This window comes from Dermacentor albipictus, chromosome 8 (genome assembly GCF_038994185.2).
Source record: "Dermacentor albipictus isolate Rhodes 1998 colony chromosome 8, USDA_Dalb.pri_finalv2, whole genome shotgun sequence".
Taxonomy (NCBI): domain Eukaryota; kingdom Metazoa; phylum Arthropoda; class Arachnida; order Ixodida; family Ixodidae; genus Dermacentor; species Dermacentor albipictus.
In genome coordinates this window covers 32,544,365-32,616,453 of record NC_091828.1, presented here as the reverse complement: position 1 = coordinate 32,616,453, position 72,089 = coordinate 32,544,365, and the positions used below count along the sequence as shown (strand labels likewise).

General features: G+C 43.9%; 2 protein-coding genes and 1 long non-coding RNA gene across 6 annotated transcripts; 1 reads left to right on the top strand and 2 right to left on the bottom strand.

Annotated features, from left to right (window-relative positions):
* Window positions 1–12,811: 12,811 nt before the first annotated feature.
* LOC139046680 (F-box only protein 6-like) lies at window positions 12,812–54,812 on the bottom strand. Of its 2 annotated transcripts, XM_070522784.1 has the most exons (6): window positions 54,496–54,812; window positions 42,126–42,215; window positions 37,281–37,407; window positions 34,591–34,726; window positions 22,060–22,280; window positions 12,812–12,871 (listed from the first exon to the last, which is right to left on the bottom strand). In XM_070522784.1, the coding sequence occupies exons 1-5, from the start codon at window positions 54,785–54,787 to the stop codon at window positions 22,107–22,109; spliced, it is 819 nt and encodes a 272-aa protein (XP_070378885.1). In that variant the 5' UTR covers window positions 54,788–54,812; the 3' UTR covers window positions 12,812–12,871; window positions 22,060–22,106. The 2 variants fall into 2 exon arrangements, with proteins under 2 accessions (XP_070378885.1, XP_070378884.1); XM_070522783.1 differs by lacking the exon at window positions 12,812–12,871 and having other exon boundaries at window positions 21,991–22,280.
* LOC139048408 (uncharacterized) lies at window positions 46,348–48,266 on the top strand. 3 transcript variants are annotated; one of them, XR_011507672.1, is made up of 9 exons: window positions 46,348–46,452; window positions 46,659–46,691; window positions 46,803–46,844; window positions 46,921–46,965; window positions 47,187–47,231; window positions 47,391–47,453; window positions 47,586–47,656; window positions 47,896–47,955; window positions 48,016–48,254. It is a non-coding gene; the product is annotated as an uncharacterized lncRNA (long non-coding RNA). The 3 variants fall into 3 exon arrangements; XR_011507673.1 differs by having other exon boundaries at window positions 46,396–46,844; window positions 48,016–48,054; window positions 48,140–48,266; XR_011507671.1 differs by having other exon boundaries at window positions 46,396–46,844.
* Window positions 47,904–54,150, bottom strand: LOC139048407 (uncharacterized). The gene is made up of 8 exons (XM_070522782.1): window positions 53,722–54,150; window positions 53,521–53,646; window positions 52,119–52,278; window positions 51,569–51,732; window positions 51,175–51,383; window positions 50,480–50,846; window positions 49,791–49,887; window positions 47,904–48,072 (listed from the first exon to the last, which is right to left on the bottom strand). Exons 1-8 carry the CDS (start codon window positions 53,931–53,933, stop codon window positions 48,064–48,066), a joined length of 1,344 nt encoding a protein of 447 aa, XP_070378883.1. The 5' UTR covers window positions 53,934–54,150; the 3' UTR covers window positions 47,904–48,063.
* Window positions 54,813–72,089: the final 17,277 nt, after the last annotated feature.

Below are 72,089 nucleotides of genomic sequence, written 5' to 3'. Positions count from 1 at the left end.
GTGCGCACGCTCCCAGAACCAGAAGTAGACGACATGACGTGCCATCATGACACACAGCCAGTGAAGGCAGAGCTTAGCCCTGATCACTCGGCGAACGAATTGAGGAGAAAATGCATAGCTATGGAGGAGAGTAACTTGTAATCGTCCGTAGCTCTCTTAATGAGACGCTTCATACAAAGTGTGGTGCGAATGATTAACTTGAGCTGTACCCTACATGTCTACAAAATTTGTCCGAACCGTTTCAGGGGCCCTTTATGTTTCACTGTCAACGGGCTGTATACAGCCGGTCTCTTGCTTTGAGTGTGTTGAAGGTTCATTCATTGTTTTTATTTTGGTGTTCAGCTATTGGAACAGACACCTCCATTTGCCTAGAGTAGCCTGTGGATCATCTCGTCGACAGTGCGCTCAGCTTTAGCTTAACCATGAAAAATGCACTTGTCACTCATGGAGCATGCGTATTATTTCTTTTTACGAGAAAAATGCCACACACAAAAATTTTCAGGACCTAAAGGAATTCCCGATGGTGAAGCAGCTCACATAATTAAACGGTAGTTCATATAATGCGGTTGAAACTGTTTCAGAACACGCTGCTGAGAAAACAAGCGAAAGAAAATGGTTCGACTGACCTGGCACAGGGAGTCAGCTGTGGCAATAAGATAGGGAACTGTACATAAAAAGTGGTGTTTAAACAGCCATTGTCACATTATATGTTACTGTGAACAAATGAATGACAACAAACGAAACTGTTGCTGCAGTGTCGTTCTTTCTCAGAATACTGCGCGTCGGCTCTAAGGCTACAGACACTCACAGTATTAACTCATTGCCATGTCTGGAAATGCACTTTCGCGGCATCAGCACGCTTGTGGCCGGCACTTTCAGCACCAACACATATCATAGCCGGTCAAAGTGAGTCGTTGCGCTAATCCCAGCAGCTTATTATATTAGTTTGATTAGTTAACCAATTCACTGTTATTGGGCCACCGTTCCGAGTTGGTGCCCGTGCTGAAGCGAACAGACAGATATTGCAGAAGCCTGCTGTTGCAGCTTGGCACCGCGCAACTTGAGCAGCACACGCATTAAAGCGGCAGCGCACCGAAACGGCGTCTGCAACTTTTCGTGCACAGTGCATGCATTTGGCATAGCGCTTTGTTTCCTCAGTGACAGAAGACATGCTACAAAATCTCCCATGCACGAAATTTTCCAAAATTCCCACCTCAGTGGAGCTTAGACGAGCAGATATACAGTGGCACCATGCATTCACCAGCAGACTATCGCATTTTGTACTACCCGAAACTTATATGTGCGCCATGGAGGGCTTTGATGACCGGCGTTTCCACAGCGCCACCTGGGCAGCCAGTCAGGCCCATCTTCCGTGCGTTGCCAGACAGGAAGCGCGTTGGCCAAACCTACGTCATCAGCTATTTGATGTGCGAACAGGCATACATACGTTCTTCTGTCGGGCATTGTTCACTCTTGTACCTCTCCGCCAACCTTCACTTCCCTGAGCCCTTAGAGTACACAGATATCTGCGGTAAGGAGGGCTCGTCCCTTAATTACACACCTTGAAGGGGCAGTGCTGTCCTGTGTCTTTCCTGCCTTCTGTATTTGTCGTCTTGTGCTGCCCCTTCAAGGTGCTCAACCAGTACCAACTTGCCCACATGTGAAGTCTTCTACAGTTAATTTCACACAGCCGCCGCTTCTTTCCCATCCTTCTACATGGCTGTTTACATGGCACAAATGCATCGTCCGCTGTCAAAAGCAGGAATACTGCACATAGCACTGACCTGTGAGGCGTTTGTCGTACATATTCTGATGCCCAGAGGTTTCAGTCTGTGGTGACATGTTAGCATGAATCCACCGAAGACCGGAAATATATTTCCAGATCGCAGTGGAACAAAACATGAACGTATGCTATCCTGCACGCGTGAAGCCTCTGCCATCTTGCGAGACCTACGGGGCAACACACACATGAGCACACACACCATAGAACGAACGGCACACCACCAAACAAAATCGTTATTGTGCCCCAACAACAGGGTAAAATACTATGCGACTTCCTCTACACTTTTCTCCTAGCAGACGGAGGGGGTAGGGCCTCTTCAGTTTTTTTTCCTTCCACCGCGTTCCTGTGGTTACAACTCGTCGCCCATAGCTTTATGATAGTTAAGATGCTTGTAAAACACAGTCATGGCTTTTTTGTAGTACCCACAATATTGCACAAATGTTCAATCGCACAACATTTTTATCCAATCATCATAGCAGCACTCTTTTTCGTCACGCCCTGTTTACGAAATATGCAAGACCGCCGCATCAAGGCGATGCCACTGGTGCTGCTCAAGCAAGCTTTCCTGTAAAACTTTTTTTGGGGGGGGGCAACACAATATTCATGGCAGTTTGCATCATTGATTGCACGATAAACCAAGGGCTTTGTTAATTTGGCTCGTATGTATTTGAGAACTGGAGCAGGTAAGTGCTTATGGGGTGTCACCACATCGGAGACATTTGTCCCAAAAACTTGCGACAGAATATGGTTGAACGTTCTTCATCTTATCGCACAGCATGTGGACGGCTCTGTGGCAAAATGATTTGTGTAACACCAATGTTCTCGGGCCAAATATTGGGCGTGAATGTCCTTGGGTATCAATAGTCTCGGAATTACTCTCGCATGTCCTTCCGTCTCCGAAAATAGACACTGAGGAGACCCAGTGTAGGTACTTATCCGACCATAAGAATATTTGGTAAAATTCTAAATCCAGTAATTATTTTACAAAGTTGATATAAATCTTCGATGCCATTTGGAAATTCTTGCGGCCGGCCCTTTAGGCTTTCACTCACAGGTGACAACGATTAGGCTTTTGTGAAAGTTTCATTTTGAGAACTCCATCAACAGCCAGGCACTGTTACCACTGCATGCTCTACACATTGCATTTGTCCATTCAAAATATTGCACCAGGCTTAGGATCCTTTCATATGACAGTGTCGCATAAACACATACGGAAACAACAAATGCAAGCAGTAACAGCTTTATTTCATTCTTTGCAAAGCCAACATGTTTACTGAATAAGAGGTTCAGTACATCTCTGCGACACAGATAGACCACAGGTACAGGTTCCTAGCACACTGAAAAATTTGCATGGCCAATGCTTTTTTTACAAAGCCACATGGATATTTTATTGCAGGTTCCATAGAGTGGCTTGAATATACCTTTACACTTCAATAAGTCAACTGCTACATATCTACGGCTGCATGCACTACCTTCGTTGAGAAGATTTAAAGCCACACTGTGAGCGACAAGAACTCGCAGCAAGACCTGTGGCAGGCCTCCTGTAGTAGTTCTTTACCTTCCAAAGCTGGACTGGTCTGTCTGGCTAATGCAGAAAATTGTGAGGGAAAACGTCTTACTTTTTTAAAAGACAACAGTACTGTCCCACTGTGATGGAAATGATATAGCAGAAAAAAAGGAAAAGGTCTGGAAAAGCAAAAATTACTTAACATGCAGAGCGTCAAAAGCTTTGCAGGGACTTCAGTACGCAGCCAGAAGAGTGCTGTGGTCAGGCACACAGAGACATAAAAACTATTTGAGTAGAGTTCCTTCTAGAGACATATCAGCACTTTTAACATTTCCTATCAGCTGCCAAAATGAACTTCTAAAGCAACAATACAAAATATTTACAGGCCCACTGGAGCAAATAAACAATCCACACGTACAGATGATTAGGCAAATCAGCAGTAATTACATTTTTTACTGAGGTTGGTTATATGCTGTTATGATGGCCGTTAGATTCCATGTCAGCCGAGTCAAGCCGAGACAGGCCAAGAATGCAGGTCCACAAATGTGCGCTACTCCTGCTCCTCACAGCATGCACACAAGCATGGAGAAGTAGCACTCGTGACAAGTACACCATGGTCACACCCAAACATCACAAGGTGTCGTACACAGTAGGTGGTGTGCCCCATGAAAGACTGCATGTAACCATTGACTGCAACTCTCAATCCTCTATAAAGTCCCAGGCATTTGCGACCATGCATATCAACATTAGGGCACACCGAGAATGTATCTCGCTTTCTACAAAAGCCTTATTTTCATAGTTAATGCCAGTGGACTACATTGCAATGTTCATGTCGACTCATTGACCCTTCATCATATTCTTGTGCACGTGGAGTCACATCTGTGATGGAGAGCCAGTTTCTTATCCTGTAGATGTCCCTCCTCAAATGCCTCTCAAGGTTCTCAGCATACAAAATCAATCTCAATGTGCTACTTAAGGTCCAACCACAAAGAACAAGTTTCCAATGAATTTTCAGTGTTGGCACCGTTCAGCATCAAGAACAATGCAATTTTGAAAGCGACACCAAAGTGCCCACACCAGATCACAGCACCAATGCCTGAAGTGGCTAGAAAAGTGTAAAGGCTGTCCAACACTTGCTGGTATCGACGAAAAAAATTTGTTGGAAACGTCTTCCTTGTGGTTCGGCCTTTAGAGCGACACAGGGTAAAGGGAATAACTTGTGCTACTTAAAAATGTGTTTCTTACAATAAGAAGAGAGACATTTAGTAACACAATCACAATAGTATGCCCAAGCGCTCAATAAGTGTCAAAAAGCCCAAATTGAACAAGACCTACCACATGTGCCAGAGCAACATTCAAATTGTCTCACACGTATTCCACAACTGAGAAGCAAGGAAAACTGCACAGGCAATGGGGATACGGTGGCTTCTGGTTGGGTCAATCTGCATTGCTTATGAACATGTGTGTTGACGCTGCTTCCTACATACATTTTAAATCAAGGTGGCAGACTTTTGCCTCATCACTCAAACGTGACAGTACAATGTATGGGCCAATGTATCTTGACAAAAATTTTGTGTACGCTCTTTTTTCCGTGCAGGTGCCTGAAGCCAAACAAAGTTCCCAGGAGCAAATGTGACGAGCATGGTCTTGAGAGGAGAGGGTCCCGAGGTGGGCCAGTCAAAGTGCTTCTTCAGCACGACAAAGTCTGCCCATTGAAGAGTTATCATGTAGGACCAGAGAAGGATGATATTGATAAAGGTTTAAGGGCGGCAAGCATAGAGAAGAAAGAAAGGTGCAGACCCTGTGACTTAGTGCTTGGCAGTATTGTAAGCGTACGTGACAAACGGTAAAATAAAATCCCAATTTTTGTGGTTTGTGGTGCATGCATGGTAAGTACGTTGGTAAGAGCATTCCTGCACTCAGTGAAGCCGTTTGCCTGCGGGTGATACGGTGTTGAGTGGCAGTAATCAGATGTTGAGTGGCAGTAATCAGATACACAAAGATGTAGTAGTTCTTCAACAATACCTGCCGTAAACTGCCATCTACAATCACTAATCACAATGCGTGGAGCACCATGACAGAGGATGACAGAGTACAGCAGGAAAGATTAACCATCAGCTGCTGTAGCCAAACCAAGCACCGCTGTCTCAGTATAGCAGTTCAAATAGCCTACACACACAATAATACTGCTACGGAATAGTATTACCGATGACGAAGAGGCGAGCAGCAAGAAGACGACGACGACGATTGGAGGCTAGTGCTGGCTGTTGCCTCTTGGCCAAGTGCAGCGTATTACGTTGTAAATATACTTGTATATAGCTTTTCATCTGCGTCTTTTTACGAAACAATACAGCGACGCAATGTACTAGACTTGGGGAAGGGACCTAGTATGTCAATACCAACTTATTCGAAGGGCAAAGTCAGCGGCTTAACTGGCTGCAAGGCACCCACAGGAGGCGCCGATGGCTGCTTATGGCACTGGCGAATGGCACTACTGGCAACCTATTGCTTTGCCATCTTCCAGAGCTTGGGCCAATACAAACACTGGTGCATTCGGTGCAGCGTCCGAGCAAAGCCAATGTCGTCTGACATGATGTCATCGTGCATGGCGCAAAGGAGAGTAGGCCTCAATGTCTGGGGTGCCACGAGGAGAAGTGAAGCACCTTCAGCAGAATAATTCTTCTTATACAATAAATCGCCAAAAATAATAAAAGGTGAGCCCAGTGCTGAACACCTAGGGTTGTCAAGAATAGTTATAATAGAAGGGTCATGCTGTTGCTCGTGCTTGAAGACAATGGCATCGGGAAACTCTGCGGAGATGGCAAGGAGGCATTCATCTAGATATATAGTGTAGTTGAGCGGAAATACAGGCGGGAAGAAATGGTATGGATAGGACCGACACTCACTCATAACTGATTAGTTTTTAGCAGTCTATGATGCGATTGACTTTCATGGAGTAGCGCCTTCTGGAAACACCTCGGTTATAAATGTCGACAAATTTTTAGGGTTGTTGAAGTGTTATTTGTGCTCCACGATTGTAAGCTATGATAACAATACCTATGTGCAAAAGAGGGGCATATGCATTGGCTTTTGTGTTGCACCTGTGCTTTGCAAGATTTTTTTAGCCAAATTGGACCGCCAGTTGCAACCAGAACTTGTAGAAAGGCATGTTTTAAAAGTGTATCAATATGTTGATGACTTTCGTGTGTTTTTTAAGTGTACCAAGTGACCAAATGCCCCTGTCAGAAGCCAATGGCATGTTAGATATTTTTGGTAATACTTCATGTTCTTTGTCTTTTACCCTTGAACTTCCCGCCAGTGGCGCGTTGCAGTTTTTAGACCTTGCTTTGTATTTTAAATGGAACGACCATGTTTGTTGGGAATATTTACGACATTCCAAGAAAAGCCTACTACATGTACCTTACGACTCCTCACACACTAAGCTCATCAAACAAGGGATTGCTTCGTTGAGCCTGAATTCGGCTTTGAGAAAGTCCTGTATGCACAAGGTCAAGCACAGTTTCAGTTTGCAGGTGTAACGTCTCAAAAGCTCGGGTTTTCCCTTCAGCCTTTCGGTGGCCGTGGGAGGTTCGATTTTAAAGAAGCTTAAAATGGGAACCGCCGCAACCGCACAGGAAAAGCGGAAACCAAAAACAGTCGTGGTGGTGCCGTACATACACGCAGTATTGCACAACGTGAAGAAAGTAGGACGCAAGCATGAGGTGGATATAGCTTTCATAGCCCCCTGTAAGCTCGCGAGGTTGTGCTTTCTAATACGTAATCGGAGCAAAAAGAAAAGTGCAAAAAAATGCATGCAAGAGACATGTAAACCCCTTTGTGACTTGCGCTACTAAGGTCGTTTACCAGATTCCGCTCCGCTGCGGTGAAGTTTACATTGGCCAAATGGGTCGATGTACAAACGACCGACTAGGAGAGCACTCAGTGCCTTTAAAGGCTGTTGCGGGTGGTATGCACTTACCTGTGCACATAAAAGATTCTGGTTGCACTCCGCTGTTTAGAAATGCCACCATTTTAAGAAAGTCTAACGACAGACTGGGAAGAGAAATTATTGAAGCTGGCCAGATATAGGCATAATCTGCCAGATGCGTCAGTGCCCCGTCAGTTGCCTTGATAGATGAAGAAATTAGGTATCTCCTTGGGTGTTAGCATATTTTACAATTTTTTGCATGTCACTACGCATGAGCTTGGTATCAGCCTTTTGACTGTGCGTGTGCGGCCCTCCACTCTCTGGAAAATCTTTCATTAAACTTCAGTTGTAAGTGAGGGTCGGTCCTATCCACACCATTTCTTCCCGCCCGTATTTCCGCTCAACGACACTACATCATGCACCAACTGGCCCAACAGTCTATGCTTCTGCGTACTTGCAGATGGAAAGCGAGATAAATAGTCAGCATTGGTATAACAGTGACCACTCTTCTATGTGATAAAAAAGTGGTATTCTTCAAGCCATAATGACCACCAAACTAATCAGCTACATGGGTCGCATGGTCCAAACAACCAGCAAAGTGAATGGTAGTCTATCACTATCCTGAAGTGGTGGCCGTACAAGTATGGTCGAAACTTGTGGGTGGAAAATATTACCACGAGGCATTCCAGTTTGGTTATAGTATAATTCCGCTCAGTCTTGGTAAGAGTACGGCTTGCCTAGGCGATGACTTGCTGGCGTACGCCATGTATCTGTACGAGTATTGCTCCAATTACCCAGACCACTACTATCAGTGTGAAGCTCAGTTGGGCCTCAGGATCAAAGTGATGCAAAATTGGAGCTGAGGTAAGCAGAAATTTTAGTTGGGAGAATGCAGACTTACACTCAGTAGTCCATGTGGACAGTGTGTCCTTGTGAAGGAGTGACATGAGTGGATGAGTTAGGCGTTCAAAGTCCTTGATGAAACGGCCCAAGTACAAACATAGTCTCAGGAAGCTGTGTAGGTCTTTTGACATTTCCAGCTGGTTCATCATGAATCACTGCAAGCTTTTCGGGGTCTGGGGGAATGCCTTCTTTGTCAACGACGAAACCAGAAACAAATGTTTGACACTCACTAAAGTGGCACCTTTTGGAGTTTAGAATCAGTCCAGCTCGTCAAATGCAGTCAAGAACAACTTCGAGTTGTTGGTTGTGCTCATGAAATGTCTTGCCATAAATAATGTCGTCCAGGTAATACATGCATATTTCCCATCGCGTTCAAGAATCGTTCAGATGTTGCCGGAGCATTACATAAACTGAAAGGCATTATGTTAAACTTGGAGTCCATCTGGCATTATGGAGGCAGTCTCCTTGTCTGGCAGTTGCATCAGTATCTGCCAGTAGCCCGAGCGCAGGTCGACAGAGGAGAAGTACAAAGCAGAATGTAAACAGTCAATGGCGTCATTTGTCATCTATGTGGGAGAAGATACACATCTTTCTTTGTCAGTGCAATTAGGCGTCTGTAGTCAACACAGAATCGCCATGAATCGTCTTCCTTCATGACCAATATAACTGAAGCTGCCCAGAGACCACTGGATGACGCCTTTCTGCAGCATGTCTCTAGCTTGTTCAGCAATCACTTGGCACTCGGCAGGAGAAACGTGGTACGGCTTCTGTTGTATGGACAGCGCTGTTCCAGTATTGATGTGGTGGCGTACAATGGAGTGAGGTGGTGAAGATAGACGCTCTTGTGCAAAGTCGAACACTAACACATAGCAGGCAAGGAGCTCTTGGAGCACTTGTTGGTAGGAAGAGGGGAGCAATTTCTTAATCATGCTCCTGAATTTGGAAGAGTGGTCACTGAGTGGTAAGCTTGCGTTCGTAGAATTACCAATCGCACAAATGCTGACAACACCATCTTTCTCAAGGCATGCTACCTTCAGGCTGGCAGGCAAAGTAACTGGCTCAGACATATTAACCGTCCACATGCGAGCACAACCATCTCCGACTTCGACAAGTGACTGAGGGACAAGTACATTCTTTTTTACAGTGTTGACATATTCGAGTTCAATTACAGTAATCCATGGCAGAAAGCAGCGTGGAAGTGCAACGAGGTCACTGGGATGAACACTGCGATCTGCGCAAGCATAAGTATATCAGCTGACAAGGAAAATACCTCCTGATAAAATGTTGTCAAGGCGTCAATATTTAGCATAGGTCAACAGGTGACTGGATATTGCTGCTGAGTAAAATTTCATCAGCCCTGCAGTCTAATGTTGCTCCACACTCCTGTAAGAATTAAATACAAAGAATTACGGCATGCGTGCTAGTACAGTAAGTTCAGTTCAAAATGCCTTTCCACCAACGGTTATCACAATGGAACATACTCCCACAGGACTTGACAGTTCACCACCAACTCTGTGAAATGTGGCATTTCCTTCCCAAGCAAACGTCACTTTCAGTCCGAGGTAGTTCTTGAAAGAGAGACACATCAATGATACGGAAGCACCAGTATCTACCAAAGCCACAGTATTTACACCATTGACACAAGCGCACACTTTGTTCTTTAATATGACTACAGACGGAGGCAATTGCAAAAGTGACCATCTCGCAACCTCACCTCCATTGGTCGCAACAGCCCCTTTTCCAGCGGGGGTGGCGTAGGCAAGCAAAGACGTGGAGATGGTGATTGATTTGTCCGAGTCAGCAGTGGAGTCAGGCTGCAGGCCAGTCAGGCTGAGGAGTCATTCCTTGGTGTGTACGTTTCTTCCCTAGGTAGCTGGCGAAAAGACAAATGGTTGCCAGGATACAGCTTCTTGCATGCGAAGTGGATATGCGGGATCTCACGGAGCACATTGTGGGCAATGGCAGCAATACCTGGCGATGTGTCCCTGAGGCCCGCAGCTGTAGAACACAGGTGTGCTGTGATTTTCATAGAAGTTGGGCACAGATCTCGAATGCGTACTGTAGATGGGAGACCCACACCGAAGCTGCCTGTCACATCAACATTCAAATCTCGTGAGCATTGGTGGCACACGTGGCTGGCATCTGCACCTTGAAAATGAGTAAGTTCATCTTTAACAACTCTCTGTACTAAAACAGCAAAGCTGTTAGAGGCAGATACGTACACACTTGCTATGGCAGTCATGTTGCCCAGCTGACCAGACTGGTAGAATGTGGCATGTTTTAAAAGCCTCGAACGTACGACGGTCGGACGTGGTATTGAGGTCTCCCTTAGAGATTAAAAAAAGTACACATGTTGGGCAATTCCCTTGAGTAGGTGCCCAACCTTGTCCACATCCAACATTTTTGCGTTCACAATTCCGCGAAGCTTCAGGATTTCCTCAATATAGGTAGTACACATCTCTCCTCGTAACTGCGCTCATAATGAATGTGTCTGCTCAGCCTTTTTCTTTTTCGAAAGTGAATTACCAAAGCACTTCTTGATCTCTTCAACGAAGCTGTCCCAAGTTGTGAGCACGCCCTCGTTCTTGTTGAACCACATAAGGGGTGTTCCGGCAAGGGAAAGACAATCTTAGAGAGCTGCGCAGATGTGCTCCGTTCATTGTGGTGGCTCACCCTCTGGTAGTGTCTCAACCAGTCTCTGACGTCCCCATTCTCTTTGCCTGAGAATGTGAGCGCTTCTCGATGTTGGCCTTGGAGCTAGTCTGCAATCTCGTTTTCTCTTCCAGAGGTCAGTTCCTGCAGGAGACTGTTTACAGCCGTAGTGGATGTCTTCTCTTCATGTTGTAACATGAACATTCAGAGAAGCCAATAATAAAAAAAGAACATACTTTGCAGTGCCGATAAAAGACCCATGTACAGCATAACTACAAGGAAAGCCTGTTACAATAAAGCTATCTTCCAATGGAATTTTGTGTTTTGTAAAACAGACAACCAATGAAACCAGCAGTCTAAATGTAACAGTTATTCTTCCTCTGGGCCCATATTCTGTAAAGCTTTGGTTTTCGAATTCAGTTTGGCGGTGGCGTCATGTTTGTGTGATCCGCTGACATAATGAAAACAAGCGGAAGCATAGAGGCCAATCAACGTGCAGGTATTTTATGGATGTGAATGTTGCAAATTAAAGGAAAATATAGCAAATTATGAATGTTTCTTGAGAAAGAAAAAATAATACATTTATGTTATTGATGAGGTTTATGTTTTTCATTATGGAACGTGTGTGTGACATACTGGCGGTGAGTGATTTAGCATATTTTGATTACTGCCGTTGACCCATTTATGCCGCATGGTGGGACATTGTGCGCTGGCTTGCCATTTCGAGGAACCGTTGCTTGACCACCACCTTTTCGTATGTCGTCCTTGGAAATTTCACCATTTCTTTTTCTTGAAGCCATGATTTTTATGGCTTCAGCAAAAAACAAAGGCTGACTGACGGCTGGAACAGGGCGAAAGTTTGCTTGTTGGCCACGCACTGTTGGAAACTTCCAGTCACAAAAAAGTGCAATGTGCGCAGTATTCTGGCCGCAGTATCAATGCCGCTAGTGCGTTGCGGTCCCAAACCAACCTCAAGCTTCTCGCACAGGCAGTGAACTGGCCCTTTTGATAGCCTCAATTGCCTCCTGAATTCTTCGTCTCCCATATCAAACATGCCTTGTTGATGTCAAGGTCGTCATTGTCTCTCACGGACGCTCGCTAAAAGCAGGCGCCACAAAGATCGCCATCTATGCCATTTTGCTCTCAACAATGACCTCGCCAGAGCACATGGCACGCACAGGCTCTGCACACAGCACACGACGCTTCAGATCACACCGAAGCACCTTGCGTCACTTTGCTTCATAGCAGACGGCAAATTAGGTTTTCGCATGATTGATAAGTGCGTGACATCACCATAATATGTGTGCGTGCCAAGAGGCAACGGCATCTCCCAGGTGGCGACCAATTGCTGCTCACAAAGCGAATCCTTCGGAAACAGAAGCACTACAGAATACGGGCCCTGGCCAGTAGAACAGCCTTCCCTATAGCACTGAAGCCTCAACACTTGTAGCGCATACAAGAAACGCAGTGGTTTGAAGGAGCTGCCAAGTTGAAATTCAAGCTATTTCTAGTTGCAGGCATTTACCAATAACACCATCGCAACACACTACAGTAGTTTTCAGTGGAACCCTCATGCTGCAGTGTTTTCCCAGATTGCATGTTGTGCAGAGGATTCACATTGATTAAGACAAAAAGACTGTCACAATTCAGGGCCTAATAAACTATTCATTTAGTTTTATAGTAGTCCTGCATACCACTGTACGTGGTTCAATATGACTGCAGTAAGCATCTGGCCCAGTCTGGAGTGATTTACTATAAAGTGGATCTGTGTACCACGGAATTAGCAACAGTATAGTGACCCAGAAAAGGAATATCACAGACAAGTATATAAAGTGGGTGACGGTTGCATTTCGGGGCAGGATGGGAGGGGCTAAGGTTCCATTATTCTCTGTTAAGTTTCCCATGCTTGGTGCATAATAATACAATTATTACCTTGAGCAGGCCCTTGGTTTCCCTGAAGGCGTGCACCATCCTGGACTCATCACCTGAGGCAGGCGCTCAAAGGACGTGCGCCTTTGTTCATAGGCAGGGCGCCGGCCGGAAAAACTGGGAGGGAGGAGTGCTGAAGCCCACACAGCAGGCTAAGGCTTCCCACCTGCTGTAAGTTCAGGCGGCTAGGTGTACGTTTGGCTTCAAGGTGCTGACACTTGAGCAATATCTTCACGGTTATAGTAAGAATATACAAATTTGTTAGACAAAGGGCCTAGTAACACTCATTCTCAAAGATCTTATTATTGTGAAATGTGCATGAGGGTGTTGGAAGGAATCACATTTCCATAGCCTTAGCATGAACCACAAACCCAGTTGAAATATCTGCATCAATCCCATACTGTTAGATTACATTTGATTGGACAGCCATGACTACAGTATGTTGCATGAATACTGCAAGACCTGAATGCACTCCATAGAAATGAATATAAGGACTGTGCACAACATCGATTTCAAAGCAGAGCGCCTCCAGATGTCAAGAAAAAAGCCCAAAATCATGTTGTTACAAGTGCACGCTGCAAATGGATGTTTCACTTCATTGCCACATTATTCAGAAAGTGAATGCATAATGCACATCCGTACTGTTGTGCTGGACACTGCAGAGCGTGCTAGAAGATAATGAAGAGAAAGCCGCGCAAAAAGATTGGTCCATCTCGTGAACCGATGCAACTACTAGAAAGTATCAGCTCCAAGCAGGCTCCAAATGATAAAGACAGAAAGGTCAACTTTTAATACTCATGGTGCATGCTTCTTTGCCAAAATGGTTGTTCTCAACATAACAAGCCACTCCAAAGTTACATTGTGGCAACCCCCTGACAACATGTGCTAATGCAAAATGCGTTGAAAAGTGGCACTAAGACACAAGTGTGATTTTGCATTTCAGCCAGAGAATTTATATTTCACAAACACATGACAACATCTATTACAGAAAGAATTCACATCAGCATTGCAAGGGTACTGTTACAAACAACACAGGGTAGCATTTACCTAGCTGTCCAGCCTATCACATTTCACATGGCAGAATTACACTTGCTGGAGTGTGCTTTATGTGTGTCCATCAAGAATACTGCCATGGTTGCCCTCATCAAGAATGTGTAAGCTATTTGAGGATTTCCCCAAACTCGTGCACCAGATGAAAACGTCCTGCACTAAAACAAAGGTACACAAGCTCATAGCATGTAATGTGCACAAAGTCTAACATTTCTTTCACTAAAGTGTCATTAAAATATAAATAAAGGCACAGTTATAAAGAAGTTGCCCTTACCTCATGCCCAGCACATCATACATTAGTTTTACATGTGTGACTCACTGTGAGCGCTTCCCTCTGTTATATTGCAAATGTGTGCAAGAATCCTTTTCTCTCAAACTAGTTTCTAGTTTACGCATACACATGCGTCAGCATGAAGTGTCAATTAGGAATAAAGTGAGTGGGCACCTTCCTACTCATTGCTTGGCCTGCCCGGGTAAGCCGATCCTGAAAGAAGTTAAGATTGTGCCAGTGCCGAGATAGCCGGGCATGAGAGTTACGCGAGGTGTGTCATATAAGAAGGAAGGGAGATGATGGTGTCGGTGACACCTCAGTTTATATGTACAACAACGAGATGAGGTTTATTGATGAACGTAGTTAGGTTGTGTGTTGCTTGAATAGAAAGTTTTTGCGTGGTTATGCTTTATCTGCGCACGCGCAGTGGTATATTTCTGGGATGTACTTATAAGTGGTCTTTGTAGAATAAAGATTAGTTGCAAGTCTGTGCCTGTCATTGTGTGCTCTCTCTCCGTGGTCTTTTGTTTGCACATTTAAAATATTGTTTGCTAATATGCACAAACTCGTCTAACAAGAAGTTCTTCCAAGCTAGTTTCTAAAAGTGCAGTGAAAATATGGGTTTCAAGAATATCTGTCTACAGCTGTAAGACACATTGAAGGCATTGACACAAATCTCTGGAGGGAATCATCATTTATGACGGCCAATAAGAAACAGACAAAAGGAATGGCACTCACAAAATGATGAAACATAAATACCGAAACTCTTCCATGGTCCACTGCATAGTCAGACAGGAATTGCATGAAACTGCCCTCTCCCAAACACACCATGCATAGCTCTACCTGCTGCTAGCAGCCATGGGTCCTGTGAATGCCCTCTTTTATTCCTCTTTTGTCGCCAAGGCACTCAGCTGTGCTCCCTAAAGCACCTCTCCTTCTCCTCAGTCACTCTCTATCAAGCTCATCTTAAGTGCTGCCTCTGGCCTCTGGCCCCACCAGCGAAATTTTGCAACAGGATGAAATAAAATGTTGCTCATCGCACCAGAAACTATTATTCCAGACTGAAAAATATGCAATTAAAGGCAGCACTATGTCCCAACATAAACAAAGGAGTATGTAAACTGTAGTTGTTGCAAAAAAGAAAAATCTGAAATTTATGGAGACCCAAGCACATAATGTAATGAGTGCACTGTGGTGTTGCCAATTTCAGACAATACTTCTTAATTACTGCCTTAGGCTACGAGTAATTCAGCTTTCTCAAGGCAACTGTAATCCATATTCTTCTTTTCATGGGGTTTACAAGCATAAAGTATGTGCAGCCAAACTCTATTGCAGCTAACCTACAACAGGCTGAATATTTTACAAACAAAAGAGGTCATCGTCCAAAGCTAAACCTTAAACAGTTTTGTTACGAATTCATTAGACCCACATTAGCTAAACTTTACATAAGCATGCTATTTGATCTGCATTTCTATATTTCTATATATAGAGTGAATAATATGTAATCAAAGACAAGATTATGTCCCAATATTGCATGCATTATACTCTTTTTCTGCATGTTTCTACAGAGCCTCAACACTAAATATATGTACATAAAGATAGTAAAAAGCTTGTCTGCAAGGTTGTCCACAGGCTTTGTCAACATGTGAAACTTAAATATGCTAAATCACTTTAGACTGGTATAAAAAATTCTTTAAAAACCTTCTTTTCATTAAATTGGTGGGAAAATGTTTATGATTACTGGAGAAAATGAGAGACACACCTCCCTTTTATGAATTCTGAGCAAAAACATAATGAAAGCGATAGCGGCAAGCAGGTTTCCCTTATTCATGACAAACTGCGAATTGATAACACCTACTACATGTGAGATGATGCATCGAGTACACAGGCGCCAGCACCTATCAGCACAGGTGATAGTTCTGAAAGATAGCGGTTGCAGGACCAAGCACAAGAACTATGCCTGTTGGCTCTAAATGCCAGAAGTATTAAGGATAAAACTAATGCCCTTGAACTACTACTCATTTCCTATGACCCGCACATTCCTGTTCTTTCAGAAACATGGTTACATGATCAAATAAGTAATGATGAAATTATTCCCCCTGGCTATCATGTTTTTACAAGGGATCGTGGTTCAAGGGGCGGGAGTGTCGCAGTTATTGTTAAGTCCTTTTTCCAGGTCACTGTCCTTGACCAAATTCCAGATCACGAAAGCTTATTTTTATACGTGTCATGCTGGGGCTTGACCTTCTTATTATGTGCAGTTTATCGCGCTCCTGATTCTCAATTAACATTTCTTGAAAGCTTATATGATCACTTCTTAACCAAGCTTGAAAACAATGTGATTATGACGGGGGATTTCAATCTACCAGGCTTGGACTGGAGGAGTTTAGCTCACGAGAGCTGTGCTTCTGGTGATTGAATTGTGGATCCCATGTTAGCTTTACACCTTAACCAAATTGTGCGTGACTGTATCCATAAAAAATGCTCTTAGATTTGTTCTTTATCAGTAGATTGTTCTCTAATGGTGAACTCAGAGCTGAGCCTCGTGTTTCTGATCACCATTTGCTTTTTTTTCTTGTCCTACTGATCGCATTGAGAGTGCTCGAAATTTTTCTGTTGCCTACGTCTATGATTTTGACCGCGCTGACGACGCTTCTATTATTATTCGGATGATGTACTGCTGCGTACTAATGAGGGTCATGTACACAGTTTATGGGAATGCCTCAAGGAAGGCACCTTATTTTCTATCACAAATTTTGTACCTCGACGAAGAGTGAGAAATAAGTGTCGAGACCCTCGGGTAAGTCGCGATATTATTCATTTGAAGCGGAGACTTCAACGTCTTAGGCGACATCATTCTATATTTTCTCAGCATTTGCAGGATTTAAAAGATGAATTAGCACAGAAACTGTCCACTTCAAAATCCCACTATTTTAAGGTTACTCTTCCACCATTCATAAAAACAGATCCCAGCAAATTTTGGAGTTACCTTGGTCATCAAAATGAGGTCATAAAAGAGAAATTAAAAGTGATGATAGGAACCTCGTTACCGATGAGAAGGAAATAGCTCAGCTCTTTAATGGATACTTTCAAACTGTTTTTGGGGGCCTTTCAGATATGGTATTTGATGAACCGAAATGATCCATCGATATAGCGAGGTTCCTGTCATTACCACAGAAGGGGTTTTGTCTTTGCTTCGTAAAATAAATATTCCGAAAGGTCATGGTCTTGACGGCATTCCAAGTGCTTTTTTGAAGCATTATCCGGACCAGATCTCGGAACATCTTGCTAAAATTTTCACTTTTCTCTACAAACCGGTGAGTTGCCTAAGGATTGGAGGAAGTCTTGTGTTGTACAAATCCATAAAAAAGGGGATCAGTTACTCGTGACTAATTACCGACCGGTATCAATTATTTCTACATCCTGTAAACTCCTAGAGCACAGCGTGACCCGCTTTATAAATGACTTTTTAAAGGAAAAGAACATCCTACCAACTTTTCAACATGGATTCAGGGAGGGCATGTCAAACACTACTCAACTAGTTACAACGGTTCATGACTTTCTCAGCGTACTGGGTAACTCGTGACAGATCGATGTTCTCTTTCTGGATATGGCGAAAGCTTTTGACAAGGTACCACATTCAAAGCTTCTTTATAAATTGCGGTTGATTGGTCTTCCGCTGTATCTTGTAGAATGAGTCAGAGCATACTTAAGTGGTAGAATGCAGTCTGTTGATGTGAATGGCACCCTTTCTGAATCACTTGCAGTTACCTCCGGTGTTCCTCAAGGTAGTGTGTTAGGGCCTTTGCTATCTTTAATATATATATAAATGATTTAATAAATGTCATTCCACAATCAGTGTCAATAAGAATGTTTGCAGATGACTCATCTGCGTTGCATATAAAGAAATAGCATAAATAGCAGACCATCAATTGCTTCGACAATCTTTGCTCAAAATATGTCACTGGTGTGAAGAATGGAATATGGGTTTAAACATTGTAAGGGTATGCTTCTCCGAGTTACGCGAAGAAGAAATGTTAGCTGTTACCATTATTGCCTCCACAACGGTCACATTAGCGAGGTCTCGCAATATAAGTATCTAGGATAACTCTTCACAACCGATTAACCTGGGGCACTCATATCTCTGAGATCTATTCAACTGCATTCTCGAAGCTCTGTTTCTTGAGACGAAAATTACACCATACTCCTAGTCATATTAAGCTCTTCGCTTATAAAACTTTCATCAGGTCCGAACTTGAATACTCCTCCGTAATTTGGGACCCGCACAAGGAAGACATCTATCAATTAGAGCTTGTTCAGAGAAAGGCAGTACTTTTCATTTTTCATAAATACAGAGGGTCAGACTCCCCAACACAGCTTATGAAGGACAATAATATCCCATTGCTTAATACACGTACAAAGCTGAACCACATTTCTTTCCTTCATAAAATTTTGGCAGGGAAAGCTTAGCATTGCTCTCCCTTCATTCCTCAGGCACTCCACTACTCGAAAGGCCCGCCATAATAGGGAACATTCATTACAGCCTATTTTTGCGAAAACAAACTCATTCAAGCACAGTTTCTTCCCTCAAACAGTAGCTGATTGGAACGCGCTTCCTGAATCGGTTTTTCGCTCTCCTGAAGTGGAACAGGCCCTTCAAACTTTGTTTCTTCAGTAGAAAGGAAACAACTTTCTTATGACTAATTTCAATATTCCTTACTTTTCATTTCTGCTCTGTCATCTTTTAATTATTTATTCTGTTGTATGTCACATGCAATGTAATTTTTTTTCTTTTTCTGCGTGTACGTGCTGTTATTATTTGTGTTTTCAAGGCCCTCCTGTTTGGGCCAATCTGGCGTGCAGTATTGTGAAATAAATAAAACTTCCTTGTCGCTACATCAGTTGGTCATCATGAATTCTACATTATTTTCTCGCGTTCTGACCGTTTTGGAGCAGGAAATGTTCTCAAAAAATTTATGTGGAGTCCTTGCCTCCTGTGAAATGAAATATGGTCTTTCTCTACGAAAAAGCACACAAGTAGACATCATTGCAATTGATTACATAATGCGAGAGCTTCACTATGATAGCACCACTTTTCTTCCATATTTTAATATTTTCTGGGTTACGAAGCTACCTCCTGCAATTAAGAGAGGCTGCATTGATATTTGTCGGTGAGACGGTCAATGAGCTCCCGCTGGCCAAAAATATTAGAGGCACGACCGCCGATGCATATCGCGGCAAAGCCAACCCAGAGCTTGATCGGGACTTCTCAACCGAAGAGATACGCACGGCCCTTCAGAACCTAAACAGCAAGTCAGCGCCGGGGCCGGATGGCGTAACTAACAAGGCACTAAGAAACCTCGACGAAACCTCAATCGAAACTCTCACAGAGGAAATCAACAACATCTGGAGGAATGGAGCACTACCAGAAGACTGGAAAACGGCCCTTATCGTGCTCATCCCAAAGCCTGGCAAGGCGCCCAACATCAATAACCTCAGACCTATCTCGCTGACGTCTTGCGTCGGCAAGGTAGCCGAGCACGCGGTCCTAAACAGGCTCTCAAAACATCTCGAAGATAAAGATGTCTACCCCGCAGCAATGATCGGCTTTAGACCCGGGCTATCCACCCAAGACGCCATGAAGCTCCTCAAGCATCAGATCATTGACGCAGACACGAGAGACGCGAGAGTAATCCTAGGGCTAGACCTCGAAAAGGCATTCGATAATTTATCACATGACTACATACTGGACACGATCTCCAACCTCGACCTCGGCACGAGACTCTACGCTTATACAAAATCATTCCTGAGTGACAGAACGGCCACCCTCCGTCTAGGGGAAATCAAGTCCCAGAAATACAAACTCGGAGGCAGGGGCACCCCGCAAGGTTCTGTCATCTCTCCGACGCTTTTTAACCTTGCGCTAGCCGGCCTAGGCAAGAAATTGGATCAAATTGAGAACGTCAAATACACGATATACGCCGATGACGTAACGCTCTGGGTCCCCGGAGGTAGCCTGGGATCAATTGAAAGCGCTCTGCAGGAAGCGATCGACGTGATCGAGGAATACCTCGCTCCCACTGGCCTGCGATGTTCGCCTGCGAAGTCAGAGCTCCTCGTCTACAAACCATCGAGGAGCGGTCCCAAACCAAAGAACGAAATCAGAGACACACACGTCGTTACTCTAAGAACAAAAGACGGAGGAACCATTCCACACGTCAGCAAAATCAGAGTCCTTGGGATGTTCATTGAGAGCAACGGCTCTAACGCAGCTACAGTGGAGAAGATCGTGACAAAGTCGAATAATGCCTTGAATCTCATACGACGCGTAGCCAACAGACAACACGGCCTTAAGGAAGAAAATCTCCTCAAGCTAACACACGCCTTTGCGCTATGCCACTTCACCTACGAGGCGGCCATGCACAGATGGAAGGTAGCGGAGAAGGACAAACTCAACGTACAACTGAGGAAGCTAGTCAAACAAGCGCTGGGAATCCCCAAGAACACCGAGACAGACCTCCTGCTGCAACTGGGGGTACACAACACACTTGAAGAAATCGCCGAAGCTCAAGAACGGGCTCAATGGACAAGACTCTCTGGAACCAAACAGGGTAGAGAAATCCTAGCCAAACTAGGCCATGACACCACAGTAATCGAGACTCTATATCAAAGCGTTCCGACGGACACACGCAACTCCTACACGGTTCGCCCACTGCCGCGGAACATGAACCCCACGCACCATCAACCCAGAAGGCTGGCACGCGGATCGTTCATCCTGCGCGAAATACGTGATAAGAGAATCCTAGCCTGTTTCGTTGACGCGGCACAGTACCCAACCAGGAAGGCCTTCGTTGCCACCGCGATCAACAAGCAAGGTCAAGTGAGAAACGCTCTCACAGTCAAGACCCACAAGTCCGATATAGCAGAACAGGTTGCCATCGCTCTCGCGCTCACAGACCCGACCACCACCCACGTCTACAGCGATTCACGCTCAGCCGTCAAAGCCTTTCAGAAAGGAACAGTTGCAAGACAAGCACTACAAATAATCAATCGATCCGCACCGCTGCAGCATCACACCATCTGCTGGTTCCCGGCACACCTCGGAGAGATCGAGGACGCCCCTCGCAATCTCAATGAGATGGCTCACAGGAGCGCGCGAGACCTAACCTTCCGCGACGCCACCTATTCTGGTCGTGACCATCCCAGCGAGAATCGGGACCCTCCCTCCACATATAACGAGATCATAAAGCACTTTTATCTAGACCGCAGAATATACAGCACACCTCACAATAAGCTCACCAGGCCTCAAGCCCTGACGTTCAGAATGCTTCAAACAAACACGTACCCCACGCAGAACAGACTACATCACTACATGCCTGACCTATACAAAACATCACATTGCGAAAATTGCCATAGTACACTAGACGTACATCACTTGCTCTGGCCGTGTGGTCGGACCCACGCAAACAAGGATCAAGACTCCGCCAGGCTACAAGACGCATTACGCAGCACGGACCTGGCGGAGCAGCTCTGGGCTGTCCAGCGAGCCCACGATGCGGCCAGGGAGTTACAACTCCCGGTCCCAACGTGGGAGTAGCCCGCTCTATGGGACCTTGCGCCCCGTAGCTCGCAGGACCTTTCTATAAAGTTACTCCATCCATCCATCCATCCATTGATATTTCAGAAGTGTTGTCCAATAATGCAGCTTCTGCAAGCTAAGTTTTGATTATTACACTTTATGAATAACTTTTTTTTCATTTGCTTTTTGCCATAGAAGCCCCATTAATTTATTGATATAAGCAAGAGGTTCAATTTAGCTCACAATGTTATTTAAATAACATGGTCATAATTCTACAATGGTACAAGGGACATATTCAAAAGGTTCATGCAAATTAGAAACTAGAACAATAAACTAATCAAGTCTGATATTACCAATCAAGTGTGTTTAAGCCAGGCTCATTACTTGTATAAATCTGTACATAGGAGAATATCACTAATGAAGGAGTGCTCCCACACAAAACAGTAGATACACATACATGAGCGGGTACTTGCAAGCACCTTCAGACGGGAGAACCAGGAAAGATTACGCAGTGGTTATTTCAGCGGCTACAGGTTCCTGCTTGTTTCCACGAACACGAACCACACCTCCTGCCATCTTGGATCCATAGTTGCCTGCCCAAAATTGAGTGTCACAACCATAGTGCTGGAACTTAACAAAGCGCACCCCTGATGGGTAGTCGCGAAACACATGTGTGACCTGCAAATAAACAAAGTAAATTAATAAGCAAAGAGAAGGATCCCTGTGACTGGTTATAAGTTGAAAAAAAAATGCATAGCTTTTAACAATGTTTTTCATAGTAACGGTATCTGTTACAACCACTTTGGCAATACAATGTGCTAAAATAAAGTGTGGGGTGTAATCAACATTACACATCTAATCTTAACAAGGTGATGAGCCAGGCACATTTCTATTTGCATGAACTTCAATTAAAGTTATTCAATATGTGTTGAAACTACAAACTGATAATGTCTGTGTCATTTAAAATTTTCACATTTGTCGCTCTATGCAGTACATCCCTTTCATAAGCAACTGTCCATGAAACACCTCTGACACATTTCTTGCTTCTTCAATATTGCCACGTAGCCTGCATTCAAGTACCACACAGATCACTTTAGACACTGCAAACGTTGCAACAAAGCGAAACGCCATCAGTGTCCACCACGACACGCGGTGTGTGCCTGCCTGCCAGCCTGCGTGTGCACGAGCTCCCACCGAGCTACTGCTCCACAAATGGGACACGACTGCACGTGGTTTCATCAAGAGAGGCCGCAAACGGTGTTCAAGGCCAGTGGCTCATGGCAGAGGATGTTTTTCGTCTTCCTTCGCTGCGCAGGCGACAGAGTGATCATCTTTAGCTCTGGGCACAAGTTCGCCCCTTAATAAGTAGTTAATCTTTATAAACCTGTGTTGACTAAAGTTGTTACAATATCATTAAAAAAATTAATGAAAGTAGCATACCAAGTGTAATGTTTTAAATTATTCTGCAAGTTTCATTTTGCACTATGACTTAACGAATTAAACATTAAGAATATTTTCGGTACAGGAACAGATTTCGTGTGCAATGTGTTTTGAAAACACCCAGGCGCTGTGTCAAACAGGCAGAACAAGAGTAGTGCACCACACGAGTACATATTCAAGCTTTTAGAAGCACTCTTTTTTCCTAACCGGCTTCACAAGTATATTTGCATTTTCAACACAGGCCTAAAAATATTTATTAACCACACTGTTAATTTTTTTTTCTTTCTGGCTTGCTCTAGAACTACTAGTACGTGCAGGGAGAGCACCCAAAGCTAGTTTCACACCATTTGCTATCCAAGGGTAAAACTTGTAAGCTTGTTATGGCAACCTGAAATAGGTGCCTAGCACAAAAGAATGCCAATGTAAGTGCATGTTTTCTCAGCCCAAGTCATTTGACTTGAAATGCAAAGCACCATGCCTCTGTAAAGCCAGTTGATATTGCAGAGATGACAACCACGACTGGGGCACTTCATGGGACGCAGCCATGCGAGTTTCAGAGCTTAATTAGTGTGCAGAAAGGGGACACAAGCAAACATGCCAGACTACAAATTATCACATCTGGCTTTCTCCCGCCCTTTCCAATTTAGATAAAGCTCAGAACCAGTCATGTTGCAGAACCTGGCCAAAGGAGCTTGAAACACATATCTAAGGTACAATTATCTTCATCGTGTATCTGAGATGATATCTTGGTGTGTGCAGGCAGAGTGCTTGGAAGGGATGTTGAGCCAGGCTGCTGCACAGTAGTAGCAAGAATCAACAGAGCCGTCTGGCAGCTGACAGCCACACTGTTAGGTTTTCTGTGCTGCGAAGGCTACAAATACAAATAAAAGGAGAGGAAAGTTCCAAAACTGCTGACCAGTTTTCATTCACAGATACCATTTCACTTGAATCTATGCACCCATTTTTATTACGCAAATGATTAAACTTCAGGGTCACTGAGGCTGACCTCAAACCTCAACATAGCAAACATGCATAAAAGTAATTACTGCATATACTGAAGTAAATCTAAAAATTTTCTCACCAATATTAACATGCAACGAATATACACCTAGAATAAATATTGTACATAATGATGGTATTTTCGAGCATGATGCAACTCAGTTATGGTTAGGCTCAACCATACTTTGTTTATTCAGAAATTCTCAGCCAAGATCTATTACACTATGTTTCATGTGCCATACGGTGCAATCAAATGAACCTTCTGTCATGTACGTCCTTTATTTCATGAAATCTTTGGCGCATGCACACACACGCAGTCTGCGTTCCGTCCCGCCGCACCGCACGTGGCTTGCTCCGCCGATTACTTCACTCACTTGGTTCGGTGTCACGCGCTGACCGCACACACATGCCTCCCATGTTCTCCCTCCCCACCACACACCATTGCCTACCGTCCTGTGCCTTCGACTCTACACAGTCGCCTACCGTCTCGTGCCCTCCGACTCTATGCCACCAGGCGTAGGCCCGGTACTCAGCCACAACAATCCTTCTGAAATCGAACCCCAAGCAGGTCGTGACGAAATTTTATGCATATGCGATGTACCCGATAACCTGCTTTTTCATGTCTTGTGATACTACAATGCCAACTCATCAATGTCGCCGGTTGGCGACATGATCGCTGCGAGCAGGGATCCCCAAGCTATTGCTTTCGGGTATTCAATCACTTACACGCGATTTCGCGTCTTGTCAGCCGCCGCGTCGGAGGCCATCTGTTGTGCTGCGCAAGGTGAGGTTGGCCCAGTGCGTGTCCTGCGCCGACTCTCGCAATAGTGATCGTATCCCTGAATGCAACTATATATTTTCAAGCTGGCAACGCATAAATGGGCCGACAATGCCAAGCGTGCGCCGGCCTTGCCAGGCGCTGCCATGCTGGTAGCTTGTTTACATTTGGCCAGCTGTACCGGCGTTCGATTTTGCAAACTTCAGGCAGGTTTGGGTTGTCTTGGGATCCCAGCCCACGTGACTTCCTATCAGAACCAGAACTAGTTGGCTGCCAGAACTCCGTAAATTGAAGAGGCCCACTCTCGTTGCTGGGCCGGGAGGGTTTGGTTGGGCGTTGCAGTGGTGTGCGGAGATGAATAGACAAAGGCCAAATCAGCTGCTGCTTGTGCAATACGCAGTGGTGGCGCTTAGCGCAGGCAATGTCAAGTGTGTTCCATGATAGGGCCTGCTACCTTCGCCATTTCTTGGAGGTTTGCGAAGCTCATGCTGGCTGTTAGGGCTTGCAGTGATGATGATGATATGTGGTTTTTAATGGCACGAGGGCCAGTTATGGCCAAAGAGGGTCATGACGGATGGTAATTTTAAGGATGTGTTGTAAATGGCATGGACATTGAATTCATTATGGTAGGTGTGACATGGCTGTATAACAACCTAAACACTGTCGCTGTAAATGGCGTAAAATATACAGGTACTAAAATAATGACACTGATTAGTTAGGGATGTGGACGATGGCAATTGTGCTTTGGTAAAAACATACAAAAACGAAACAACAGTTACACTAGAGCACCAAGACGGACCTCGAATACAAGGGCTGTTAATCACGCGTTAAAATTTCCTGGCCAAATTATTTTCAGGGTGTTGGTTTTGGCTAAGAAATCTAAGACTATTTGCAGATTAAAAAGCGGTTCATCACTAAGAGAAAATGCAAGGTGAGGAGGTATATTTTCCCGATATGCAGAAGAGAAATACTTTTTCCTCTCTGTTTCTATTACTGGATAAGAACATGGAAGACTGTCTACAAGTCGGACAATCCCCCCCAGTAAAGAGGTAGGAGTGGATACTGTAAGCGTGTCCTATTCTTAATTGGCAAAGAAGTACTTGATCGTACCATGCTGTTTTCTCACTTATCCAATTCCGTATTTTTGGTTTTACAATGTGTAGCTCATTCAATGTTTGTGTATCCCACTCTCCTTGCCAATGACTCCTCAGTTTACACCGTAGAAAAGACTTTAGGTCTGTGGAAGGTATGGGGACATTATCATCTGTGTTGCTAAAACTCACTGACGTAGTGTTTTCGTAAGCAGCTACGTTGCTTTTCATGACTTTATGGCCTGGTGCCCAGCATAAGACAATCACTCGGTTGCACATATATGCAGAGCACAACAAGTGATACAACTCATTTAAAATGGAATTATGTTTCATAAACTAATTAGGGCTCTCACAACATTTAATGAGTCTGTGAAGACAACAGACTTAGCGACATTTCTGAGCCTCATGTGTTTATTAGCCGAAAGTGTAGCATATGCTTCTGCTATAAAGATACTGGTGTGTGGGTTTAGTGCCCCAGATGTTGAAAATGAGAGTCCGAGAGCTGCGTAAGCAACACCAGCAGGAGACTTTGAAGCATCTGTGTAAAATTCATCACAGGAATACAGTACTTCTCTTTAAGTTCAAGAAAATGTGATTGTATGTGAGCCTCTGGTGCTCATTTTGGTATTTCTAAGAAAGAGATGTCACCTTGGGTAGTTTGCCACTCCCAAGGCAGTGGAAGCCGAGTAGGAGCCATTAGGATATTCTCTAAAAGAGATACCTTCATTTTTTCTGAGAGTGCTTCCAACCGGAGGGACAGAGGAGGCCGGATACCTGAGCAGTTATGGAACAGCCTGGCCGTGGAGAAGTCGTGAATAATGAATGACAGTCGTGAATAATGAATGACAGTCGTGAATGACATGGATGATCCACAGGTGATTTCACCTTCAAGGCATACGAAAAACTTAAATATGTATTTTGGTATATAGAGACCATTCATTAGATTCAACGTAAAGGCTTTGCATAGGACTAGTTCTAAAGGTGCCTGTTGCAAGGCGGATACCTAAGTGGTGGATAGGATCTAGCATTTTAAGAGTACTAGGTCCAGCAGAATTATAGACTATGGCTCCATAGTCAAGGCGTGTTAATATTAGACTTTTGTACAACTTTATGATTACGAGAAAGCGTTTGATTCTGTCGAAACCTCAGCAGTCATGGAGGCATTACGGAATCAGGGTGTACACGAGCCGTATGTAAAAATACTGAAAGATATCTATAGCGGCTCCACAGCCACTGTAGTCCTCCATAAGGAAAGCAACAAAATCCCAATAAGGAAAGGCGTCAGACAGGGAGATACGATCTCTCCAATGCTATTCACAGCGTGTTTACAGGAGGTATTCAGAGACCTGGATTGGGAAGAATTGGGGATAAAAGTTAATGGAGAATACCTTAGTAACTTGCGATTCGCTGATGATATTGCCTTGCTTAGTAACTCAGGGGACCAATTGCAATGCATGCTCACTGACCTGGAGAGGCAAAGCAGAAGAGTGGGTTTAAAAATTAATCTGCAGAAAACTAAAGTAATGTTTAACAGTCTCGGAAGAGAACAGCAATTTACAATAGGCAGCGAGGCACTGGAAGTAGTAAGGGAATACATCTACTTAGGACAGGCAGTGACGGCAGATCCGGATCATGAGACAGAAATAATCAGTAGAATAAGAATGGGCTGGGGTGCGTTTGGCAGGCATTCTGAGATCATGAACAGCAGGTTGCCATTATCCCTCAAGAGGAAAGTGTATAATAGCTGCGTCTTACCAGTACTCACCTACGGGGCAGAAACCTGGAGGCTTACGAAAAGTGTTCTACTCAAATTGAGGACGACGCAACGAGCTATGGAAAGAAGAACGATAGGTGTAACGTTAAGGGATAAGAAAAGAGCAGATTGGGTGAGGGAACAAACGCGAGTTAATGACATCTTATTTGAAATCAAGAAAAAGAAATGGGCATGGGCAGGACATGTAATGAGGAGGGAGGATAACCGATGGTCATTAAGGGTTACGGACTGGATCCCAAGGGAAGGGAAGCGTAGCAGGGGGCGGCAGAAAGTTAGGTGGGGGGATGAGATTAAGAAGTTTGCAGGGACGGCATGGCCACAATTAGTACATGACCGGGGTTGTTGGAGAAGTATGGGAGAGGCCTTTGCCCTGCAGTGGGCGTAACCAGGCTGATGATGATGACAACTTTATAAGCCATCTCCTGTCACTTCCCCAGGCTGCAGTGTCCATGACAATAGCTTCAGCAGATTCATAGTCTTGAGGCACTTTGCCTTAAGATACTTCAGGTGTGGCCCAAAAGTTAGCTTACTGTCTAAAAGGATCCCTAAAGATTTGTGTTCTCGGCTCAGAGATAACCATTCTCCATTGAGACCTATTACGGGGTCTGCCAGTATACCTCTCTTGTTAGAGAACAGGATGCACATACTTTTTTGAGGATTTAGTTTAAAACAGTTTTCATTCGCCTACTTAGACGGTTTATTTATACAAAGCTGTATTCGTCACTCGCAAATACTTAAATTACATGATTTGTAAACCTATATGAATGTCGTCCACATACGCAGGATAAAATATAGTATGTGGTATGGCAGTCTGGATCGAGTTCATTTTGACAATAAAAAGAGAGCAGCTCAGCACATATATGCTCAGCACGTGTATGCACATAGGCATATGTTTTATTTGTCAAAGCTCAGAGTAATTTTTTTTTCTTCGTCTCCATTTCTCGAAAGCTACTGACTGAAAATTATTTGCATAGGAATACATATGAGAGGCACATGCTGTTTGCAGAACAAGCAAAATAATTGTCCTCCAAGGCAACTACAAAAACATAGCAGAATGAAAGCCGACACTGCAGCCACAATGCACGTGCAATCACCACGCTGCACAAAACCACAAGGAATTTATTCTCAAGACATAAATACACGTCATATATAATTCGGAATACAATTTGAGCGGTCTGATCGCAAACAGCAGTGCGTGAAACAGTATGAACGACCCCGCCTAGCAGAATCGCCCATTTCTATTGGTCCGACCTTGATGTAGCCCAATCCACTTCAATCGCAGCGCCACCACAGTACTTTTTCGTCGCCGGGCGCCTCACTGCAAAGCATGTGCAGCTCCGGCCACTCGTTCTACTCAACTGCATTCTAGTATGCTCTATCATAAACTAAAGCCCCTCCATACTACTACCGCATTGATGAAGGTGCTTTACATAGATGTACCGTATTTACTCGCATAATGATCGCACTTCAGAATGATCGCGCCCCTCAATTTTGTCATCAGAATTCAATTTTTTTTCTTTCCTGTGTGGTCATCACACCCCAAACTTGTCGCAGCGATATGCGGTGTGCCAAGTCTAGCTAATGATGATCTCTGCTAAATCTCTGCATCTGCTGCATCTGCTGAATACTGTCAAATGCTATGCGAACAACTCTTAAGACATACCAAGAGGTCTGCACGTACCAAACATTCTTAAGCAGATGCCCCATTTCATTCCTTTCATCACTTTTTGCACTTCCATAAAAAAAAAAGCTACAACCAAACTTGCCTTGGCTTTATCACTTGTAGGTTTCATAATGGTTTTGGCCAACAACAACAAAAAAGGCATCTTTCGATTCTTCTCGTCTGCACTCGTGGGCACACAACAAATTGCAAGCAGCAACTATAGTGGCCACATTTAACTGACACATTTGAAGCGTATCCTATTCATAGGCCTTTGCTTTTAACACAGCCAAGATATTCGCCCACCCTAAGCAGAAACATGCCGTATTAGGATAGTAGTGAATACAAATGCCTAAGTTTCCACAGCATGCCCGCCATGTGTTTCTATGTCACTGGCAGCTAAGCGCGCCCATCTCTGTTTCTGCCCCCTCAAAGCGGACATGGCTACGTTTTGTCGCAAACTTGCCGATATTAACAATATTATTCATAACTGATACGAAGCAAACTGTTTCAATGCACATACTGTACTCACGAGAAGAACAAAAATCGCGTTCAGCGCGTTCGGCTTGCCCTGCCGGCTGCCATATTCGGCAGCCGCCTGCTTGTCATAGAGTTTCATACAATAATTATTGTATAAAACTCTATGCTGCTTGTTGACCTGGCAAACGTGGGATGAAAATATATATATCTTTTCACGAGAAATTTAACCCACGTCATGACCGTACCCCTGAATTTGCGTCAATTTCTTTTAACAAAAAAGTTTGATAATTATGCAGGTAAATATGGTACATGAGCAGCCTGATCGGCCTACATGGTCCAGCCACCTGGTGGCGCTGAGCTTAACCAGCCAAACAAAGAGATAATATAAGCGGTGTGCGAAAGCCCACCTTTCTGACATGTTTCCGAGTCCCGAAATCGCTTCTGGCACGTTCAAATAGCAAAAGCATAGCCTTTAATATCCAGAGGGTGCCACCCTGTGGGACGCAGATTTGGACACCACCTACTGCTGTAAGCAAGTGTAAAATATTTTAAACACTTAAAAAGGCGTGTTTATGGTTATACTCCTGACAAAAATTTACACCAGCAGCTAAGTAGAATACACTTGGTTACTGTTATATCTCTGTGTTTGGTTGAGCTCTATGCCACCAGGTGGCTGCTCCATGCAGGCCATTCACGTTTGCACCTCCGCTCATCCCATGAAATGCCCAGTCCATTTGCACTTGCGTTTACCCGAATATCAGACACGTGAAACTCTATTGTGGTAGTAATACCACAATAGAGTTGTATACTACATTGGGCTGCTGTGGTAGTAGTACCACAACAGCCCGATGCACTGCATCCATTCCGCTTGCATGTTGCCTTGCGGAGGGAAAGGATGTTGCAGCTTGACATGTCACCAATTGCTAGATTTGCAGCCCACAAGGTAACATGGCCGATCTATGGTGCTCGTGAAAAGAAAGGGCGATCTATGGTGCTCGTGAAAAAAAAAGCTCGAGATCAACATTGACCACGCAGCTCACGTCAACATGGAGAATGTTGTAACACAAGTAGACACTCAATACAAAGCAAACGTTAGAAAATGGTTAGAATTTGATCAGAGTGTTTTTTCAATTGATGGCCGGAACACAGTGTTAGCGTGCATTTATCGTTCACCATCATGGTCATACTCTGAGTTTTGTCTGCAGTTTGAAAAATTGTTGCACACTGTTGCGAACGAAAACAAAAATGTCATTATCTGCGGAGACATCAACATAAACATTATCGACCCTAATAGTCCATCATGTTCTGATTATCTTGCGTCTTTTCTTAGCTATGGCCTTGCTTCTCTAATCACTTCTCCAACTAGATGTGACATGACAGGATCTAATACGTTAATTGATCACATACTAACCAACTTTACTACAGATCATACGGCAGGAGTCATCGAGCACAGCATAACCGACCACTACCCTGTATTTTTGACTTTAGCTGGAGAAAATTCTAAAGCGACTGAAAAGAAAGAGAAAGTACATTTCGACTCTCAAAAATTTATTTCTATGATACAGTCAAATGACTGGACCGCAGTACTCTGTGAATCTTCCGCGGAAGAGGCTTATCAGTTGTTCTTGGCTGAAGTTACACGCTGCATTCATGAATGCACTACTACATCTATCCTAACTCGTTTCTTCAGTTCCCCTCGAAAACCTTGGGTCACGAAAGCGCTACTTCGATGTATATTGAAGAAAAATCGGCTCCACAAAAAGGTAATTTGTCAACAATTTAGCTGTGAACTTAAATCTCGTTTCAAAAAATATTCTAACACGATTGCAGCAGCACTTAAATGTGCTAAACGAGATTACTTTCAGAACAAGATTTTGAATAATGCCAATAATACGAGGCGCAACTGGCAGGTCATTAACGAATTCTTAAATAATAAATGCCGTGAGCATGTAACAAAAATAAAAACTCAGACACATACATACTGCCACCCAGCTGATATCGCGAATGCCTTCAGCGAGTATTTTAGCAGTACTTGCGATTCTCAAACAGATCCCCCATTACCGACATTGCCTCGTCATCTTCATTCTTTTTACTTGCGACCTACGAATGCAAAGGAAGTTCTTCATGTTATATCTTCGCTTAGGTCTACTGCACCTGGCCTAGACTCTGTTCACCCATCACGTATCAAGTTAGTTTCTAATGAACTGTCTCCTATCATAGCCGATATAGTTAACAAAATGTTTAAAGCAGGCATATTTCCCAGTTCTCTGAAAGTTGGTAAAATAACACCTGTTCACAAAAAAGGCAATCGTGAACTTCTGAATAACTACAGGCCTATTTGTATTCTTTCATTTTTCAGTAAAATCATTGAACGACTAGTTCATACACGTTTATCATCCTACCTAGCAAAATTTAATCTACTATCACCTAAACAGTATGGCTTTCGGCAGGGTTGCTCAACTGAGCTTGCGCTTCTAACCTTTACCGACAAAGTCAAGAAGGCAATCGACCAAGGCCTGCTGGTTGGAAGTGTATTCATAGATTTAACAAAAGCCTTTGACACCATTAATCACAAAATTCTAATACATAAACTTGAATCTTACGGCATAACTGGCTTAGCACTTCAGCTTATTTCTAGCTACCTAACTAATCGTACTCAAGTTGTTCAGATTGACGGCAAACTCTCATCTGCTAAGCACATATATCAAGGCGTTCCTCAGGGCTCGATCCTTGGCCCGCTGCTGTTTCTGCTATTTATCAACGACCTACCTAATGTTCTAACCACTACAGACTGTATATTATATGCAGACGACACCACTATTTTTACTTGTGCTAACGATGTCGACGAGCTACAGCAAAATGTTAACGTTGATCTGCATAACATAACTTCCTGGTGTCAAAAGAACATGTTGTGCATCAATCCTCTAAAAACGGTTTTTATGGTTTTTCATTCCTCCCCGACACTAATTTCGAACTCTATATCGGTGCGTCTTGAAAACAACTTAATACCAATATCTGTTAGCACTAAGTTTCTTGGCGTAGTTTTAGACAGGCATCTGAAATTCAATCTTCATGCGCAGTCACTTGTCCGTAAGATATCGTTTGGAATACGCGCCATAATCAAAACCCGCTCGTACTTTCAGCCCCACATTATCCAATCCCTTTATCATGCACACATTCACAGCCATTTATCTTACTGCATATCAGCCTGGGGAAACACATACCTCGCTCACCTCAGCCAACTTCAACGCATGCAGAATCAGGCGATTCGCCTCATGACTTTCAGCCATTTCCTATCGAATGCAACGCCACTTTATTGCAGTTTAAACATTCATCCTCTTCATCAGCTCTTTCAGTTAAAGTTAACAATCGTGATCTATAAGTTATTCCGTAATATTGCACACATAGATGGCTTTGTTACTGAAACTTTTGTAAATACTAACACTACTAGGTTCTCTGAACTCGATAATCGTCTTTTGCCTAAAGTGCGCACAAACTATGGTAAGTTCACTACCACATTTGCGGAAATAAAACTATGGAATTCTATTCCACATACCATAAAATCATCCCCCACAGAGCACATATTCAAGAATCAGGTTAAGAAATACTTTATGCAGCAACTCTCTTCATCCTAACCACTGCCTTTGTGATTGTAATCATAATTGACTTAGCTATTGTACTACACGTTTATTACTCATATTTTTATTGTATTTTACATTTGCATTGCTTGTTCACTACAGAAGTCTTCTGCGCAATTTTTTGCCTTACTAAACAGTTTTGAGTTCTTCTTTTTTCGCGCTGTTTCTTATTTAGTCTCTAATGCCACCGTAACCAATGTTTGATCTGTATTGTCTTTTTTATTTTTTCATGTATGGGAGTCCCCCTGACAGTTTGTAACTTTGGGACTCCCTGTGTAGTGCTCATTTTGCATACAATTCTTGTAAATCTGACATCATTGATGAATAAACTTGAACTCATTGTGTGCCGGAAGTGGTTGAGTGTATGTAGTGATAAACTGCCGTTGCGCATTCTTTCTGTTACTTATTTTTTTATTTAAACAAATTTGTCCACCATAAGGCTAGAAAAGCTATCGATGATGTGACCTGGGTAGCCAATTAGATCCCTCGCCCAACTGATCTCACTTGTGTCAAACACGTCAGTTGGAATAGGGCGGCTGAAAACTCAGGGGAGCAGCATTGCTGTGATCGGTAGCAACGCAGATTTTTAAAACAGTATAATAAATGACACACTTCATGTGGAGAGCTTAAATGTGTCACTTAATGAGCAGAAGGACCTACTTTAAGGACTCAGTATGTCTGTACAAAATCGTCAAAATCGTTTTAGGGCCCCTTTAAAGATAACTCAGACATAGTAGAGCAGTGACAGCCACTTGATTTCACTCATACTTATTTAGGAACATAAACAGTAAACTGCGACATAAATTTTATGTCTTCATGTGAGTAAAGTATGCACCCAAAAATTCAGGCTGGGTTTTTCCATGTCATTTGCTCTTGACATATTGAAGCCTCAGGATACATGGCAGCACATGGGGGCCATGGATGTGTTAGTTGAAAGCCAGACAGACACCCTTGCAAAGTAATTACTGAAAAAGTCAATGAAAGGTTCTGAACGAGTTCCATAAATTTAAAGTGGTGGTAAACTTGCACTGTAGCCCAATCTATGGGATATTGAAGGCTGTTTCACACAAGAAGAGGTCCTCTTTGTGAAATAGGCTCTTGAGACATTTCTGAACGCCAAGCACTTGCCTGACTCCATTCACGGCCAAGCCACTGTTCAGTCACAATAGGGCCAGTAGTGAACTCATGCAGCACTTTCCTTTCTTCATTGAGGAGTGAGACAGTCAATGTGTACACACAGCCACAATCAAATCGAGCTGCATGCCTATAAAAGAATGCAAAAGACAAAAAGTTAATTAAGCATGTTAAACAACAGATATTTAACAATAAAATGTTTGCCAAATGCATGCTGTCACGAGACCTAATTACTCACGAATAATGTGTCCAAACACTGATTTTAATAGTAAATGTGCGAGAAGGCAGGTGCCAGTGTGTGCTGCCAGTACAACACTTCATCCAGCACTGGAATGAACAGTGTAATGAAGAGTTCAACAGAAGCTCATCTCGTTGGGATGAAACATGACAAAGAAAGACGTTTCAGATTCCATATGGAAGCCTTGTCATACGGAAGCCACATTATGTACAAGCCTTCCATAAGGAAGCCGAAAAGTCTTGCTTTTAATGTTTTATTCGGTCAGTGCCTGGAATAGACAGTACATGGACTTATCTAAACTCTGCCCCTTTGGCGGTGCATAACCTCCAGGTTTCTTATTTTAAAGGGCTCCTCAACAGGCCACACAGCAAACTTTGGTTATATGCTGAAAGTTGTTACATGTCCTTTAAGGAGCATTCTGCTGGAAAAAATTTTCAAATCGGCTCATTAATAGCCGAGATAGAAATATTTGAGTGCCACGAACCCATGATTTCAGGAGGCGAGCTACACTGCCAAGCGAGAAACTCTCTCCACTGGCCTCGTCTAGCCTTCGCAAGTGAAATTCCTTCCCTGCCTTCTCCCATACCGAACCTCAAGGATCGCATGATGCAGACGTCATGGGCTCTGCATTCATTTTTTTTCCTCCTCACTTTTTTGCGGCATGGCGCCGCTTCCAATGACAGCATCATGTGTGAGCTGTTGTGATTATCTCGTTTCGCGCAGGGCACACTTTTACGCACTGTGCATGAAGACACCTGATTAGTTGTGTGAGTCAGTGCTGCACGAATACCGAGGCAGACACAAGCGGATCACAGAGCATGATCCCACGCTAGAACATGGTAGAAAATCACATAGTTTCACTGCCTGCGTGCGTGACTACACAACATGTGAACAAGCAGGCAAAACGGAAGTACGTGTCTCTTGCTGCGGTGCGAAGCAAGACAAAAACACGAAGACATTCAGTTTGTGCATTTTATTATTTCTCTAAGCTTTAATTCGTCTATTCGAGCGACACATTACACAAAGAACTGATGTTGCCTTGACTAACTCACAAAGTCACATGTCACCATGAGTGGCATCACAGCGCAAACAAGTGTACGTAGCCACACTAGCACATGTACGCCATCCTCCTGCTTGAAGCGTGGCAGCCACAAGGAGACGAAAACGGCATTTGGTTTGAAATTTCACAACTTTCTGCAGCGTGTAGCGATGTAATACTTTACAGACACGATCATTATCGTGCACTGTATGCTCAGCGCTTGTCAGCTCGAAATGGCCAGACCTGGTGATGGGCCCTTTAACATTAAGCAGAAACACTCAATCTGTTTAGATTGATAAAATATTCCATTAAAACTCTATTTTCGTTAATTCTGCAATAAGGGGTTGATAACCAGATGGCAAACTTCCATTGAAAAAAAAAATCAGGTCGATACTCCAGCCACTGCAGTGTTTTGAGAGATTTTTTTTTATCAGGGCTGTTGTGGTTTAGTAAAAGTTCTCAAAACTTGCCAAATTCAGCCTCTGGCTGCTTTGCAATTCAATGCAGTGCATCTTGATTTATTACAAGATTAACGAGGTTTGAACAAGAGTCGTCAAAATCCATGATGTCACTGCAAGCTGGTGCAAGAACTTAAAGGTGGTTTTGCCACCTATTTTGTTCTAGCACATTCGCTGCCTTCAAGCCTCCTTTGCTTCTACACTACCACAATAACCATTGTTGGGTACTAGTACAGCTTCACTTACTTTTCCGTTAGTGTCCCTTCAGACTAATCTGTTGTCGTAATTTACAAATAAAGGAAGCGATTTAAAATATGCAAAATAAATTCACCCATGGTAATTGTTACTTGCAACTAGTGACACGAGCACTCAAAGGAGTAGATACTTATTTATGTGACAGAATTAATTACCTTCAAACTTAAATCACTGGACTGCTCTAGAGAGATGTGGTGTGGCTAGCATGCAACGCAGCTGAATGACAACGAACAGTAATATAAGTCCCAGTGCTTTTTCTCAAGTGAGCCATACTAAAACGTAGAAAGATACAGATATATTATTTTTGCAGAGGTTGAATGGCTACAGTTTCACATTTCTCCCCAGTAGTGTTATGCATTCAAAGAAAGGAGGACGAATGTGATCGGTCTGACACACATGGTGTGCCACACAAAGGCTGTATTTTATCACTAAGGTCCAAGGCAGTCCCAGGGGAAAACACTGCATGCATCGTGTTTCATTAGATCCAATCACAGAAACGAGCTGAGAGCCGCTTCAAAATCAAGACCTGTCCACGTAGTGCAAAAGTGACTATGTTGTCATGGTAAGCGCTAAGATCAAATGACAGTAACAAGCTGATGTTGTTAGTGGTTAAATGCTAACAACTAGAACCAGCGTCATTGCATTTCAGGTGTGCGCAGAGAAAGGATAAAATGGCTTGTTGCCAGTCACACACCATTCTGAGACTTCAATGTGTGGCTTGAAGTTGTCCATTATTTCAGGAAGGACACCCTCGCTTGCAAGGCTGATGACTTGCTGCTTCGTGCAGGCACCATAAGAAGTTGAAAAGCATCCCTGTTTATCTGTTTGGAAAATAAAACATTTGTCTTCAATTTGCTTAAAACATGCTGTGCGAAAGGGAGAAGAGAGAAGTGATGGTGAAAATATAGAAATTGCAGAAAAAATGGTTTGTGTCAAGAAACTTGCTAAGCAGCACGGTTCTACTGCTGTCACACAATTCTACGAAAAAATGCAGAATGCAATCTACGTGAACTAGTGTAGAATGCAATCTAGTGTTTGCACTCTGCGCAATGTAAGTAGCCTGCAGCAGACTAGTCATGCAAACAAGTGGAACTTTTCCCCGTGCTGCCTAGATTCACAGAGTGTAACTGATAAGTGATTAGGATATAAACCAGTCATACTTCATCCACTGACTACTGTATTGGCGTATTACACTAAAAAAACCGCAAATATTTAACCTGTACTGAGTGAAGGGGCTTGGTATGGCAGAAAACAATGTAATATAGAAAGGTGATGGTGCCGCAACCTTCAAGTTCCAACAGCAGCTTAGTGATATGCAGGAGATAGTGCCAGTGGCAATGACTGGCTAAGGTTTGTGTACTGATGATCAGCACATTTACTTGTGTAAGGCGCACACTTCAACTCAGCAGTGCAGAAAATCGAGGATAAACGCCTTGTTAAGCACTACATGCATGATCACATGCTGGTTCATTTCTGCAAGCCACTACCAGATGGTACGAGTAGAGTGTACTAGAAGGGGTTAGTGTGTTCGGGAAGGGCCCATGGCTGACGCTCCCTTTGTAGATGTTACCAGGTGATGCAACTTCAGCATGGGCTGTATGGAAGTGGCCATGCTTCCCCTGACACACTCTGCAAGGACAGCTCGTTGCACCAGCTGCACTTGTGAATGTTTGTAGCTTAATCTTATTATTCAAAGTCCTCGCATGCTTCAAGGTGGAGTATTGTGTGAGGGGGTCTAAGAAAGGATAAACATATTGAAAAGGAGAGCCTGCCAGCCCGTTATATAAATGAAATACAGTGTTGTATAACAGTTAGCCATAGAAGTCACAATTGTTGCTTAAACTTCGTTCGGCTGCAGAAAATCAACAAGTGTCGAAATGCACGTGCGATTATTACAATTACATGACGCACATGAAAAAATTTATGAATGAAAACCTACTCCTTCATATGCAGATACCACTCAAACAATACATGGACATTCTGTAAAGAGACTGGCTATTTAATTTCTCAAATTCCCAGAATCAACACTCTACTAGAGCCAGCGAAAGTAATAATAACAATATGATTATTTACCTAATTACCCATTACTTAGGCAATATGAGTAATGCAAACCAAGAGCAAACTTAGTTTTCATTAATTAATTACTTAATTTGTGCATCAGATAGTTGAACAATTAGTTAACTTATTTGAGATTAATTGAATAATCCATAATTATAAATTTCACTTACATGAGTTGATTCAAACGTGGATAATTAAAAGTAATCATATACTTTATATTGCATTCACATCTTTATATTGCGGTGACAACAGCTGTGTATAATACGCTCTGGAACACCCCAGGAAAAAGAAAGCCTCTATTTTAAACGAATGCATCATTTGAACTACACAAACTACAACAAAAAAAATCGCAACACAAAGTTGGATGCACAAGCTAGCGGCGCACAACCAGCACAACTGACAACAGCAGGAATGAGCGATGGGAAACCCTATGTGACGGATGTTGACACCGGCGCTGCTGTCGCATAGGCGGCTGGCATCCAAGTGCCAGACCTTTCCACACTTTCGGCCTCACGGCAACACAGGGTGCATGCTGTCCCTGAGCACACTACCCCCTTATAGTACACTGTAGTACTGGTCAACTAGTTACTGTTCTGTCCTGCTGCTGCAATGGCATTATCATCATCATCAGATCACACGGCATTGATCCAGTGCACTTGAAGGTTATCGGGTGTGCTGCAGCACACTGTTCAGCCCACTGCATCACACTTTTGGGGATGTTTTGCTGCAGTTTTATTCATGACCATCCTCAAAGAGTTTTGAGGTGACAGGAATCTGACAGGCATGAATGGCATAGTGGACGACCAGCTTTGAGAAGGTGCTGATGAGGCAAGCTCACTAATAACAACGATGACTGAATAAAATAGTCCGTAGTTGGTTGCACCAGTGGTCGCATCCTTCTGCACAACAGTCTGAGTTCAGTTCGAGATTTCAGCGAGCAGCCATAACCCTGCCTCATGTAAAGCCCGCACGCTGTAGAAGATATAAAGAATGCTGGCCTCACACCAGTAAATAGGGCATTTGAAAATACGCATATTGCTTAAGCTCCATTAGTATCTCTGGTAGGAAAAGGATAAATATTCATAAGAACACTGAAATCTGTGACACTACACAACGATGTCATCTCTTCGGTGGCTTATGAATGGGACAAATTACAAGTTAGCCTTCAATTGCCGTTTTCTACAGAAATGCTGTGAAGGGCTCTCACACTGCATGTACCTAAATAAAATCACGGTGAAATATCCATGTCTAGATATACAGCTAGAAAAGCACAGGCACTCTTCGAAAAATTGAATAGTTCAAAAAATCGAGCTTTTGCATAGCTTCGACATAAGGGCCCTAAACTGCAGCCATGAGACACTCATTAAAAGCCACACTGAGGAATTTTCTCGCAGCTACCATTCTCACCATATTATCTCAAACATCATTTTCAGAGCATGCTGATAGGCTACTAAACCACCAAGAGGAGACTATGAAAAATAATTTTCGTTATCATTGAGTGACTAAACCTCCCGTATTTTCAAGTCATGCTGCCGAGCTCATATTTTACATGTTTATTTTACAGCATGCTGAATTATTCGATGGAGTGCAGTCACACGATTCAATTGTAACTGCACACTGGCAATATAGTATATATTTTTTTTCATCATAATACTCTGAACAGATGCAACAGCCTCTTTTTCAAGTCATAAAGCTGAAACCAGTAAAGAGCAGGTTCTTTCCAGTGCATCCAACAGAGAAGACACACTCTATGTCAACACAAAAGATATGTGTGCAGTAGCTGGCATCATCACTAATTTCTACCGGTCTGTTAGTAGCCTTCGGGATTGGCTCAGATAGGCTTAAAGATGACTACATGTTTTGGAAACACCCATCCCCATGAATAATTGCTCACTGAGCGTCTCTTAGCACTAGTCTGTTATGACAACAAGCACACAAAGCAGATCAACATCTTGACCTGGTGTTCAGAAAACGATGTCTTCACTCTGTGCAATAGATTCACACAAGGAGGCGATACGCTCACTCATTGTACAGCTTCACATGCACAGTGAGCTGTTCTCAGTATTCTAGCTTAATTCTTATCCCGGCAAATAGGCTTCAAATCCCATTTTAAATCCCTTCCTCTCATCCGATATGTCCACTCCTTAAATGCCAAAACCCAAAATCAATGATGTCGTCTGCTTTACAACTGCAATAAAGCCTACCCTTCACAGCAGCCTGAAGCAACACCACCTTTACTAGTGCCATGTTCTACACTGTTACTCAGTGATTGATGAAGATTGACAAATCACAATATAATGCGGCAGAACCCATGTCACAATGACTGTCGATGATAATGCGCTAGCAGCGAACGTGCATTGCCACTGTCGAAATGAGTTATTTATGAAGCATGTACAGCGGTGGGACTCCCCTTTCGCACATCCTTAGGAACACTCGGCGCCATCTAGCATTGCCACTGCAAAGCCTACGTGTGGCCTCCGAAATGCATGGCATGCCAGTGCGTCTGAATGCTGAGAAATGCGTCATGAAGCAACCGGGCTCCTCTCTCACGCTTCTTTCTGGACACACTGCACCATCTAGTGGCACTGCCGAGAAGTCTGCATGTTCCCTCGTTCGCCGCACACTCAGTGGCACATACTCAGTGACCCAAATTGGCGAGAGGTTCATTAGAGAGTGGCACATACACAGTGCATCCATGGCACAGCTCACTAAAGCGTTGGCCTCAAAGGCATTAGTAGTTCAAAAGCAGCACATGCCCAGTGCATTTGTGGAACAGCCTGCTCATTTTTTTTTAATTTTGAGTTGAATATCAAAGGTCCCCAGAGGGGACTTTACTTTAGGGTAGCTGTCCTTGAGGAACCCTTGTGAACTGGTTTCAATTCCAATCATCATCTGAGAAATATAAAGGACCATTCTCGTCATTGCAGAGCAGCACATTTCCAGTAGCACATACCTAGTTATCCAAGTTGGCGTCAAAAACGTTCATTGAAGAGTAGTACACACCTACTGACCCACACTCAGTGACCCAAGTTAGCATCAAAAAGGTTAACTTTAGAACAGCACGAACCAAGAGGCACATACCCAGTACTCCAAATTGCCGTCAAAGAATTTCTGGGAACAGTAGTACCTACCCAATCCCATGTCTGCAGTGACCCATGTCGATGCGATAGACATTCGTTGAGAAGCGGCAGGTATGGACACATTACCATCTACTCAGTGATCCAAGTTGATCCAACGGTTGGCTTTTAACAATGTTACCACAGCACAGAAGCCATTCGACCACTGATTACCCAGTGACCAAGGGAGATGGGAAAGCAGTTAGATACATACAAACATAGATAGACAGATGCATAGCTCCCGAAGAGTGTGTGAAGTACCCTAAGAATGCGGACACATTAAAAGGGGTGCATAGAGCAAAGTGTATGGTGTAAAGCTCACCAGCAACATGCAAAACAATGTTAATGAAGTACGTTTGGCTTACCTAAAGGCAAGGGATCAGCGCCTTTTGGTGTTTCTTCATATTTCCATCCATCACCACCGTTTTCCATTATACGCCACGAGGCAAATGCACCTTACAAAAAAGAATGAAAGACTGGCAGTCAGGACTAACACTAATAATGTAGCATCTTATGAATAGAATGAATAGAAATGTTCAAATTTGAGCGAGCCTAAGGGTGCTCTGGCTTGTTTTCTTAGTAGTGCATATGAGGCGGGAACAGAAAAATTCTGGACCGCCTCCAAAGAAAGGAAAAGAATATGTTTTCATTTGGGACCAAAAGGACTTGGATCTCTTCAAAATATTCTCTAATGGACTCAATGTACTTGTCCAACCTTTTCTCCCACAGTTTGAAGCATCTTTGGAGCTCCACAAGCTTCATACTGATGGGTGGTCCCAGGGAATGTGTCTTCACTTTGTGCACAGTGGGAAATCTTTTCTTACTAATTTTCTTCTTCAAAGTTAAATAAATCTCACGACGTGCAGTCCAATAAAAGGGGTGTGTGGGAAATGTCGGCCTATCTTTTTCGAGTCATTTGCGATATGATTTTTCAAAGCCCGGCACAAAATCAAACAAGTTTGCTCTGTTTTCTTTGTTTTGCTTTGCTTTGTTTTCCGCACTCAAAATCCAAGATCCTTTCACAAGAGCTTCTACTCATGCCAGCAGCTTCTGAAATTTTGTCAGTTGTGTAGCAATGACTTTTGTTTATTTAATGAACCTTTCTGGCAATCTCGTAAGGTACAACTAGTTAAAGGTCAGCCAAAATGACAATTGTTTTTACCACACATTTCTTATCTTAGAACAACCAAAACTACTCAAAAACTTGTGTACAGCTCATTGCCTCCTCCATTAACGTAGTTGGAAGCATTTCAAGTGTTTCTGTGGCCGTTTTTCCATGGAGGAAAGACTATCAAAGGCTGTTTGTTACAAACAGACATCATGATTGTGCAAGAGTAACGCGACAACAGTTGGAATAAGTGACACCAAAAACCTGTAGAACATTTTTTGATGATGTCGGCTTGGCTACTGACTTGTTAAGTGTCCACCTACACCCACCTAGTGGGAGATCACAGCAATGCAATTATGAAGAGCTCCATGAAGCTAGTATGGTCTTTCTTTCTGGCAGGGTGATGAACATCAATACAAGGCTACTTTTACTGCCACAAATGAACAGCCTTAAAGCCAAACCCAAACCCAAACAACAACAGAGTAGCTAGACTTCCGATACACCACTTGACATGAAGGTTGGGCTCGGACAACTAATGAGCACTCTTAGGCACCTGCTTGCTTGACTAAAGGCTCCGGCTGCAAAGGTAGCACTTCAAAGTTATGAACTCTAATGGCACACTGCCTGCTACCCTATATATCACCATACAATAGACTTACAGTCTACTGTACACATGGAAAGACACTACAAAGCAAGTGTGCACAGATTGTACTATACAACTATGCACACTGTAGTGATGCAGTTCTCTTCAACTCCCAAACCACCGTGGTGGCTACGGCATTCTGCTGCTGAGCATGACCACGTCATTCCCTGCCAGCATACTGACAGAGGCAGAATGCAAAAACATTCATGTACCAAGCTTTCAGTGCCTTATTAAAGAACCTAGGTGGTCAAGATTAATCAGTAACCAGTCACTACTGTGTCTTGTGCATAGTACCTGTGTTAGTGTACCACGTTAGACCCCTTAAACCTTTCCCCCTTTCTCAACATACAGGTGTTCTTCCACACACTAAGTGTTAGAAATGGCAGTTAGCTCTTTTAAAGTTGCCAGCAGTGGTCAATTTTAACAGCCATACTTTTCGACAATCAATACTCTTACACTTGCAAAAGATTAGTTTACAGCACAATCTTTTCTGACTTCACCAGAATCTCTCTTGGGCAAAGGAGAATTCCCTGCCGCACAGCACCTAAAACAACACATCAACATGACACCGTAAGCTATGGTCACCACTGAGGAAGTCCTCAAAAAGAAAGATGTGTGTGTGTGTGTGGGTATGTTTGCACGAGTGTGTGTAATTAGTGGCTGCTTTATTGTGGACAAGTCACCTTTTCTGACTGCAAAAAGTGAGTCACTAACTAGCGGATGTGCTGATGAAAAACACATTCGAAAAGATGCAATTACGAAGTCTTCTCTGCTACTGTGCTTTCAAGTCTAATAAACAACTGTTCTACATGAAAAGTGATTTTGCTCCATCCTGTACCTTTTGGAGGAATGAGACAGCATGATGAAATTAGGAATGGGATGTTGTGACACTCCTTAACTGCACTGCATGCTTGTGTCCTCATTTGATTTCCAGTTTTACTCTCTATAACTGGTTATTTATCCTTGCAATTTATACCGTTCTTTTAACTCCTTTTCTAACACAAAATTACAACATGTAAGCATACATATTGTGGGAGAAACAAACTGCTCGACATTCGTGTTAAAAAACAGTACACATTCAAGAGGTAGGCAGCACACTTAGTTATTGGTCTGTTTCCTTGACATCGGAATAAACTGAGTTAGACAGTAACTTGACCCTCCTTGACATTGAACCACAGAGCCTGCCAGCAATTCACTTTCGAGGGGCCCCAGGAAGATTAAAATAAGGCTGGAGATAAAGTTATGTCTGATGTCTCACTGCAACTTTCTTTACAGTTACACCCATGAGCAAAAGTACATAGACCAGTGATAGTGCATTAAAGCAGTTTTTTCCTCTGCCTGTAAATGTAACTTGAAATTGAGCACTGCAGTCCAAACTTGGCATTGTGAACTTTCTAGTGTGCTCGTCAATTTCAGTTTATGCATGTTAATTACAATAAAATCTAGTTCTTTTGGTGACCCTTTGGTCTGCATACTTGTCCAGAACTTGGCTTTGACACTTCATAAAAAAAAGAAGCATTACTTTTTGTATGATTGTGCTTGTACTAACTTGCAGAAGTGTATCAGTCATATTTTTTTACAGGCATAATTAAGAGCACTGATGTCATGGATATAGCTGTGAAGGTCATGAAAGGAAGACGAGAAACAGATATTCTTCTTTCCTGTCCATCCTGACATATGCGCAGCAATGACATCACGTCAACATTGCGTCAAAGCTGCCAGAGCCACATGCGGCAGGGGGGAACAAAGGTCCTTGTCTGTGTTCAGTGTCTGCTCGCATATATAAGCTTTTAAGGTCATGTCTAATTTGTCCTACTCCTCCCAACAGGGCGCAGTCGGACGCGATTTGTTGTTCGCAAATTATTTTTTCGGCGTTCCCCTCACTTCCTCAACGAAACTGTGCTGTTGTAGCCGAATGTCTGGGGTAAATTCAGAGCTGTCAAACTCCTGTCTACGTGACAAACAAACTATGCAATAAATTAAAAAGTGAAGATTGTCCCTTTTTGCTCGCCTCTCTCTTACACAAATCCCCCCCCCCCACCCCTAGCGTGCCAGGCGCAAAACGAAAGTAAATAGATGATTACTACGGAAGACAGTCGTCGCGCACTGTCGGGGGGTGGTTGCCCTATTGCTAACAATCAACACGTATGTTTTCTTTAGCCGAGTTGTTCATCCGCATGCGTTCGAGCTATCCGACACACGATGCCATCACCCGCACATACGTCAGCGCTGCCTTCTAAAACGTTCAAAGAGGCCTTAAGGCGCGTCCACGTTACCGGCACGGCAACTCGCCGGACGCCGTTTGCCGTTCGCGGTCCGCCGTGCGACGGCGGTTTTGCTCACGAACGGCGAGATTGTCTTGCCGTTCGGAGGATGGGACGAGGACCCATTTGTGCGGCTGCCGTACGGCGACGTGGCCAATCAGCGACCGAGGAGTGGTTGCCATGGCTACCGTCACCGCGCCGCCGCTTGAGTTCCCGCGCTTGGCACCGTCTGCTAGGGTCCATATTTGTGTGTGTGCGCTCACCGATCAACAGAAATGGAATTCCCGATCGAGAGATTTTTAGAAGTCGTGCGGCAGTACCCGTTTTTATATGATAAAACAAAGCCTGAATACAAAGACACGGAAGCAAAAATGAACAGGTGGCACCTAATCGGAAAGGAATTTGCCATAACAGGTAAGCATGCATGTAGCATCTCCTTCGCCCGCGCTGCGGAAGGACATACTGTGCGCGTGGGCTGAGACAATGCTACTATTTTCTTTAGGTCATCAGGCTATGATGAAGTTCAGACATGCCAGAGATCGCTGGAACAAGATAAGAACGGTGCAAGATCGGACAGCGCGAAGCGGCGCTGGAGGCAGCGCTGCGAAGACTCCCAAGTGGGCGCTGTATAGTATCGTCGATAGCATACTGAGGGGCACAGCCCACTACTCCGAGAGGTAACTTTCAGCGTACATTTATCGTTATTGCCTGGTCATGCAGAGCTACACGACGGCGCGCTGTTGACTCGTTCCCCAGTTATGTTTTACAGCGCTGTTGCGTGCACGTAGAAAAGGCAGTGCGCGCTGTCAGGAGTCGCTGCATGCTGGTTTTTCAATCAGCTGTTGCTTACGCTTTTTCACGCCTCTCCTTTTTTCTCTCTCAGGGCTTCCAATAATATACCGGAGGCGGAACAAAGGTACCTGGTAACCAGCGGCGATATATGTAGCATATATCTGTTAAAGATTACAATGAATGACCATTTTATGTTTTTCTTTCGCAAATTGATTTAACAGCTGCTTTTTTACAGGTCAATGCTGCGCTGCAGCGTAAGCACCCCACTTCACGAGGGGTAAGTATGTACAAATTATTTGCAGTAATTTCGCGAGTCAAGGATGGATAGCAATTTATTCTCTGTACTGCTGCAGTGACCCAAGTGATGAGTCGACGGCGCAAGCATTATTTTCGCAAATGTAAGTGTGCTCAGAGCTACTTCTGTATTGCCAACCTGACATCTTTTGTCTGCAATGAAGGTGCCCCGAAGGTGCAGACCCAGCTGCTTCTGATGAAGACATCAGGCAAGTGCTTATTGTGCTTGAAAGTCCCATTGGTCCTATTGTGACATGTTGCCTTTATGCACTTTTGAACACTGTAAAAGTATTGAAATTCTCATTTGTATGTGCATATCCAACAGGGAGCCAGAAGACTCTGAGCTCTACTATGATGGCGACATTGAATGGTAAGTATATATCATGCAGGACGTTTTTTAGCTTCTATAAAACACATGCTGCCACTTTATCCAATTGGCCACTGGCATAAAATAATTGACAAAACCAAACCATAGCAATAGTCGTGCATGGAGCTTAGAAATAATGCATTTTGTCTCATGGTTACACAGTTCCTTCGTTGAGCAAGGCTGGAGTGCATCGCCAGCAGTAGTAATCTGTGGAAATCCTGGGAGGTAAGCTAATTTGTTTTCCCAAGATCTATGAATCGGAGAAGGTGCTTATGAACAACCTACATCTACTGCTCTGCACGTGAACTATTTCTCTTTTGCTTTCTTTCAGTTCCTCATCCCCTTTCCTCTGTGCAGGTTAGCCAAGGGACGTTAGCCTGGTTAATTTCCCTGCCTCTCCTTTTCTTCCTTTTTTCTCCTTCTGACGGGTAAGAAAGCAATGACTGAGCAAAATAGTTTTTATTGCATAATGTTACGGCGAAACGACACCAGGCTAAGAGAATATTTAGCACAAAAACTTCATAATCACGCCATATCATCTCCTCCACTTCACTTCGTCCTCTTTCTCTCTTGACCCACATGCATCTACGCATCAATGCTCACTAGCCTTACACGTAGCAATATGCTTGGTCTGGCGTTTACAATGTACACTGAATTTGTTATTCAGCTCAACATCGACTGATACTGCAGCACCAATGCAAATGACAGAAGCCACAACTGCGTCAAGGTAATATGAAGTTTAATGCAAGATATTTCCATTAATGCTTCTTTCTTTGTTTTCGTGAAGGCCTCCAAAAAGGGCGCTGCCTGCTGCTCATCCTCCCCGGTACTAGGTTCAGATTTCCTGAAAGAGAGAAGTGCATAAGACATTGTGCTTTTAACTACCCTCTGTCATTTGTCGTATTTTTCAGGACAAAGAGGCAGAAGAATGGAGAGCAGATTGAAAGCACAATAACAAATGTGCTCGGGGCATGCTCTGCATCACTGCGAAGCATCCGCGAAAAGCAGCAGCAACCAGAAGCAGAGGATGAATGCACAGCGATGGGGCAGTGGGTGGCAAGTAAGCTTCACACGCTGCCACAAAAAATGCGCTGCGAGGTTACATTTAAATTACAAACGTTAATATTTGAGGCAGAAATGCAAGTCCTTCAGGATTAATGTAATTTTGAACTTATTTCACATTCAGTCATATTTAATCGTCATATTTTTACTTTTGACCAGCAATATAATTTAAGCATATGCATACCTCATGCCCTGGGACTGTGCAATGAAGAAAAATAAATGTTTATTGTTTATCATGTTTCAATTTAAGGCAGAAATACAAGTCCTGCAGGATAAACATAATTTTGAACTTATTTCACATTCAGTCATATTTAATCAAGTCATATTTTTACTTTTGACCAGCAATATAATTTAAGCATATGCATACCTCATGCCCTGGGACTGTGCAATGAAGAAAAATAAATGTTTATTGTTTATCATGTTTCAATTTAAGGCAGAAATGCAAGTCCTGCAGGATAAACATAATTTTGAACTTATTTCACATTCAGTCATATTTAATCAAGTCATATTTTTACTTTTGACCAGCAATATCATACCTCATGTCCTGGGACTGTGCAATGAAGAAAAATAAATGTGTATTGTTTATCATGTTTCAATTTAAGGCAGAAATGCAAGTCCTGCAGGATAAACATAATTTTGAACTTATTTTACATTCAGTCATATTTAATCAAGTCATATTTTTACTTTTGACCCGCAATATCATTTAAGCATACGCATACCTCATATCCTGGGACTGTGCAATGAAGAAAAATAAATGTTTATCATGTTTCAATTTGAGGCAGAAATGTAAGTCCTTGAGGATAAACATAATTTTGAACTTATTTCACATTCAGTCATATTTAATCAAGTCATATTTTTACTTTTGAATAGCAATATCATTTCATTCAAGCATACTTCATGTGCTGCGACTGCAATGAGGAAAATAAATTTGTATTGTTTACGATGTTTCAATATGCAGTTTCATTTTCCTTTTTGCCTTGTGTACTCAGTTCACACTCACTCAAATTATGCAATAGACATGTTAAGCTAGAACAAGTGCAATAAATGCCATGCATGCGCACTTTGTCCACTTGGTACCTTTTTTAAAAATGAAGTTACTGAAACATAGCTTATTAAATACAGTTAGGTTTCAATTCCCACTGAAGAAAGTATGCAATATTTTTTTTCCTTGAAGTTTGTTTTTAGCTGAAGAATGTCAAGGTAAAATGGCTATTGGTGCGCATGTGTTCCATTGGGCGTTCAAAGTAATGTGTCAGCTTGCCACCTAACCAATGTGTATTTTTTCTTAAGTACTTGTGTTTTGCTTGTCACTGCTGAAAAATAAAGGGAAATCGGCACTATCGTTTGATGCCTCTAGGCATGCTCAGTAAGACTATGGGACAAGAGTCGGAAGGCGGCAGGAGAGAAATACATCATCGGTGAGCTGTTGAACTCATCTTAGATCGCACGCGAGGTGTTTGTCAACCCGCTCTCCCTGTGGCTGCTTAACCTTGTACTTACCTTAGTGCCTGCACGTGCTACAATTCTTTTTTGCCATGGCACCATACCATCTTGTATAAAGTACCGCGCAAGCCGGTCCCGCACGTCCATTGCAGCTCTAGAAGATGGCAAAAGAACATGCTCATAAATAATGTCAAAAGCGTAGCACTGTAACAGGCTCCTTGTAAACACAAGCACAAATTTACATTTGTGGCAAGACTAATTATCAGCCTATTCTATGTCCACTGCAGGATGAAGGCCATTCCCGCAATTGTAATCATCCCCAGTTCACTGCGACCAAATGTTTCCCTTTCTTTAGCATGGAGGGCCTTAAGCAGAGGAACCTGATGGTCTGTTTTTTACTAAACAGCACCACTTGAAGCTCTTGCTTAAATTTGCATGCAAAAAATTTACCAGCTTGCTGTCAAATTTTACTTTCATACATTGTAAATTATCTTATGCAACATTGCATAGAAACATGGCTGTGAGATGCGATAGATGTGGGGGGCTTAGAATTGTGCCAGACTTATGAAGGTTGTAAAAGCTTGCCAAATAGGCCGAGCTTGTACATTGTGGAATGCAAAAGAAAGAGCACATGCGAAGTTTGTTTTGTAGCACAAGTTGTCACATAGTGCACTTATTGTGCAGTATTGGTTGAACTGGATGCATAATCGTAATGCGATATTACAGACGGGACTTTTGTGATTTACCTTGAGGAATGAAATCCAGTGCTATCAATGTCTTTCAATGGCAACCCAGTTTCTTCACTCCTCCATCTTCCTTCTTTTATATTTCCCTCCCAATCCTCAGTGTCTGCATATCCAGGTGGGCTATATGTTGTTCTCGAGAGAGGAGAGTCCTTCATTAAATAATTATGCAATGCAATGCAGGACTTCACTATGTTCTCAGTGCTTTCCTCAGAGGCTCTGAATGGTCTTCGAAGGATGCGCCATCTGCTAGCCATGATACCGAACGAATTTTCAATGAGCCTCCTTGCTCGACTCAGGCGGTAATTGAATGTGGCTCGCATAACATAAGCCTCGTTCGTTGTCCCATCAGCTCGATGCCTTTGGAGATCTAAGAGAAAGCAGCAATCATTTAAACTGCGGCGACACCTCATTCATAATCTCAAAGAAAGTGTCTATTTTTGACAATATTTCCCACAAACAACAATACCTAACATGTTATGCTTGGCTTTTCATGACCTTGCAATGGCAGTGGTCATCCATAGTTGGCATCGATACGCCTTGTTAGCTCTCTTTACACTCAACAATGGCTACATTAATGGAAAGCAGGAAGACTGTCATGGCCACCCTGAATGATTGCTGATTTATGGCAAGGGTCATAAAATTGAGCAATGAAAGTAATGTAGCTTTATATTTACAAAGTGGACAAGATAACTTACCACGTCTAGAATATGGTCTCATGAGAGATGGCTTTATTGGGAATGCCTCATCTCCAACCATAAGGTAGGGGATCAGGCCTGCCGAACCAACATTTGCAGGGGGTGGTATTCCACATCTGCGCTCGTTAAGTATAGTAGGCAGTGGTGACCTCAAAAATATTCCACCATCACTTTCGCCGCCATAATGCACCAGGTCGACATATATGAATCTGAAATAAACATGGAATAATGCACCTGCAATGCACCAACCAGCCCCATTGAACACACTGCTAACGTTCATAAGTATACTGTCTGCTTATGCATTATCCATGGGCAAAGCTGAATACATATCTAACCATGTCCCCAATTAAACTTGCACTTACTGCCATGTAGTAGAAAGTAAAATAATCTGAACCTGTAGTTTGCATCACAAGCAGCCATGATAACCACGCTGAATGTCTTTTTGTAGTTGAGGTTCCTAGAGCCGGAGTTGTTAGGGCACTCAATGTGGACATGTTTCCCATCAATACTTCCAATACAGTTTGGAAAATTCCACTTCTCTTCCATTTCATCAGCAATCTGAAACAGTGACATGCACATAAAAATATTACGCAACACACCACATGTGCATCAGAAACTGCAGAGCTTTGCCAAAGGTTGCTTCCTCAAAGAAAAAATTGAAGTAGATGTGATATCGACAGCTGTCATATATTTCATTGCACTGCATGTCATTTAAACTTATTATTTTCCTGGTGAGCTTGTTTCCTGTTTCATACTGTGCAACCACAGGATTTAGCTGTCTTGATCAGCATAATCAAGTGAAATAAGTTATCATAAACACCTGTCCACAGTGCCGTGAAGACTGATTTGACCAGATATGTTGCTTGATAGATGCCTGAATAATAATTTTATTTAGTTGTGGCTAGAAAGCATGTAAATATCTATGTCGATTCACGAACTTTCACCTTCTTCCATTCATTGCTGGTTTGCGGGAACCTCACATAACCAGCCTGCAGTACATCCCATATTGCACCTGTAGTTTCTTTCACAATCATGGCTGCAGTTGACCGTCCAGTCAAAAAATTATATGACAAGCTCCTGAAAGTGTCACCATTGGCAAGGAATCTGGAAAACAAGCATATTTAATGTTGTATCTCAACTGATAAATAGCATTCCTGAGACATTGCTTTCATTGATGTAACAATAAATTACAATAGACTTTAGATGTAAATACAGGGAATTTTTTTTAGCGCGCCTTCATCTCTCAGTTTTCATTGCAGGTTTGTTTTAGAGCTAGTTTGCTCTGGGGCGTCTATGTACTACCTGTTTGCGCACTGGCGCGGGCTGCGGTTTGGGTTTTGTTCCGTGGGTGGTTTCGGCTTCTTGCGCTCACAAAACTGATGGCTATCTCGTTACTAATCGCTCAAAGGGCGACCGCCTGTTTCTCACTCGTTTAGTGCTCGCGGGGGTGCGCATAGGAAGAATGCCGCCATGAATGCGTTTCCTTTTTTTTCTTTTTCAGAGTCACGAAAACTAATTGCCACTTCTTGGCGATAAGATGACATTCGGGGTAGTTTGTGACACGTTTTGCTTATAAACAATACATATATACAAACGCAAAATAATTTTTTCTCACTTTACGATCGCCCTAGAAAAATTAAGGCAATTTTTTTATCGAAATAGGTCCCTCAAGAGAATTGGAATCTGCAATTAAAAACGTCGACCCTGGGCGGTCGCATGTGGCGAAAAAGAGCGACCCTGAAAGGGTTAATAAATAAAGCACAACATTTTGTCACACATTATCACGAGTTCAAACATTATTTTTGAATTCCCTGTTGTTTTGTATTTGTTTCTCAGTCGTTACGGAAGTTCTGCAAGTGTTGCTGCATCAAGCACATCTCTACATAATGCAGCGTCATTGAAACACAAAACTCAGTTGGAGATCTGTTAACAAGTGCTTGAAAGAATTTTTCAGGCTACTAGCAAATCCTTATACTGTAACAGGGGAAGAAACAAGTAAGCATAATGTTCATGCAACACGTTTTTCTTGCATAATCAACTAAGTAATCTGTCTCCATTGCAGGAACACTTCCAAGAGAAGCAAATTGCTCGCAATCCAGTCTAAAATATAAAGAATTTTAAAAAACGTGATAATCTAATTACCAGCCCAAATGCAGCACTGTGAGTTAAAGTGCAGCTTCCTTGAACGCTCAAGTATTGCTTCCGCATGCCAAAACAAAGTTACAATGCGACATACACACCTAGGAACGAGAATTCTAACAACGCAAGTAAATAAGTGGCAGAGCAAAATTCTATCACAGCAGCGCTTTCCCAGCACAACAATGCCTGAACAACTATCAAACTTACCTGATTGTCATAGCAAGCCGATCGTGCGCCGAAATTGGGTCTTGAAACGATGTTGTCTGGCGCTCGATGCGCGGTCGGACCAGTGCGAGCAATGCGTCGAAGATGCTCGGTGGCATCCTCAGAAAACTGCGATGGATCGAATCGATCGTTACATCTTTAAATGAAGGCTCGCTATAAACGCTAAGAATCCTCACAACTTACTCTCGAAAATAAGCTTCGTCCTTGGCGCGAAGCCGTGGTAGAAGCGCACTCGCTTGTCCCTCGACGTTTCTGTACCTCCAACTTGGTCGCACCCAGAACCTTCGCCGCCTTGCATTTTGAGTGCGCCGATGCCGGAGTAGCAGGGAACACGCCAGAATGATGACATTCAAAGTAATTAAAGTGTCATCTGTATCAACGCCGGTAGCGGGCATCGCAGCGCAGCGCTGGAAGTTCGAGAGCAGTTTGCAAGCAGACGACAAACGACGGAGGTAAACTTCCGGGGAGGTGACCGCTTCCTGATTGGCTGCTCTCTCCGCCCCGCTCTCACAAATTTTGCATACTGCAACTTTGTGACGTGCCAGCAACTGAACAGAACCGGTTTGAACAAAATATCTCCGATCGCGCCCCAGCTGAGCAGCGCGCCGAACGCGCGAAATGATGGGAAAGGCGCGCAATCTCGTCGGATCACGTTCGTGCTGCGAGCATCTGTGAGACTGGTTCGTGTCACGTGACTGCCGCACTGGCCAAACTGCCGTGCAGTTTGGACGACCCTTGCGCGGCCGACGTTCTACGGTGCCGGAAGCCGGCGCGCCGTTACGGCACGTTTGCCGGTAGCGTGGACGCGCCTTTAACGGACTACGTTAACGTTTTCCTGGAACAGTTCTGCAAGTTCAAACACTCGACAGCGCTAATGAAATGCACAGTAGCTGAAATTTCGCGGCAAGAGGTATGCAATAAAAAAATGCATCCGCCTATGCGATGACAATTGCGCACCTTTGGGAGAATCTCCGTGCCCGTTGCGAAGCAAATTCCTGCCGTACGGGTTCCCGATGTAAATACGTTGGTAGTAACTCGGTGGAAGCTCCTCTAAGTGGAACGAGGGAATGCTCCTGCCGTCCCGCTGGCACTTGATCTTCCAGAAGCTGTTGCTGTCGATTATGTCTCGGAAAGGCTTGCATGTATTGCGACAACTTTTCAGCAGATCCGTGTGACTGACGAAAGACAGCACGTATTCTATTAACTGCTCGGGAAGGTTCATCAAAGGAAAAGGATCGATGGGTTCCATCGGTCTTTCAGCACGGAAACGCTTGGTGTGCTTCATGTCAGATTACAGGCGGACTAGCGAGAATATGCACAGTGGTTGGCGCGTCTACATGTCGTACAAAAATCGCTCACGTGACCTGATAGGCGCCTAGAGACAGGATTGTTTAGGGACTTCTGAGAAGCCGCGATGGGGGCGTCAAGCCATTCTGTGGTCAAGCGATGCCGTGGCGCCATGTGGCGCGTTGAATCTCCGGCCCGATGGGCCCACGCCGACCGCTGGTTGAACGATGTCTCCGCTGTAGGTTCAGTATTTGTTGGCGAAAAGTCGTGCAGTAGTAGTGGTGTGGCATGTCGGCTTTTGGTCTCGGTGAACTCTGGTGGTGTGAGACGCGTATTTTTGAAGAATTCAGTGGTGCTGACGATCGAAATATTGAAGTGGCGTAGCGCCTCGGCAATGCAATTTGCGAACCAGCGCTGTGCAGCGTCGTCACATCGCATATGCAAATTTAATTGACGGGCGTCGTAGGCGGAAGTATTGTACGTGTTTTTCGCCACGACTTACGTTACGTAAGTAATGTAATGCTTACGATGGTGTTTGCTTACCTGTTCGTGCGTCCTTGAAATTGGGCAGCGCATGTTTTCAATCGTGTTCAGCGTTAGTGCGCTATCCGTGACTGCATGCGATTTACTTTTATCATTATCGCGTGGTGCTGTGAACATAACGGAGCTTTAGTGACATCACCTGGTCTGCCAGAATTCCACGAACTAAAATGCAGAGTAGATGTTTAATATTACTGGTACTAAGGGCACGATAAACACTGAGGTAGAGCTTAATACTGTGCCCTGCGATGTTCAGCTGCATCTGCCCGTTTTCCGCGCATGTCCAATACAACAGCGCAGACCCTCACTTTAACAATTTTATCAGGACTGTCAAACAAATCTTACAGCACAGAAAAACAATGTAAACAACCCAAGAGTTGATTAGCAAGTAATACTGGAAAGCACAAGTCTAGTGGCGAAGAGTGTGGTGAAGTGCTTTAAACACTGAACCGACACACCTCAAGTACTTAAAAATTTCAAGCATATTTGATGCAGGTTGATCAGGCTTACTGCGATGTCGGCTGCTTTACAATGAAAATAATAGTATTGGATAAGAGGATGCAAGCCACTCTTGTGCTGCTTGGCTATGCGAACCATATTGGTCCCAGAAATACCCAAACAGGGTTCTTGTTTACGCATGCTGCTTGCATCCACTAAATTAAAGCTCTCTAATGTCAGCAGTATAAAGAGAGCCTGTAAAAATAGGGTTTTCAACTCCCCAATTCCAATTTTGTTTCTTCTATACTTGTACAACCTAAACACTGTGCTGTCGCGACAGCATCTGCCTAGCTCATTGCCACATTTTGCGATAAAAGCAGTGATCACTCAGTTAATTGACCGAGACAGCCATGACAAGAATTCTAATTTGGAACAGCCTTGGCAAGATTTCTTTAAACAGCTCATTTTTTAAGCACAAAGCATGTCATGCCCAACTAGAAAATTAACCTAGCAATAAGCTGCTAGAAGTGGCTAAAAAATCAGCAGTCTTCTGAAATTAGCTTGATTTGCAGCTCCTAAAATTGGCTATTATTGAATTAGGGCAAGGGAAGAACAGCTTGAATAAATATATGTCTCGTCAGAAAGTTGTGGTGGTGTGCTGCAGACTAAGGCAGGAAGCCGTTTTGGCATTGGTCTACCTCTGTCTCAAAACCAAGCACCGCAGCCAACGAGACTTCACTTGGCTTTGACATATTCAAATTCGCTTTCCCGAGCACAGAATACTGTCGAGGTGAGCTCAATGCACATCACCCACATTGGGAATGCAAAGACGTACGGCCAGGAGGATGCCACCTTGACAAAGCAGACAGCACAGACCTCAAATTAACAAATGACTGCAACTATCCCAACTGCCATACCTTCCATTAAAACCAGCAGGTCAGTACACTTACCTAGCATGGGCAACTGGGGCCATCACTCAGAGTGTCAGTGCGACTCTGTCCCTAGAGGCAGCAACCATTATCCGATATATTACTTGATGTAGCAGTGAAAATGTGCCACATTCACAAAATCAGGGTTTTAGGCTGGGACCATTTCCATGATGTACTCAAGTCTGCAGAATGTGAAGGTGTTGAAGCGCTAGCAATACGCTTCCTGTACACACTGCAAAGAGCGACATGCGAACTAGAGCTCACTGGGGCAACATCCAGCGCTCACAAGCACCTGCTGCAACTTTGGGGTAAGCAAGCCAAGCTGCATACTGCATACTTAAATTGTGTTTACACGCAAGAAACCCTGATCAATGTTCTGCACAAGACTGAGCAGGCAAGATGTCATGCTAAGAAACTTGCCAGAGACTAGTGAATGAACCACTGCGCGTCATTTGAATTTATAGGTCTCAGTAAGCTGTATCACATTCTCACGGCTATAACAGGATAAACCAAATACTGTAATACTATTGAAAACATGCTGCTCGATCTTCAGTGCACATCTGAGAAATTTGATGAACAAGCTGCAGATGGGGGCTTTCCCCGACCACCTCATAGTGACCGACTGTCACCTGCATTGTACGCACCTTAATGACCACTTGCCAAAAAAGGAATGGAAAGCCTCTTTATGATGGCACAACCTGTTGTTGCTCTCGAACATGTCATCATCTAAAAGCACACGTGGCAAAGATGGACTCATTTTGCAGATGTTGAGGAATATTGCCAAAACAAGGAAGCAAGCACTATTGCTTGTAATCAATGAAAACTGGAATATTGGAATTCCCCACAGAGTGGAAACACTTGGTCATGATGCCACTATAGAAACCAGGCAAGAAACCTGACACCATAGCCAACCTTTGATCAGTCTCACTCACATTCACAGTGTGCAAATTGACTGAAGGAATGTGCCTCGCAAGAGTGAACCACCTTCTGGGAAAGACCAGACTATTTCCACCTTTGCCAAATTGGTTTCTGGCCTAAGGTTGAGATGTGCGACAATAGCCTCCTTCTGCATCAAAGTATCGCCAATACAAGCCGCTTCGGAGAAAAGATACGTGGGTTCTAGTCACAGTCGAACCAAGGATGTTGAGCACACTCTGCAATGAGGAGGTACGGGTGGCCTATCGTGAAGCCTGCCCAGGCCTTAGGGTTGCCAGTATTGCCAAAGCCTCTTATGCAACCAAATGTTTGAAATATGAAGTTACAGTAAACGGCCAAAGACTTCTGCCAACTGCACAGGTGGAAATGCAGGTAAGAACTGGAGCACGGTTGGTTGCAGAAGTGGTTTGCTGTTGAGGTAAGTAGGTGATTTAACAGTTGGTGATAAGGGATAATGATAAGTGATAAGTGATAATGCAGGTATGTGCAGTATATATATATATATATATATATATATATATATATATATATATATATATATATATATATATATATATATATATATATACTGTTAGGGCCGAAACAGATTAATTTTCTCAGAAGCAATATCAAGGGCTTTTTTTTTCAGGATGCCACTTATGTGCTTTAGATAAGTGTGCACAGGGTTATATAAAGCTGCATAGGCAAAGTGATACGACTAGATACAGCTGTTAAGCGTAATATTTTTTCTGGGCTAAATTCTTGCTCCTTGAACTCATTCGAGATCGTTAACTGTAGCACCAAAGTAGTGGACCTCTACCAGAACAAAGACATGTAGAGTGCACATCTCAATTCTTGTGTTTATGCCAGTCTTCTTTTTTACAGCAATAGCTGCTATGGGCTAAGTCCCCTGGTTGTTCTGATGTCTGCTGGTGTTGTCACTGGAATTCCCAAATTTCTTGCTAGAATATTGCAAATAATGTTCTCACTGTGCTGCAAGGATTCAAACATACGATCAAAAGATTGGCAGTCCACAATTCTACATTTCAGCCACTCTACTGAAGGCTCAGTCTTGGTGAATACTGATCTTGGAGAGCGCGATCTAGAAAACAGGTGCCATGATTGGCTAACACCTGCTGAATGCCTGTGTACTGTATACAGAGCTGGCGTCCATACCTTCAAGTTCTTAAACATCAGCTTCCCACTTGTGAAGGCAGTTCTATGTTAAATTTTCTTCTTACATGTAATCACAGTGATTTGGGTGCATCTGCTTCATTTTTTTCTAGTGCTTGGCTTCTCAGATTTACTGGATGGTGCTGTAGGTGTCTTGTTTTCCCCAAGCACAGCGCGAGAATTAGCAATGGGTAGCCCAATTATAGATTTGAGAAAACCAAAACGAATTCAGCAGTAAGAAGATAAAGGGTTGTTTTGGTGGAGACCAGTGGTCAAGTGCGGATATGAGAAAGGAGGACGAAAAGTCGAGTCTTTCCACTTCAACAGTGGGAGCCACAACTCCCACAAATAAATACGACTCGTACTTTTTTTACTTCTTTAAAGGAGATTACTGACTTGCGTTGGCAAGTGTTCACTTAAACAAATACTGCATGAAGCAAGCTTCCTGCGGATATTTCACCAGCCACTGCATCATTCTTTTTCATTTTGAGTGAAACTGCAATATTATTTATGCCACAACTTGCCCAATTTTGTGTTTTGCAGTAGGATGTTAGCAGTGCTATAAAGGCATTTAAATACTCGTGGATAGTAGTAGATAAAAAACTAAAAGTAAGAAAGCAGTGGCATGTCTTGTGCGTAGACTATACATACACCTGGTGCTCTTATGATCATTTTTTCTCTATCTGTAAACCATTCTAAACAAGAAAAGCTTATACACAATTATTGTGCAAAGTCACGCCACAACTGAGCCAGAGGTATCCTTGGTAAGCAAAGTATATTTATTTGGTGACATTTTCTGCAGCCCTGCTATTGAACTTTCTTTCCTTCCTTTTCAGTTCTGCAGGTTCATTAAAAAGTGACGAGACAGCTTGACAATTTTAATCGTTGAATTAGCAAAATCTTTTTTGGGGGGTTGTTCTAACTTGGTTTCAGACTCTGCCCATCGCATTTTAAGGCTTGTTTTCAGTGTTTTTTGCTTTTTCTTTTAGGTAGGGCATGTTATTTTTTACGCCATGTCAAGTATGTGGTGCCATAGTGTGTTCTTGGATGGAGTCTTGCCCTTTCATTGAGTGCAATATTATGTCGGTTTTTTGTGTCCAAGGCCGTTTTACATTCAAGTGTGATTGAAGCATTTTGCTATGTTTTTCCTCTGCTACTGCTACCTTGTGCTGGTGGCATGATACGTGACATTTTTTGTTCAATAAAGGGAAGTCTCACTTATCCTGTGCACTGGTCATCTTTTTGAATTACAATTTGTTGCCTATATTTGTTCTTTTGTTGCATTTCAGATTAGGAATGGCTATCATAGTTGCCATCATATTACCATGTTGCACACAATGTGGATGATATGTACTTCCAATATATGGCCACCATAAATAGAAGTTAATAATTCAAGAATAGTGCCTTTGCATAGTGGTGCAGCCATGAATTGTGTCTGTAAGGTACTAGCGCTGCAGGTGGCACTGCTTGCGCAGAATATAGTTAAACTCCACTACTTTCAAACATCATTATTTCTATCTGCATTAGTATAGCTCAGTTATAGTGAACAACACACATCTGGTGTAAGAGTGGCCTGCACTTGCAGTTGGGCCCAATGAATAGCCAAATTTCTGCCCGTTTTCATGTTATTAGCATATTAGTAAGGGCAGTCCTTTTTATAGTAGCCTGTTTGCCCAGTTTAGAAGCCGCTGTGGGGTGTCAGGATCTCGTACACATCTTCAGCTTTGCAGGGGACATAGCATTCGGCACATAGTTTGTCACAGGCCATGTCTTCAGGGCAAGTTGAGTTTACTCCCTTGCAAAGGGAGAACCAAACTTGTTGGATATGAAGTAAACCGCCTGCACACACAGCGGCTTTCTTAATTTTGAGTGACATGTGTGGTTATAGCTACCGTTGCTTTATGCACTTTTTGTCCAGCAGCAGTCTTCCTTTTGGAACACTCAGACAGCTTTCAGCAAGCTGGACAAGAATAACACTGAGAAACCAGCAGATGTTACTTGTTGCACTTATCATGCGAAGCTTCATATACTATGATGAGGGCGTAAATAAATGAGGGCGTTCCTCAAGGTCTTGTAGCACATTTCATGAGTTTGGAGCAACATGATGTATAATACCCTTCTAAACGCATGCTATACGTTCAGCAGAAGTGACCGTGGTGGAATTGCAGCGTAATGTCAAGAAAACAGATATGTATGAGCACCATCCTGGTAATGGAGACACTGGGAAACTAGTGGGAAGCCTGTTGAACATATGGTTGACCCAGTTGCTGGCTTCATCAGGGAAAGTGTGATAAAGAGAAGGAAATCATCAACAGATCAGAAGGTTTTTACATATAAACAATGTGCTGAGGTTCTCAGGCAGGTCTCTGTCGTAACACGCCTATGAGTCTGAGTGCGCAGGCTATGCATGACCAACTACATATGCCTTCTGTTCGGACAAATAACTGCTCCTTGTAACTGACGAAGATGGAGTGGGAAAAAAGCAGCAGCTCCAATAACCTGGTTTCACTTGTGTCAACAGTATTCTGTAAGTGTGTATTGCCATACTCCCCAATGCCTTCTTGGCTGACATCAGCAAGGACCAGCTTGAGGCAAGGGGTAAGAGACATCTTTATAAGCTAAAAATGCATGCATGCATGGAGATCACTTTGCTTCCAAAAAGTAGACCCTTCGCTGGGGCACTGGAGAAGGAACAGATTATTGACAGTGGGCTTAGACAAGCTTCTCTGCTACTATACACCCAGCAGTGTTACCATGTAACGACCTCTGAAACAGTCCCACTCAAAGAGGAAATCATCTTTGTGTATCCATAAAGCGGGTACACAGGCAAAGCCCCTTCAGCAATGAAGCCAGCTTCAAAAGGCCCTCTTCGCACATCCTGATGGCTTCCTCCTTAGAGTTTGCTGGGTGCAAGCATTCCATTGTCGAAGAGTCATTGAGAGCACTGTTGGTTTGGTGGCAATACAGTTCAGAAGCGATTGCAACAATCCTCTCTTCCTAGTTGGCCTGGAGGCTCACGGTGCTCATGAAGCGACACCATGGCACAAGCAAGGTGACTGTATGCCTTCAAGCACTTGTTCGTTTATCCCACTGCTCTGTTAGTAAAAACCATGAGGTCTGAAACCAACAAGCTCACGTTTGGCACTCGCGTGGTGACTGCGGAGGATCCATAAAAAGTACAAAAACAGGAAACTCAAGGGAAAGGCTAAAGCACCATTTAGCACTTAGTATTGCTGCAGCCCACCCCCTTCTTTTATTTTGTCTGGTCGTGCTATATCTTTTTACTATAGATAGGCATCAACTTAGGCGATGTTCCCAATCCGAGCCCAATGTTTATATACCCTACGTGCCGGTTCAAAGACGCTCAAAACACTGCAATTGAAGCTTCTAGTAGAAAATGTGCGTGGCAAAAAAAAAACAGCTCTGCGGCAACCATCTTGGCAGTATCTTGTCCCCTTAATAAAAACTATGCTTCCATATCAGCTTCAGCTCTCCAACTTAAAGTACCAGTGCACTTATGAACAACGAATCAATTCTCAAAGAGCATGCGCAGTACAGCCAAAAGCTTGGGCATGAATCCACATTGTGCTCCTGCGTTAAAGGTTAATAATGCGTTCCATAACGGCGAATGTACTTTAGTAAGCTTCCCTGCAATATGAACTTGTAATATACAAAGAATCGTCAATGAAGCTTACCGCGAGTAAAGATGCACTTGCAAGTTATGTCACAATTAAAAATAATGAGCACAGTGTATACCTATGTGTCCTTTTCACTCTTAGTATGCTTTAATGCACAATGCTTATTTCCACCCCTTTATTGCGGTGTAGCAAGCTACAAAAGAAACGTTGCATAAGTGGGATTTTTAATGTTACCTTTCTCGCAATAGACCAATATCTCGCGGTGAAGCTTAAGCAATTTACTGCGGTGAAGCATAGTAAAAGTGGAAAGGGGTGACTGTCCCTAGACATAATAAGAGTTCTTTAATTATACAATCGTGTACCCGCCGCCTCTCAGGTTGCCTGAGTGGACATACTGTGCGGGGTGATAGCGGCCCCCTCCCACTTTTAGTATGCTTCACCGCGTAACTAAAAAATGGGAGACAATTTGTCAAGATTAAAGTCTGAAACGGCGGAAACCTGACACCATTGCCAATGGCGATTTGTTGCGTCGGAAACACCACGGAGGCACACAACTCGTACACGGCTATGTGAATGTTTGTTTATTAAATGCCTGCAACGTCGTTTACGCTTATGTGTATCGTTTCTATGTCTTCTGAGTCCATCACTTCAAAGCTGTCATCTTGAAGGATTTCGGCTTGAAACTCATGGGTGGTGAACTCATTGTGCTTTAGTGGGTCCACATCGAGGATGGCGGCTTTGCAGCGCCGTTTGTGGATCAGGAGGAGACACGTATTCCATGCCGGTGTCGGGGTGTAGTTGGCCATCCTCATCATCCACTTCGCTCGATTGACTTGTACTTGCTTGGCTTGCCGCGGCAAGATGGCGGTCACGGCGCTTCCGAGCTTCATTTGCCTTGGTACCCGGAGATGCAGCGAGTCGCTTCCAACGCATTGGCTCTCTTGCGTTGGTCGGTCGCGTCCCAGGACTCTGTGGTGTCGGACGGGCCTCGCCGCCGTGATGCATGCGATGTATACGCTCAGCCTCTCTTAAGCGCCGTTTGCGTTCAGCGGCTGCCGCACGTCGCGTGTTGGGAGACACTGGTTCGGCGAGACGAGGCATCCTTCTCTCCCGATGCCGCAAAGTAAACTGCCGCCACCGCCGCCGCCACACCGCACCCAAGCAGACGATCGCCACGCATGCCTCGCGAGAGTGACATCAGGCCACGAGGCGCCCAATCGGGAGGCCACCTCAAGCCCCTCACGACATTGACGTCAGGGCGCACCGTCGAATACACGGTCGCCACGCGTGCCGATGTGCTGAGTAATCCCGCGCGGCGTCGATGCACCGCGACACCCGCACTTGACAACAGTGACGTCACGCACGCGAGGCAGTCAGGAGGTGCGCACCTGTGCCTAGCGACAATGACATCCCGACACAGAGGAGACCAAGCAGGAGGCCGGAAAGCTGTGACAGTTTCTGCTAACAGCAGATGACGTTGACAATGAGCCATTAAAGGCTTCCTCCTTAAAATGTACTGCGATGAAGAAGCAGTACATTTGTACTGAGTGAATAAACAAATGGTTTTTGCATCAGTACAGAAATAAACGCGCGTCATGCATAAGTCTACCACACGGAAGAGCGTCGCAACAAAAGGTAGCTGATTCACACAGGCTGTGTAGCCCATTTATCAGTCGTAAAGGGTATTATGGGTAATTCAAAATTTCAGACGCACAGAAAGATGTTTATATGTTTACGTTCGTATTCCTTGCGTAATAAGACTGCCAGAACTTCTCCAATAGAAGGTAATTTACAACACAAACGCAAAGAATGCAGACATATGCCTCGTTTTCAACTCGGTCATCATGCAAATGACATATAGCACTGAAAAACGTGAACATGCTGTACATCAGCATCGTAAACTTCATACTAGGCAAGGTGCACACTACAATCCCGCTACAGCCACTAATGAGACCAAAACTGGAGCGCATGTCTGTGAACGCGCCAATGGAGCCCCTCAGCAACCCTGCTCCTCCACCACCCCCGCTGCCCCACTCGTTTCAAGGACATCACACCATACACACATTCAGCGCTAAACAGTAGGGCGGTTGACGCAGTCGCATTTACATGACTTGTAGCGAGCAGCACATCCATCGATGTCTGTTAAGCAAAGTCGGACCCGGTGACGCCACATGGCTGTGTGCAGAACTTCGCTGCCGAGTCGCTAGGCCACTAGGCCACTTCGACATTTCAATTGTCACTACCACCGAGTTCTCAAGGAAGTACACGGGGCACACAACGCAGATTCTTTACTGCCAGAGCTCACCGAGGCCAAAGCTGCACTGCCGCGCCACCACTACTCACGGAACATACTACCAACACACAAGCAACGCAAGCACACTCACATAAGCAACGTTGAACAATGCGCGGTCCGCGCGGGCCAGGGAACGATCACGCAGAGGACGAACACGCCACGGCGTCGTTAGGCGAAACCATCGTGCCTTCTCAAAAATCCCTAAAGGATCTTGTCCCTAGGCCCCTAGGATCAGGTCACGTGAGCGATTTTTGTACAATATTTAGACGCACGCGCTGTACCTACTAGCAATTGTAAAAACGGTTCCCGGCATGCTTCTTGAGAGCTACAAAACGCGGAGGAGAAATGACTGCGCTCATGTTCGGCTGAAGCTGAAGTGCATTTGATTATGGCATCCATCTATACAGCGCAACTACATATAGTAAAGCTACAGTTCCGTCAAAGTGTCACATAAACGTATATCACGATTCTAATATTCTATAGTTTAAAGATGTTGCAGTTTGTTTGTATTTGTATATTTTCTTTCAGTTCATTTGGCCCACCGCCATTGTTGCCTCAAACCGTGAGTGCCCGTTCATCTCTTTACGAGACCTTACTGGAGCTTCTGTTCCCGCGGTCATGTTACAGTATTTTAGATGCTTCTAGTTAACTGTAGTCATGTGAATGTAGCGGCGTCTTTCTCGCGAATTAGCGAGCGGATAAAAGTGGTGCGTCTCTGGCTTTCTTTAAGGAACCCGACATTTGTTACAGTATTCCAGCGCGCACCTGCGTGCGCCGTTTACTGAGCGTCCTGCTGTTAAAGAGTGTCGTGTTTCCGGAGAAGATATAAGAAGCGCAACTAAAGGACGCATTGATACACAATGAAATCAAGAAAAATTGAGTGCAAATGTATATTCAATCACCTTAGTGCTTCTGCGTTTAGTTTTTTTTTTTTTGCAGGTAGGTTTTATACCACAGCCTAAAATGCCTGCAGTGGTAGCGGGGGTTTTCCACCATGCTGAACCGTAGTTAAAATTTATGCCACAGCATCGTTCACCACAACATTCTACGATATATGTTCAATATTTCTGTGGCTTGCTTTTACATTATAATGGCACAATGCAGTATATATCATTCACCAATGAATTGCTGTTGGTTGAAATGGACCGCCTGTGGAATTTGGACCACGCGGGGTTCTTTAACGTGCACCTGAATTCAAGTATACGGGTGTTTTCTCATTTCGACCCCACTGAAATGCGGCCGCCATGACCGGCATACGATCGCACGACTGGATCTAATTATACATGCTCCATAATTTCCGTAGCTTTACCGTAGCAAGCACATGCTCCTTCTTCCTTGTTTCTCGCTTTATAAGTGCGCGTTCGAAGACATCCTGATCTCGCTTCGAAAAGTAATGAGCTTCCCTTTGAGCTATCATAAATGGTTTTTCCTGATTTTGTTTTTTCTCTTGAGTAGTTACTCATGGCAGGTTTCTTTTCCTTTGCTGCCACCCATGACATTATCTCAGCCTCTCTGACTTTCCGCTTGACATTCTTTGCTGCTATGTTGCTCACCATACAGGCCGCATACTTGCTGGTAAGCTTCCTTGTTCTTTTCCTCCACTGTGAATCAATGGTGATCCTGTACAAATACCCGAACACTCTCCCAGCCCATATACTTTCTTCCATATTCTTCAGTCGTTCTTCATAATTAATTTTACTGTGAGCTTTTCTCCCTTCAAAACTTCTCCAGCCCATATCACCCTGCACAGCTTCATTTATAGTATTCCCATGAGCGCCCCAATGCGAGTCGTCCCACTGAACTTTGTTAGCCATCGAGTCCTGATTGTACCCCTGACTTCAAGCAAACAACCGCATTCCCACATGCAAGTCCTGGAGCCATTACATCTTTCCATACACCCCGGAGCACCTCGTAGCTATTGTAGCCCTATAGCGCTCTGTGTTTTATTATGGGCGCATTTCACTTACCCTTTGCGATTATTGTTTTTTTCTTGTGTTTGCATATATCTATTGCCTTCGTTTATCTATATACCAAGGTACATATATTCTTTCACCCCAGGAATTTCCTGGCCCTGTATTGACACTGTCTGTTCACTGTTTTCACTGAATACCATGACACCGACTTTTTAACACTACATTTCAGACCTAAATTCTCGCGTTCGTTTCCACGGATATAACCAGACGTTGCATATCACTTTGCTTCTAAGGTAGCAACACAATGTCGTCCGCCTAAAACAAAGCCAAACCCGGGCGGGATGTGGAACATCAAACCCAGATAAAGACCACAGGTGCCAACCTAAATGTCAGTTATGCGGCGAGGACCATCCGACTGCAGACAAGACGTGCAAAGCCAAATTCAAGAAGCCCTTCATCGTTAAACAGAGACAATGGCACAGACTGCAACGAGAGCGACAAGACGAACATGACGACGCTATCTCAAGAGAAGACAGAGCAGAGTCTCGCGGAACGCTTGGCCTCCTAAACGCCAGGGAACGACGCTCCAGATCGAGAACAAGGTCTCCATACACCACCAGATCCTTATCCCGGTCCGGCTCCAGGACACCGGGTACACGATCCAGATCCAGGTCCAGAACTAGGCCATCCTCTTCAGCAAACCAGACTAACACGGTGAGCTGGGCAGACGTGGTCGATGGAGTGCGCCCGGGGGCTGGTGGGGAGACTGCCATTAATAACGAGATCAAGCAACTAAAATACGAGAACGCACAGTTGAGGATTTTGCTAGCACGTATGAGCGATGAAATCAAAATTCTCAAGGAAGGAAAAAAACAAATAAATCAGGTAACTCCCGCTCCACAGGCGAGCACGAAAGAGCCATTTGAAATTGCGGACAATAAGATGGACGAAGGGGATGACCCCCCTCCACTCAAACGCAAGGCCCAAGCCATCAGTGATAAACAAGATAACGCAGTGGTAGATAAAGCATTAGCCGATATTCAAAAGAGCCTAGGAGAAATACAAAAGTCAAATGAAAAACGGGACGAAATGATGAATCAAATGGCTAAGGCAATAGCAGCAATTATGAGTAGATTAGACATCCTAGAGACAAACCACTCACCACGTAATGGACTCCCCTCCATTGCGTCAGAAGCACCACGATCCTTACCCACTTCACAACCACATAATTATATAAGATCAGCTTCTCTCCAACCTCCCGTCTCCCTCCCATGGTCGCACCCGAAATGAGACGCGCTAAAGAAGGGTTCAGGATATGGCAGTGGAATTGTAGAAGTTACGAAAACAAAAAGTCAGTTTTGCAGCAGTATTTGAAAGACAAGGATACACCGGACGTCATAATTCTGCAGGAAACACATGGGATTGCGAAGCTAGCAGGATACAGATCTTTTGGCTATGCCGAAGGGGACACCAGGGCATTAACTACGCTCGTAAAAAGAAACATAACTTGCATGCAGCACAACACAGGAATAACGCACATTGACAATATTCTATTGGAACTCATCCCACAAAAAAGACAGGACATAGCTTATTTATTCTCAACATTTATAGTAACCCCATGCTACATAAACACAAATTCAAGAACCTATTCCAGAAAACACTCAGACTTGCTGGAGAAAATCCGGTAGTTATAGGTGGAGACTTCAATGCCCCACACACCACGTGGGGATACTTATATACCAGAGCAAAAGGAAGGGACTTATGGAACGACTCGCAAGAATTAGGCCTCACGCTCGTCACAGACCCCGCCACTCCAACCAGAGTAGGCACGGCGCTAAACAGGGACACAACCCCAGACCTAACCTTTACCAAGAATATTGAAAAGGTGACGTGGCACAACACACTGGAAGATTTGGGTAGTGACCACCGCATATTAGAGTTACACGTCAGAGAAGGGCCGAATAGACCCAAGGAACGACAGATCAAATTAGTAGACTGGGAACAATTTCGTAGAACGCGAGAGAAGACACAGCAACGATCAATCGCAGACATAGAACAATGGACTAAGGAGCTCAGGGATGACGTCAAAGCTGCCACAAAAATAGCACCACCTGAATCCAACTTGGATAAATGCGACAGCAGACTTCTCCACATGTGGGAAGCTAAGCAGTCGCTTCAGAATAGACTTAGCGGTCAGAAGCATAACAGAAAGTTAAGAAAGCGCATAGCACTCCTCAACAAAAAAATAGAAGAACATGCTAAGCAATTGACCAAACAACAATGGGACGAGATATGTAATTCCATGGATGGACAATTAAGCACCGGCAAAACGTGGCACATGCTCAGGTTCCTGCTTGACCATGACAATAACAAGAAAAATCACATGCAAGCCATTAATAAGTTAATACACGCATATGAGGGTACAGAAGAGGAATTTCTCAATGAATTACAGCAGAAATACGTAAAACAGGCACCCCCTTGAATCTATCCTATCTACAGCGGGAATACAAACGCAAAATTAGACGAGGAACTCACGGAGGCAGAAATCCGCGCGGCCCTACAAAAGTTAAACACCAAATCCGCCCCAGGCCCGGACGGTATAACCAACAAGACTCTCAGGAACCTGGATGATGAATCGATAGCCACACTAACAGAATACATAAACGAGTGTTGGGTAAAGGGAGAAGTGCCAGCTCAATGGAAGAAAGCGACGATAACGCTTATTCCAAAACCTGGTAAGAAGTTTGAGATAGACAACCTCAGACCAATCTCCCTAACATCCTGCGTCGGAAAATTAATGGAACATGTCATTTTAAACAGAGTAGACAACTTCTTAGAGGATAATAACATATACCCAGATACAATGATATGATTTCGCAAAAATCTTTCGACACAAGATGCGATGCTCCAACTTAAGCATCAGATAATGGATTATAACACGCGCTCGACAAGGGCCATCTTGGGCCTTGATCTTAAAAAAGCTTTCGATAATGCCAACCACGCAACCATATTGGAAAACATCGAACGAATAGGACTAGGGCAACGGACGTATAACTACATCAAGAGCGTCCTATCAGACAGGAAAGCAGTCATCTCCGTCGGAGGGCTCAAGTCGCCCGAGATCGACATAGGGGGGGGGGGGGGGGGGGGCCGGCACGCCGCAAGGCGCTGTCATTTCGCCGATGCTGTTTAATCTCGTCTTGATGGCACTCCCCGAAAAATTAATTCACATAGAGTCCCTGAATCACACAATCTACGCAGACGATATTACTATCTGGACCTGTGATGGCAGCGACGGATCAATAGAACAACGACTCCAGACTGCAATTAACGCAGTAGAGGAACACCTCATAGGAACAGGCCTCACATGCTCTGGAGAGAAATCTGAACTTCTATTGTACCGCCCCACACGTAGAGGCAGGCCTCCCAAAGGATACGACAGAAACAAGGCTCATGAGGAAATCAAGCTACACACCAAGAACGGGCGGAATATCCCAATAGTCAACCAGCTCAAAGCGCTGGGTCTGGTAATCGAGAACAAAGGCACAAATAGGGAAACCGTAAAGAAATTAGACAGAAAGGTAACAAACACCATGAGATTAATCAAACGAATTACTAACAAGCACCAAGGTATGAAGGAAGAAAGTATCATACGGCTTATACAATCATTCGTAATCAGTCAGATCACATACATAGCAGCCTTCCACAATTGGTTTGCAGCTGAAAAGCGTAAAATTAACAACATGATAAAAAGAGCATACAAACTAGCTCTAGGGATTCCCATCAGTACGAGCACGGATCTCTTGCTAAAGTTAGGACTCCACAACACACTGGACGAACTCATAGAAGCACAACAAACATCTCAAGCAGAGAGACTAACCAAAACCAAAACGGGACGGCATATACTAAGCAAACTAGGAATGAATTATCACAATCTATACGGGGAAAAGAGGACGATAACGAGAGAAATTCATGACAAACTCCTAGTACCAAATATACCCAAGAACATGCATCTAGGTTACAACGATGGCAGACGCAAGAGTAGAGCAGAGAAAATTATCCGAAGCTTTGGGTCAGACGACAGAGCAATCTTCGTAGACGCGGCTGAATACCCAGACAGAAATAGCTATGTAGCAGTAATCGTAGATCACACCCAAAAACCCCTTACAAGCGTATCAGTTAATACCAAACATTCCGAGACCGCAGAGGAGGTAGCCATTGCACTTGCATTGGTCTCCACGAATGCTCAGTACATCATAAGCGATTCTCAAGCGGCCATTAGAAATTATGCAAAAGGTAGGATCTCTCCTGAGGCATGGCACATCATCAGAGTCATTGAAGCGAAGTTCTCCGATGCAGAGAAGAACGACAGGCAATTGCTCTGGTTCCCAGCGCATACGACTCCAGACATTCCCGCAGTCAACCTCAACGAGGTAGCACACCGCGAAGCTCGAGGTCTTACTCGCCGAGCTGAGCAAAGAGTGACTTCCATCGGTCAGGAGAACGCGGAGGAGGAAATCTGGAGAGAAAAAGATATATTAACAAGATTTAGTGATATTACCAAATTCTATCAAAATCTGAGGCGAGTATTACCACCGCCTCACACTAAACTGAACAGAGCTGAGTCCGTTACTTGGAGGCGACTACAAACAGAAACTTATACGAGTCCCGTGCAACTAAAAACTTTCTACCCCGATATATACGAGAGCGATATGTGCAAGCTATGCAAGTCTGTTAGAGCCACCCTTCAACACATGTTGTGGGGATGTGAAATATACCAAAATAAAATGGCAGGCTCCCCAGAAAATCTAGGGGCGCGGTGGTCGGCCGTGCTGCTCAGCTCAGAACTCCAAGACCAACTTTGGGCCGTCCAGCGAGCCAAGGAAGCCGCACGGGAGCAGCAGCTCCCAGTGGCCATCTAGGCAGCCCCAGGCCCGGGCCTCCCAATCGCCGGATTCCAAATGAAGTTATCACATCACACACACCCGGGCGCGAGCGCCATCGGGTGGAGGTGCAGGGAAACAAGCAGCGCGGACATCGCGCACATCCTCCGCTGTGACTGGTTGGCCTAGTCGGCAAGGGAGTAGCCACGCAGCACCCAATGTTACGAAAACCTGTATAGGTTCGCAAAGAAAAATCTTCGCTTTTAAAAGACCCACGCACCGTCGATTTGAACTGGCGACCTCGATTTGGAGGTGCAATCTCTCGACCACTCCGCCGACACAACCACAGGGAATAATGCCGCACCTTATGGGTGCAGTAGCGCCTCTAGCTGCTCTAATAGACTGACGCCATGCTCTTCACTGCTTCATTTTATACATCAGCACCAAGGTGAAACAACTTACGCGAAGCTATCAGTAAGTCGTGAAAGGCAGGAAGGAGAGAAGAGGACAAAGTTGTCTCTTTCAACATCACGACTCGGGCT

Coding starts and splice junctions, on each gene's coding strand:
- LOC139046680 (XM_070522784.1), bottom strand. CDS start 54,787: ATGGAACCCATCGATCCTTTTCCTTTGATGAACCTTCCCGAGCAGTTA. Junction 42,216..54,495: donor GCACGGAGATTCTCCCAAAG/GTGCGCAATTGT, acceptor CTTTTTTGTAAG/GTGCATTTGCCTCGTGGCGT. Junction 34,727..37,280: donor CACATTGAAGTCTCAGAATG/GTGTGTGACTGG, acceptor ATTCTTTTATAG/GCATGCAGCTCGATTTGATT.
- LOC139048407 (XM_070522782.1), bottom strand. CDS start 53,933: ATGCCCGCTACCGGCGTTGATACAGATGACACTTTAATTACTTTGAAT. Junction 52,279..53,520: donor CGGCTTGCTATGACAATCAG/GTAAGTTTGATA, acceptor CTTGTTTTCCAG/ATTCCTTGCCAATGGTGACA. Junction 51,733..52,118: donor CCAGCAATGAATGGAAGAAG/GTGAAAGTTCGT, acceptor TCACTGTTTCAG/ATTGCTGATGAAATGGAAGA.